Source organism: Cyprinus carpio, chromosome A7 (assembly GCF_018340385.1).
Source record: "Cyprinus carpio isolate SPL01 chromosome A7, ASM1834038v1, whole genome shotgun sequence".
In the NCBI taxonomy this organism is placed as follows: domain Eukaryota; kingdom Metazoa; phylum Chordata; class Actinopteri; order Cypriniformes; family Cyprinidae; genus Cyprinus; species Cyprinus carpio.
Genome location: NC_056578.1, coordinates 46386862 through 46440653, shown reverse-complemented (window position 1 = coordinate 46440653; position 53792 = coordinate 46386862). Strand labels below are relative to the sequence as shown.

General features: G+C 40.8%; 2 protein-coding genes and 4 pseudogenes across 2 annotated transcripts; 2 read left to right on the top strand and 4 right to left on the bottom strand.

The window, feature by feature from the left end:
- Positions 1-11435: 11435 nt before the first annotated feature.
- On the bottom strand, positions 11436-11832 carry LOC109092403 (histone H4). The gene has a single exon (XM_019103076.2). It carries the CDS (start codon positions 11786-11788, stop codon positions 11477-11479), a length of 312 nt encoding a protein of 103 aa, XP_018958621.1. The 5' UTR covers positions 11789-11832; the 3' UTR covers positions 11436-11476.
- A 467-nt stretch (positions 11833-12299) lies between these two features.
- On the bottom strand, positions 12300-13074 carry LOC122145750 (histone H3-like). Its single transcript, XM_042761304.1, has one exon. The coding sequence runs from the start codon at positions 13057-13059 to the stop codon at positions 12649-12651; it is 411 nt and encodes a 136-aa protein (XP_042617238.1). The 5' UTR covers positions 13060-13074; the 3' UTR covers positions 12300-12648.
- A 577-nt stretch (positions 13075-13651) lies between these two features.
- On the bottom strand, positions 13652-14028 carry LOC122145755 (annotated as a pseudogene).
- Positions 14029-15601: 1573 nt separating this feature from the next.
- Positions 15602-16782, bottom strand: LOC122145491 (annotated as a pseudogene).
- A 33766-nt stretch (positions 16783-50548) lies between these two features.
- Positions 50549-51068, top strand: LOC122145823 (annotated as a pseudogene).
- Positions 51069-51900: 832 nt separating this feature from the next.
- On the top strand, positions 51901-52291 carry LOC122145740 (annotated as a pseudogene).
- Positions 52292-53792: the final 1501 nt, after the last annotated feature.

Genomic DNA, 53792 nt, shown 5'->3' with positions numbered 1-53792 from the left:
CTATAGGTAGAGAATGAGTTGAATGTTCTCAGGGGATCTAGAAGTGCACGTCTGATTGGGGGGAACTGTAGTGACGGCTGCCATGGTTACAATTTATCTCTAATAGTATTGATTTTAGAAGTAAAGTAGTTCATAAAGTCATTACTGCCTATGCATGTTGGGAAATGTCAACACTTGTTGATGCTTTATTTTTTTTTGTTAATTTAGCCACTGTATTGAATAAATATCTGGGGTTATGTTTGTTTTCTTCTAAAATAGATGAAAAGTAATCCGATCTAGCGTTTGCTTTTCTGTAGGATAGGTTACTTTCCCTCCAAGCAATATGAAATACCTGTAGTTTTGTTTTTTCCTCCAGCTGTTTGCTCCATTTTCCAGGCTGCTCTCTTTAGGGTGCGAGTGTGCTCATTATACCACGGTGTCAGACTGTTGTCCTTCTTAACCTTCCTTAATTGTAAAGGAGCAACTGTATTTAAAATTATTATTTTACCTTCTTTTATGTAAAGCACTTTGAATTACCACTGTGTACGAAATGTGCTATATAAATAAACTTGCCTTGCCTTGCCTTAAAATGCTAGAAAAGAGAGAGTCCATAGTTTCTGTTACATCATCAAGTTATTCTGAGGTTTTGGATATGCTAAGGAATTGGGATACATCATGAAAGATGACTTACAAAGTGCAGTCTTTTGTGGTAGAAGTGATGGTTCTACCATACTTGTAACAAGAAGTATAATTTACAGTTTTAGCTATATGAAGTGTTGCACAAAACTAAATAATTATCTGAGATATCATCGCTTTTGGCTGCATAATTTCAACACACCATCAACATCAATTCCATGTGACAGTATTAAATCTAGAGTATGATTTCGACGATGAGTAGGTCCTGAGACGTGTTGTCTAACCCCAATAGAGTTCAGAATGTCTAGAAATGCTGATCCCAATGCATCTTTTTCATAATCAACATGGATATTAAAACACAACCACAATTAAAACTTTATCTGCAGCCAGCACTAAACTCGGATGCAAAATCAGCAAACTCTTTAATAAAGTCTGTATGGTGGTGCCCTGGTGGCCTGTATACAGTAGCCAGTACAAACATCACAGGGGATTTATCATTAACACGTCTGTTTCTCTGGATAATGTTATATAAGCACCCAATACTTCAAACGAGTTATACTTGAAGCCTTGCCCTCTGAGAAATCCTGAAAACATTGTTGATAAATTGAAGCAAACACCTCCCCCTTTACCTTTTGGACGTGGCTCATGTTTATAACAGTAATCTTGGGGTGTAGAATCAACAGGTTTTAGCCAGGTTTCTGTCAAACAAGAGTGCATCTAGATTATGATCAGTGATCATATTATTTACAAAAAAAGTGCTTTCCGTAGAAAAGGGACTGATATTCAATAAGCCAAGCTTTATCATTTGTTTTGTCCGTATTGCATCTGGGTTTTATTTGTTGAACCTCAATTAAATTGTTGCTCTTAAATTGGTTTGGATGTTTTTTGTATTTTCTAGCCCGGGGAACAGACACAGTCTAATATAGTGTGATATCTAGTTGAAAGAGTCTCGATGTGCTGAGAATTAACTGACTTCTGTGACTGGAGGCAGCTAGCAGACGGTCGGTTTAGCCAGTCTGTCTGCTTCCTGACCTGGGCCCCAGTTAGTCAAGTACAACTCTAAGTACTATGTGCCATATTTCTAGAGAGAAGAGCGGCACCACCCCAGGAGGGATGAAGACCATCTCATTTCAACAGGTCAGGTCTGCCCCAAAAGCTCGTCCAATTGTCTATGAAAACCTATGTTATTCTGCGGGCACCACTTAGACATCCAGCCATCGAGTGATTGACAATCTGCTATGTATCTCATCACCACGGTAAGCAGGGAGGGGACCAGAGCATATTACAGTGTCTGACATCGTGCTTGCAAGTTCACACACCTCTTTAATGTTATTTTTAGTGATTTCCGACTGACGAAGTCGAACATCATTAGCACCGGCACCTGTGAATAACAATCTTGCTGTATTTACGTTTAGCATTAGCCAGCACTTTTAAATTTGCTAAGATGTCAGGCGTTCCATACAATAGAATCACCAATAACTAGAGCACTTTCATCAGGTTTCTCAGTGGGTGCATCACTGAGTGGGGAGAACCTGTTTAATATTTTGATCGGAACAGAAGAGTGGTGTTTAGACCCACGACTATGCTGCCTCACAGTCACCCAGTTGCCCTGCTGCAAAGGCCCTGTTACCGGAACCGAACAATGTACAGGACTCCCTGAGCTAGACGCATCCAAAGCCCATATCTAGAGCCCTCACATTCTTACTGTCCTCAATTAAAGTTTGGATGAGTGTCTCTAATTCGGAAATCTTCTCTGTCAGCCTAACTATTTCCCTGCATTTATTACATGATCTCCCTCATCACGACAGAGAGAGATAAAAACTATACATGTGGCAAGCGGTGCAAATAACATAGCAGGGAGAAGCCATTACTCACCGTGCTTGATGAAAGATTCTTACCACAGTTGTTTTAAAAACCGGAGAGAGAGAGTAGCGAGAGAGAGGAGAGGAGGAGAAAAGAAAACCAGTGATAGTCAGGAATGGAAACGCTAATGACAAGCTAATGAGTGCTAACTGGGGACATGTAATTTGATTGTACATTAAATGAAAAATTAAGTTGTTTTATTTGCTTTCTCTGTGTTCAACCCCAACATTTTAGCTTTTCTTGTGCTTCAGGTCAGAACACAGCTCATTCCCTTTGAAATACTGGAAAAAAAAATATCGAAATTATTACATCTTTAAACACTAATAATTTACCATCATTGAGAAAATTGAATATAACCAGTGGATACAAATCAAAAAACACAGTGACACACTGGTAGTCTGCTTTTTATTTTGAAAGCGCTCTACACAGAAACTCCACAACAAACAATAACAAATGCAACTTATGCCTTTATGGATCCAGTAAAACTTAGTTACAGTGGTAAAATATTATTCACTGATACAGCGCACAGTAAAAATATAGTAAAAGTGATATGTAATATAAACAAATATATGATGTACAACTCGTAGTAAAGTGAATAATATAAAAGTGAGTACAATAACATAAGTGATTAAACAGATTTATAATAGCACAAAGTACATTTATGTATAATACCATAATAAATAAATGAATAACAATAGATGAATAATAGCAAGAAGAATATGTAATATCAAGGGTGGAATAATAGATCATAATGAAGAATGAATTAAAAGTAAATTACAAAGTAAAATAATCGTGAAATGTAGTTTTATAAATAGTATATGTTTTAATTATTAAACAAAAATTAAGACACAACTAATGACACAACACAAAAAATTGTGGACGTGAATTCCAAATTGTGTTTAATTAATGAGGGGATATGCCGGTATCAAATTCCTGTTGTGATTAATTGATAATGCTTTTATCACAGTATGCGTTTCAAAAAAAATTAATTGATAATGCTTTTATCACAGTATGCGTTTCAAAAAAAGTGGTATTAAAATTTAGTTTAAATAAAAAAGTGGTCATAATACAGTATAAACAAGTTAAAATAAGTTTTTTCTTATAACAAAAATAACTGAACATTTAAATACAATGAAGCAATACAGAAAAAATATATAAAATTCAAAAAGTTTTAACACATTAAAATGCAAAAGAAACCTATAAAAGACCAATAGGTATCACTTTAAGTCAAGTCAAGTCAAGTCTGCTTTATTGTCAATTCTTCTACATGTACAGTACATACAGAGAATCGAAATTGCATTACTCTCAGACCCCCGGTACATACAGATAACACTAACAGTAGAGCCTAAAAATCTAGATCAGATATAAAATAAAACTATACAATAAGGGAATGTAAAAAAGACGTAATAGAAAAAAAATAAAATAAAATAAAAATAAGGTTAAATAAAAGCAGCGCAAGGCACATGGCAGATAGAGTGCAAACCAGTGAACAAACATTGCAGATAAAAATATTTTTAGTGCATAAAAAATAGCTTATTCAGGCTGATTAAATTGACAAAGGGCTCAAGAGCAGTTATTTTATTTAAACTGACTGATGAGAGGTGGTAGAATGACGTCAGTTCCATGGTGAATGAGGTAGTGAGCAGACCAATGCTGCACAAAGTGACTGGTGCATGTCATCGTAGTTTGGAGGGAGGGGGGGGTGGAAGGACCTGGAGATGTGGGATCTGGGGGGTGGTTTATAGTTCAGTGGTGCATGGGGCAGAAGAGAGACGGGGGGGCAAGTTCGGGAGCGAGTTCAGCTTCCTGGCAGCCTGATGGATGAAGCTGTCCTTCAGTCTGCTGGTCCTGGCCTGGAGACTCCGCAGTCTCCTCCCTGATGGGAGCAGACTGAAGAAGCTGTGTGACGGGTGAGTGGGATCACCTGGCAATGCAGAGGGCTTTGCGAGTGAGACGGGGTTCCATAAATGTCCTGGAGGGAGGGGAGGGAGACAGCAATGATCTTCTCAGCTGCTCTCACTATGCGTTGCAGAGTCTTCCGACAGGACGCGTTGCAGGTGCCATACCACACAGTGATGCAGCTGGTCAGAATGCTCTCGATGGTCAGAGGAACATGCTGAGTGTGCGCTCTCCTGAAGGCCACAACAATCTCCTCTCGTCTTCTCCACGTTCAGAGAGAGATTGTTGTCACTGCACCACCCGGTCCGGCCAGGCGGCTCACCCCGCTCCTGTAGTTTGTCTCATCTCGCTCCTGTAGTTTGTGCTGCCGACACATACTGCCTGAGGTCTTCCAGTCAGAAAGTCCAAACAGCCAGTTGCACAGCGAAGTGTTGAGCCCCAGCTCGACCAGTTTGTGAATGAGCTGTTGAGGGATGATTGTGATGAATGCTGAACTGAAGTCTATGAACAGCATTCTGACGTATGAGTCTTTTTTCTCTAGATGTGTGAGTGCTGAGTGGAGGGTAGTTGAGATGGCATCATCGGTCGACCAGTTGGACTGATATGCAAACTGGAATGGGTCCCAGGGAGGGGGGGAGGGAGCAGACTTGATGTGGTGCATGACTAGCCGTTTCGAAGCACTTCATGAGGATGGGAGTAAGTGCAACAGGACTGTAGTCATTGAAGCCAGGATGAGATGGCTTCTTCGGGACTGGAATGATGGTGGTAGCTTTGAAGCATGTGGAAACAACAGCCTGACTAAGTGAGATGTTGAAAATGTCTGTGAAGACATCAGTGAGTTCTGCTGCAGCAGTCTCTCAGTACGTGGTGTAAACAAAGTCTAAAATGTTATTACCTCTTGTTGGAAAGTTAATCTTTGTAAGCTCCTCTCTGTGTGGTGTAAACAAAGTCTAAAATGTTATTACCTCTTGTTGGAAAGTTAATGTGTTGGTGTATTTTTGGAAACACACTCTTTAAGTCAGCATGGTTGAAATCCCCAGCTATGATGAGAAAAGCATCGGGGTGTGCTGTTTGCTGCTCACTGATGTGCTGGTACAGTTCATTTAGTGCATCGTTCCTGTTGCTGTTGTTCGGGGGAATGTAAACCTAAACGAGCAGTATGGCAGTATATTCCCTCAGCAGATAGAACCGCCGGCACTTAATAATCATAAACTCCACCAGGGGTGAGCGGTGTTTGCAGACCACAACAGTATCGCGGCACCACGCGTCATTGATGTAAACACAAAGCCCGTCGCCGCGGGTTTTTCCTCCCGCGACGAGAGCTCTGTCTGCTTGATAGCACGTCAGCTGGTCGAGCTGAATGGCGCAGTCCGGAACGCTGTCGCTGAGCCATGTTTCCGTGAATACAAAAACACAACAGTCTCTTACAGTCCTTTGAGTTGAACGTAGTAATCGGATGAAGTCCAGTTTATTGTCCAAAGAGCGTACGTTAGCCAGTACGATGGTGGGGATAGATGGCTTGTGTGGGTTAGCCGTTAGCCTAGCCCGGATACCTCCGCACTTACCCCTCTTCTGCTTCCTCTCACGCCGCTTGTGGCGCCTCCGCTGTGGGCGAGATGCAGTAGTGGGGGTCGGTGATGATGTAGGCCTCCGGAGCAGTCCAAGATCTCGCAGCTGTTCTGCGTGCGCTGAGTTTAACTCTAAAAATGCGGCTTTGCCGACATCCAGCAGAAACTCACGACTGTATGCGCGCTTAAAGACAGATAGACGCGATGACGACGCACAAAAACACTGTGACTTACAAGACAAAAAACACGAAAACACCGTTCTGTCGGGACAGAGAGAAGCCGCTATATCACATTTTGTACACAATGGTAATTCAAAGTGCTTTACACAAAAGAAATTAAAAAAAAAAATCATGAAGAAAAATAACCACAAAAATAAAACAAGTGATTTAATAACTTTGAAAATGATTTTAAAATTTACTTAAAAATAATTTAAGACAGTTTAAAAATAGAAAATGATTTTACATAAAATACAGTGCAATACATAAAAAATAGTGTAATCAGGTTGGACATCGCATAGTGCTCATTCAATAAATGCACAGCTAAACAATGACTAATAGCTACATTTGCTATAGAAGTTATTAATCTTTGTTAAAAAATACAAGTCTTAGTTCATGTTAGCTCATTAAATAACAGTTGCAACTTTCAATTTTAACAATGTATGATTCAATATTGGATACCTAAGATTAATGAATGTTCAGAAGAATTTTTCATTGGCAGTTTGTTAACTAAAGAGGCCCTAATGTAACGTGTGAATGAACAATAAAGAATCAAAACATTTTCAAACAATATCTAGGGCATGTTGTAGTCCAGATTAAAAAAAAAAAAAGTTTGAAAATAAATAGCCTATTAAGGCTAAATATTTAAGTATTTGGCTCTGTGATGAACACCATAGCAAATCCACGAATCTGAATGCCTATTTAAAATTATTTAAATATAGTTTAGAATGTAGCAGCTGCTTTATTTATGGGGTTTACAGGGTAAGGGCTGCATTTTTAGCGCCATCTGCTGTCAGAGAGTGACTGTGCTTTCATTCAGCGTCTCTCACGTGTTCCTCCATGTGCTTCTCATGCGTGCTTGTTTACATCAGAGCACACAAGCTCATTCAAGCAGCATACAGCGGTGTTGTGCATTTTGATCAGTTGATGGGAAAAGTATTCTTAAAATGCATTCCAAATTCTGAATAATTTGTAATATATAATTATTCACGGTATTTAGAAGTACCCACGATAACACGATAACATTTATTACCGTGATATATCTCATTACCGAATACCAGCACAAGTCTATATATATACAAAATCCTCTGAATCAATCTCAGCTCAAGATACACACTTTTTTTTTGTTTTTGTTTTTTCTGTTTTCAGTTCTATCTTTCCCCTGGGAATAGAGTGGTTTAGTTGTGATGACAAAACCTGACCAATAAAGACTAATTCTACACCGCTTCCCTCAAGATTGTCCTATATTTTATTCAGTTAGTGAGAAAAATAATGTAAACAACTTCACATTGCTTGATATTTTGTTCTACAATGCAAATTACACACACTCATGCAGAAAACACAAATTTTGTTGTTTATTTTTCCATATATGTTATAGGAATGTTTGGGGTGTGAGTGTGAGCAGTTTACGCTGTACAACAAAATGCCAAAGTATAGTTATGTTTAAACACAGACCAGAATATGAGATGCTCCCCCTCAAAAAAACTTTCTATTAATCAAAATTAATAATCATTATTACAACATCAAGGGCAATAATAAACAATGATTTTGTCATGATATTGCAGCTTGACTCACTAATGAGTTCCCTTGTTTTTCATTTCTAGGCTATTTACATTATGTAGTTTTTGTGTTAATACACATACAGTACATTATCAGCATTAAACAGCCTGTGTAAATAATTTTAAATGCAGTCTGTAGTATTGTGATTGACTGAAGAAACTAGTTATATTTATATAATAATAATTAATAATTCCTTACATTTAACAGCGCTTTTCTGGGCACTCAAAGCGCTTTACATAGAAGCGGGAATCTCCTCGTCCTCTACCAGTGTGCAGCATCCACCTCTAAATATTTGACAAAAACGACAAGAACATTTAATAAGGTAATTATATCAATTATATTAAATTATATAGTTATAAAAAAAATTTTTATGATATGAACTACAATATAAGTTCAACTTTAACTATCGCTGGCTATTAATAGTCTGACACTGATGGCTAATTAAGGTGTCAACATAAAGCTAAAAAAGACCAAAAAACATGTAGAAACAAATGTTGAGTCTTACCTGTGAAAGATAATACCCTGAGAACGCTTTTATTAATGTGCGAGGGTTTGTAGATGCCCAAGCTGCCGACGAATAAGGTATGTTTTCCTCTGTCCTGATATGAGAGTTATGGAGAGTTGCCCGCTCCAATATGGCGGCGACGCTGACGTGCGGTCGAGCGGCCAATGAGGCGTCTAGGTATTTATATGTCTATGGTTCGAACGACATCAGCCCACGTGACTGTTTCCTTTGTTTCAATTCCCGCTCTTTTTGATGGTTATATTCTATAGAAACAAACGCGTCTTAAATATCAACACAAGATCAATATCATACAGTGTAATTTATAAAACCTCTCATAAACCCATTGAGAGAATGTAGAGAAAGAGAAACATTAACGATTAGACACTTTTTATTCTTCTCTGTTGTTCTGCTAATTTCACTTCGTCTCAAACTTAAGTATCATTGCCATGTTGTTTTCTCTTTATTTTATAAATCGCTTTAATTCAAATGGAAATGTCGTGTTCAAATAGAAATGCAATGTAAGAAGAAAATTATATATACATATATATATATATATATATATATACACACACTCACCTAAAGGATTATTAGGAACACCTGTTCAATTTCTCATTAATGCAATTATCTAATCAACCAAATCACATGGCAGTTGCTTCAATGCATTTAGGGTGTGTTCTTAGTCAAGACAATCTCCTGAACTCCAAACTGAATGTCAGAATGGAAAAGAAAGGTGATTTAAGCAATTTTGAGCGTGGCATGGTTGTTGGTGCCAGACGGGCCGGTCTGAGTATTTCACAATCTGCTCAGTTACTGGGATTTTCACACACGACCATTTCTAGGGTTTACAAAGAATGGTGTGAAAAGGGAAAAACATCCAGGTATGCGGCAGTCCTGTGAGCGAAAATGCCTTGTTGATGCTAGAGGTCAGAGGAGAATGGGCCGACTGATTCAAGCTGATAGAAGAGCAACTTTGACTGAAATAACCACTCGTTACCACCGAGGTATGTGCACGAGCTCACCAAAATTGGATAGCTGAAGACTGGAAAAATGTTGCCTGGTCTGATATAGATATATATATAGCCCTATATATATATATATATATATATAATATATATATATATAGCCCAGTATGATTATAGAAATCTGTTTTGGTGACAGAAAACTCTCCACAACACAAAAGGAACGACAGAGATTGCACAGGCGATAAAAATAGAATAACTTCATAACAGTTTGACATGAAATATAGTTACATTCTCAGTGAAGTACACAGGCCAGCATTAAACTTTACTTTTTAAAACCGGTTTATTCAAAACATTTTATCATTTATTCCACTTAAAGCATTTACGGATACTCTACCCCAAAATGAAAAATTGTCATTAATCACTTTCCCCCATGTCGTTCGAAACCCGTAAAGGCTTCGTTCGTCTTTGTGACAATTTAATATATTTTGGATGAAAACCTGGAAGCCTGTGACTGTCCCATAGACTGCCAAATAAATAACTGTGCCAAGGTCCATAAAAGCAGAGCCGGGCCAAGCCACTAAGCGACCTTTGCAATTGCAAAGGGCCCCGTGGCCAGCAGAGGGCCCCCTAGAGTCACTGCTAGCTAGTGGATGAAAAAAATCATACATCAAAAGTAACATAAAATAAAAAAAATAATAAGAAAATGGGCCTACAGCGCTCTTTATCAGGAATCATGATAAGCACAGCTGTTATTTATTTAGTTCTTTATTATGGCGAGTTCCCCACGAATCTTGACCCTGACTGACCCCTGTGATGTCACTCGTCACCTGGTCAGTGTCTGTCAGTCAGTTACTCCGACGTCGGCGATGTCTGACAAGAAACGAAAATATCTTTCTGGCCATGAAAAACAACAAAAGAAGAGGCTGGAAGAAAAGAAGAAGCAAGAAGATAATGGTACGTAAACCTGTAGGCTTAATTTTCCGATACCTGTATGGAGAATCTGCAGTCTAAAAGTCTTATATTGGGATGCAACACTTACAGGGGGAGGGTGTTGTGAGGTTTGCGCGCTTGTGTTCTCCGACTTCGCGTGCAGCCGTGCACGAGCGCAAGACCTCACAACACCCTCCCCTGTCAGTGATTGGTCGGAACACTATTTGTTTTGGTTTTGAGTGGTTGGTGAAACCAATTGTTTTTGTGTGCAGATCTCAGAGCCTAGACGCAGACGCATTTTTTGACGGCCTGCTTATGGGGCAGGCAGCTAGCGGATCGTTAGGAAAGATTAGATGAATGTGATCATTTATGGTTGGGCCTTTTTTGGGCATGAAATCGCTGATACAACATTTAATTCAATTTTTTGTTTTTTAGCAAATTACTTTTTTCCAAGGAGACCATGTATGCATGTGCGCACACAAATACACAAGTTTGGATTTTAATAGTTCTATTGAAATGTTACCTAATTCTTATTATTGTTACTAGTAATCTTGTTTGGGGTGTTTTAGATGTTATTGTTAATTTTATTTGAAAAATTCAAACATTTAAATATTCTATTTATTATTTATTTTATATAATATTTTATTTAAATGTTATTCTATTTGCTCTATTTCATTTAAATTATATATAGGCTGTTGTTTGTGTCTCTTAAAACTCTGGTGTCAATTAAAAATGTTTCTTTGATGGTCAGTGAAAATCACTTTATCAGTCTTTTCATTCAGCAATTTCATCAGTGTGTGTTCGTTGCACTGCACTGCCATTCAGCTCAGTGGTGTCATAATTTTCCTGTTAGACATCAAACATGGAACTCAACTCAAGAACTCAAGGTCTTTTATTGTCATTCTGTACATTGCCACATAAGAACGAAATACTTACTTAGGACCAGCAGTGTAAAAAGATAATTAACATACATCATACATAGAATAATTAAAACATAATTTAATAGACTAAACATTTTTAAAAATAAAGCAGATATAATATGTACAATAGTTATAAGGTAAACATTGCTTTTCTTTAGGCCTTACTTAAAAACGGTCAAAGGGGCCTCCAACCAAAATTTGCTTAGGGCCCCCAAAGGTCTAGGGCCAGCTCTGCATAAAAAGTATGAAAGTTGTCATTAGAATACTCCATCTGCCATCAGGCAGGCAATCTGGGTTATTTAACGCAGCAGGAACACTTTTTGTAAGCGAAGAAAACAAAAATAAGAAAACCAACAATCAACGATACTTCAACATTAACTCTTTATGTGAGAGTGTGGGTGGCTCTTAAAAGAGCCGTTGTGTTTGTTGTTTACGGTGTTTAACCTCCGAAACCGTACAGAGTGCGTCCCTGTCGTTTGAGCGCGTACACAACGTCCATGGCGGTGACGGTCTTTCTCTTGGCGTGCTCGGTGTAGGTGACGGCGTCGCGGATCACGTTCTCCAGGAACACCTTCAGCACCCCGCGGGTCTCCTCGTAGATCAGACCGGAGATGCGCTTGACTCCGCCGCGGCGAGCGAGACGACGAATGGCGGGTTTGGTGATTCCCTGGATGTTATCACGCAGAACTTTACGATGACGCTTAGCGCCTCCTTTCCCGAGTCCTTTACCGCCTTTGCCTCTTCCAGACATGATGAAGTGACTCCTAGTTTCAGTCGAGCGAAGAAAATGAATAAGAGAGAAGTGCTGCAGGGAGGCCTTTTACATTTGCTTACAGGACCTGACTGAAACCAGCGCGCGTCACATGGCGCACGCCTCTTCGCTCGTTAGAGCAGGAAACAATGAGGTTTAATCCAAACCCTGATCTAACGATGTCTGTCCTGTTTCATATTAAAATCCGTGTTTTAAAAGAATCCTTTGACAAAGATTTATAAGATCATATCGGCATAATATTTACAGACACGATAATTGGCAGAAGCTTTTAACCAAACTGACATACATATCATCATCATCAACATCAAAGAGCCAATAGTATCCATATATCTCCATAAAGCTGCAGGAACGCACACCAAATAAACAGAACTAACAGATGTCCTATCAAACATTAAATCAGTGGCTCTCAATTTATTTTTAATAAACACCTATTATAACGAAATTACTTGTATTTTCACATTAATCATTGCAACAGACATTTATGACACACTTTCAACTTGACAATTTATAATACTTTAATATCAACATCATAATTCCACTTGGCTGTATTATATACACATATATTAGATGTATGGTATTTTTAGTTTAAGTATTTACCTACAGCAGTGTGTCACTGCACATGCAGCTTATATGTTATATTTTTACATGTGTGTATTATTACTTGCAGCACTTTCAATTTGGGATTCATAATAACGCAAATAGAAAAGTTCAACTGATTAAACATTTGAGTGCAGTGTTACATTGACTAATACACCTACAGTGGAAACGGTCTCATTCAGTGTGGTGTAGTGGCTCTTAAAAGAGCCTTTGGGGTTTAATGCGCTGATGCAGCGGCGGGATTAAGCGCGCTCTCCGCGGATGCGGCGCGCCAGCTGGATGTCTTTGGGCATGATGGTGACTCTCTTGGCGTGGATGGCGCACAGGTTGGTGTCCTCGAACAGACCGACCAGATAAGCCTCGCTGGACTCCTGCAGGGCCATGACGGCGGAGCTCTGGAAGCGCAGGTCCGTCTTGAAATCCTGAGCGATCTCTCGCACCAGACGCTGGAAAGGCAGTTTGCGGATCAGCAGCTCGGTGGACTTCTGATAGCGGCGGATCTCTCGGAGAGCCACGGTCCCGGGCCTGTAACGAGGGGGCTTCTTGACGCCGCCAGTGGCTGGGGCGCTCTTTCGGGCGGCTTTAGTAGCGAGCTGCTTCCTTGGGGCTTTACCGCCGGTGGATTTACGAGCCGTCTGCTTGGTTCTTGCCATTGCTGAAATGCGTTCCTGTCTCTGTTCGAGTAGAAAATATTGCTCTGTGTTACGCGCCTGCTTTTAAAGACTCATACAGCCACAGCTTCTGGCGTCATAAAGGTGCAGAGGCCTGTGATTGGCTGATGTGTGACGTCTGCGCATGACTGCTAACAAATGACTGCATACCTCCTATTTTCAAACGGGGAAATGTTTTTTTCCCGCTCAAAATGCTTTGTTGTGTTTATTAGTCTATGAATCAAGCAAACACTCTACACTAATACACACTTTACAAGTTTCCTACTAACATTAAACAATGTAATCCTTATGAAATATTAACTTATTAATTGGTTTAAATGGTCACATATGGTAAAATAATCTACAGTTGTTGATTGTATTTGCAATTATTTACATTCGAGTTGTACAGTATACTTATTTCGATAAAAAAAAAATCTTTATTATATAAGGTGCATATCTTTGTTATATATACACACACACACACATATACACACTTAATCTATATAACAGTCTAAAAGAAAATCGCTCTGTAAGAGATAAAAATGGGTGGCTCTTAAAAGAGCCTTTGGGTTTCAGAAAACACGCTTGAGGTGATTTACTTGGCTTTGGCGGGTTTCTCGGTCTTCTTGGGCAGCAGCACGGCCTGGATGTTGGGCAGCACGCCGCCCTGAGCGATGGTCACTCGGCCCAGGAGTTTGTTGAGCTCCTCGTCGTTGCGCACCGCCAGCTGCAGGTGACGGGGAATGATGCGGGTCTTCTTGTTGTCTCTTGCGGCGTTTCCGGCCAACTCCAGGATCTCAGCGGTCAGATACTCGAGCACAGCCGCCAGATAGACGGGAGCTCCGGCACCGACGCGCTCTGCGTAGTTCCCTTTGCGGAGAAGTCTGTGAACACGACCGACGGGGAGGAGCGAGTCTTGGCCTTCGCTCTCGCTTTGCCACCGGTTTTGCCTCTTCCACTCATTGTTGATATAAAAACTTCTACGCTTGTAATGTAGCGTAGAATATGTGAGCCCCAATAATGAATACGTGGGGCCCCGCTCTACTGTATTTAAAAGAGCGTGCGAGTCGCCCATTGGTTTAGAGTCTGTAATATTTCAAACCAATCACTGAACTTCCCTCCAACACCGACCGCCGAAGCCACGCCTCCACAGCTGGCGCGCGATTCTGCAGCTTTAGAAACAACACGACAGAAAACATTCAAGAACTTGTGAAGGAGGTTAGCTTTGTGGTTTTCTAAATACAGTTAACATGTAAAACATTGAGTCGAGGTGAACTCAGATACACTCTTCTAATTTATCTTTTTGTCACTTTTTTTAATTTTCACTGTAGACTTCTTCTGATTGTAAGCATACTCAGTAATCTTGCTATCTACAAAAGTTTTCTGATGATACTGAACTTGTGGATCTAATCAAACTAAATAATGGTTTGGACAATAGAAGAGAGGTTCAGCTTTTTGTTACACGGTGTAATTTATTTAAATTTTATTTTTTTTTAATGAGAAGAAAGGAGTTGATCGCTGATTTATGAAGACACAAAGAAGCAGTAATACTGGTGACAATCCATGGTCAGAAGATAGAAATAGTTCAGTCTTATAAATTTATTGGCGTCCATTTGGACAGTAAATTAAACTGGAGAAAATACAGTGAGGTTGTCTTTAAGAAACCACAGTCAGGATTATTATTTTTGAGGAAGATCAGTTCCTGTGGCATTAAAGCTTCTTCTGTTCTGTGCAGTGCTCTGCTGGGGAGCTGATATCACAGTGGATGATAAAAACAGGATTAATAACATGATCAGAAAGGATGGTTATATTATTGGTTTGGCTCCAGATTCTCTTGAGGTTTTTGTGGGGAAAGAGAACAAGGTCAAAATTAAACATGATTTTGTATGAAGAACATCCACTAGATGGTATTTTTAGTTCTTCAGTGTTAATTAGTTGGAGATTAGTAAATAATGACTGTGTTTACAGAACGATTTAGAAGCTCTTTTATCCCTGCTGCTGTGTGATAAAATATATTAATATAAAAATTATAAAATAATAAAAACACATGTCTTCCATCTTTAGTTGACCCTCTAACTCTAGCACTCTTTCTTTTCATTTTGTATTCAATGTTTTTTTTTTTTTTTTCATTTATAATACATTTGACAAAAGCAAAAAGACCTCTAACACTATCTTGCTCCATTCTTTTTCTATTCTGTTTTCTTTTTATTATATTATTTAAAAAATAAAAAATCTTGCTACATGTACTGCTTTAAGCTAACGGTGTCTTGTTATAGCACTTGTATATCATTGCTCTTTTCTTGATTTTGATTGCTTCCATTGTCCTCATCTGTAAGTCGCTTTGGATAAAAGCTTCTGCTAAATAACTTAATGTAATGTGTATATGAAATAATTGTTCATTGCTGTTTATTGTTGCCTGCAGTTCACAACGGTGCTGAATGAGTTGTTGATGAATTGTGATGTTATCTGTTGTTTTATTTGTAAAGTACAATGGTGGCACAAATTAGTTTACGTTTCTTAACCGAACCTTACTTAAACAAATTGCTCTCTTTAGAGTTTGTGGGTGGCTCTGAAAAGAGCCGTTGGGGAATAAAACAGAAGGTTTTTACTTCTTCTTGGGAGCTGCCTTTTTAGGCTTGGCAGCTTTAGGCTTTGCTGTCTTGGGTTTGGCAGTCTTGGCCTTTTTGGGGCTCTTGGCTGCTTTAGGCGCTGCGGGCTTCTTTGCCTTCTTGGGGCTCTTCGTGGTCTTCTTAGCGGCTGCAGCGGCGGGTTTCTTGGCCTTCTTGGGCGATTTCTTAGCGGCTGCGGGCTTCTTCGCCGTGGCGCTCTTGGGCTTCTTGGCGGCGGCGGGTTTCTTGGCCGCGGGCTTCTTCGCTTTAGGACCTGCTTTCTTCGCCGGCTTCTTCTTGGTCTCGGTTTGCTGCTTGTTGATCTTGAAGGAGCCGGAGGCACCGGTTTTCCTTTGACCTGCAGAAGGGCTCCTTTAGTCACCAGGCTCTTGAGGGCGAGATTGATGCGGGAGTTCTTCTTCTCCACGTCGTAGCCGCCGGCAGCGAGAGCTTTCTTCAGGGCGGCGAGAGACACACCGCTCCTCTCCTTCGATGCGGACACGGCTTTTAACGATCAGATCACCGACAGCTGGACCTGCTTTCTTGGCTTTAGCAGCGGACTTCTTCTTGGGCGCTTTGGCCGGCGGGGCGGCTGCGGCTGGGGCGGTTTCTGCCATCTCTCTGTGTAGAGTATTCAGTAAAATCAGCAAATCAAACGCTCTCTATGTTAAGCAATGAGCTGCACTCGAACCGCGCTGCGCTCTTATTTAACACATGAGAACCTTATAGACTCAACCCGCCCGCTCTGTGTCTGCGCGCCTCCGCGAGCCGCTCGCGCTTGTGTTTTTCTTCTTCTACATTTAAGAGCAAAACTCGCGTGCTAAAATAGTTTGGCGCAGTAGAAACAAAGTGGACACCAAGCAGAGGTTCATGGCTTTCTTTGGAGACTAAAATACGCGGCGAGGAAATTTTTGTTTTGCTCCGCGCAGATCAAACTCGAGGAGAGCATCAGCCACGGAACAAAGCCGCGTGCGCATTTAATGCCTCGTTTTAGTGGAAAAGTTAATAAAAGATTAAACTCGTCCTCTGAGTGTTTCAGAAACAGTTTGGAAGTGAATTTAATGAAATGATCATCAGTGAAGCGCGTGTGCAGTGTTTGATACAGCTGTTGTTTTGGGCAGCTTGAAGCACACACATCCGGAGGCTTGGAGTCTGAGACTCCTGTATTCTCTTTCTTTCTTTCTTTCTTTCTTTCTTTCTTTCTTTCTTTCTTTCTTTCATATATTATTCATTCATTATTTTATAATATAATTTAGAATTAACAATTTATATACTCATTTTATTGTTAAATTAATTGATTAGCCATTTATATTACTCTCTCTCTCGGTGCATGCTGGGAAGTGGGGAGTTAGTGCAAGGGAGTCAGGTGGTGGTGAGAATTAAAAAAAAAAAAAGTGTTCTTTTCTTTATATCTTTGTTTCAGTTTTCTTTAAATTGCACTTAAAAGAGAATTTGTAATTAGTTTGAATCTAACTCTCAGCTCGTTGTAATTTTGGTACCTGGCCTCGTGTTTGGGCGGGATGGCGTCTCACCTGAGAGTAGAGGCGTCATCCACTCGGGGCTTAGACACGGGGTTAGATGTGTTACTAACGCGGGAGTTGCGGTTGAGGATGTACTAGTGGATGTAGGAGAACGAGTGGGACATGGAAATATTGTATCGGCTTCTCGGATGAATAAGGCCATTGTGGTTTTCCTGAAGGACGAACTACTCGTTAATCGTTTGGTTGAAAGTGGAATTTCGGTAAGTGGGAATTTTATTCCAGTACAACCTTTGGTTTCTCCAACAACAAGGGTAACGATTTCTAATGTTCCGCGCGTTCATTCCCGATGCGGATATAGAAAGGGAACTTTCACGTTTTGGGAAGTTCGCAAGTGGAATTAAAATGGTCCCGCTTGGATGCAAGAATGCGGCTTTGAAACATGTGTTTGTCGTTTAGACGACACGTGTATATGTTTCTGAATTCACCGAATTTAAATGTTTCGTTTAGGTGCGTTTTTGATGGTAAGTCGTATATGGTGTATGCTAGCGCTGGGGAAATGAGATGCTATGAGTGCAACTCAGTTGGACATGTGAAATTGTCGTGCCCTTTCAGAAAAGAGGTAGACAGTGAGGCTGGCCCGAGTGGTGCTTCGTGTGAGAGAACAAATAATCCAGTGTTGGAAGGAAATAATAGTGGGGAAGCTAAGTCGCTAAATATTGAGAAAGGAGATGAGATTGGAGGAAGTTCCCAACAAGAAGGACAGTTTTCTGATGATAAATTGTCCAGTAGTGGAAATCAGAATGGAAATAGTTCTGGCAATGTTCAATTTCAGGAAAATGTTGAGATTGTAAATGGAAAGTCTGTTGTAACTGATGGAGGAGTTCTACAGCAAACTGAAGCAGTGGATGAGATAACAGTAGGTCAGATGGAAATTGAAAGTGAAAGTGGAGTAGAATCGAAGACTTTAAGTGGTGGTGATTTTCCTTTACCAAAGATAGTGTTGGGATCTGATAAGGAAGTGGGTAATGAGGATGGTGACGATGATGAAAGTGTGCAGTCTGATTGTTCAGATGTATCTAATTTCTCACAAATCACAAGTGAACAAGTATATTTCGTTGGAAGAGTTAAATGATTTTATGGATGAGACGTTTGGAAAAACAGTTGATGTAAGGAATTTTTTTCCTGATGTGAAAAAGGTTTGAAACTTCAGTTCTTTTTTTGGCAGAAGAGGGTTGGAGAAGAAGGTCTGAGTAAGAGGAAAAGATTTCGGTTAAAAAAAGATACTTTCAAAGATAAGAAGAGGGGAAAAAAGTCATGCAATACGTAAATTTAATATTTGGGCCAAATGAGTTGCACTTCACATAAGATGACTTTAACACTCTTCCTTTTCTGTCTGTCTGTCTCTTCTTTCTTTCTTTCTTTCTTAGTCCTCTTATGGAGATTATAAGAGTGGGCTCCTTAAATATTAATGGAGGAAGAGACAGAAGCAAGAGAGCAATGGTTGCTGAAATAATTAAGTTAAAAAATATAAACATTACTTATTTACAAGAAACACATACAGATTGTGATAATGAGGTGGAATGGCGTAGATGGTGGGATGGGAAGTGTTTCATTAGTCATGGATCAAATATAAGTGCGGGTGTGGCTATTCTTTTTTCAAAAAATATGGATTTAAATATTTTGTCTACTATAGAATTAGAAAAGGGTAGAGTTTTAATAGTTAAAGCAGAAATTAAGGGGATTGTATGTTTATTCGTTAATGTTTATGCTCCTAATAAAGGACCAGATCGTGTAGAGCTTTTTAAAAAGTTGCAAGACACATTAAGACAACAAAATGATGATATCTGTGTGATAATGGGTGGAGATTGGAATTGTACTACTAATTTCTTATGAGACAGAAATGGAGAAGAAACTCACCCACAGTCATGTACTTCTCAGTTTAACTAAAGAGTTTGAGTTAATGGATGTCTGGAGGGATAGGAATCAGATGGTTAAACAGTATACATGGATCAAGATGTTAGGTTCCTCTGTTACTGGTGCAAGACTAGACAGATTATATGTTAGTAAAAAAGAAAACAACAGAATCATGAATGCAAATATTTTTCCTAATGGTTTTTCTGATCATCATATTGTTACCATTGATTTTAATATTAATATAGTACAGCGTCCAAAGTATTATTGGCATTTTAATGTTAAATTATTGCAGGATAATTCCTTCTGTGAGAAGTTCAGGTTCTTTTGGGAAAATGTGGAAATTGAATAAGAATGGCTTTGAAAATTTGACTCAATGGTGGGAGGTTGGGAGAGCACAGATCAGGGTGTTTTTTGTCAGCAGTATTCTTATAATTCAACGGTACATATAAAAAGGAAAATAAAGCAATTAGAAAAAGATCTTTTATGATATGGAACATTTGATTGATGTTAATAATGAAGGACTAATTAAGGAATTAAAGAATAAGAAAATGGATTTGAAGGTTTTTTTGGAGGAAAGAGTAAAGGGTGCTTTGATTAGAGCAAGGATAATGTCTATTAAAGAAACTGATGCTCCTACTTCTTATTTTTTTAATTTAGAAAGAAAAGTTGCACAAGAGAAAGTTTTGCATTGTTTGCATTGTGAGAATGGGACATTGACTTCAAATCCATTGGAAATTAGAAAAATGGCTATGGATTTTTACACTGATTTATTTGGACCTACTGACTGTGTTTCTGGAAGTATGGATCACTGTTGCAAGGGTTACCTAAGCTGAATGATATGGACAAAGAAGAGCTTGAACAGATGATTTCGTTTAATGAACTCTCTGAAGCAGTTCAACAACTCTCTACAAGTCGAGCACCAGGAATTGATGGCCTACCAGCAGAATTTCACAAGAACTTTTGGAGCGTTTTAGGCAGAGACTTTCATGAAGTAGTTTGTGAATGTTTTGTGAGAGGAATACTTCCAAGTAGCTGTAAAAGGGCGGTGTTATCTCTAATTCCAAAAAAAGGAGATCTGGGTTTGTTAAAAAATTGGAGACCAGTTTCTTTAATGTGTTTAGATTATAAAATAATATCTAAATGTTTAGCTAATAGGCTAAAGAAATATTTACATAGTGTGGTGAAGGAACAAACATATTGTATTCCAGGTCGTACAATTTATGGATAATTTGTTTTTAATGAGAGATGTTATAGATTTTTTTCGATGAATAATAATTGTGATGTCGGGTTTTTTATCTATTGATCAGGAAAAAGCCTTTGATTGTGTGGGACATACATATCTCTTTTTGAGGTTTTAGAAGCTTTTGGGTTTGGGAATAATATTGTTGCTTGGATAAAGTTGTTTGTATAATAATGCATCTGTTTTAATCAAGACAGGAGGAGGGGGATTGAGTAGCCCAGTAGCTGTTAAAAGAGGCATTAGACAGGGGTGTCCTCTTTCACGGCAGTTATATAGCTTAGTAATTGAACCTCTGTTATGTCATTTAAGAAGTAATTTGAAAGGTTTTTATGTTGCAGAAAATGTGAAATGTTCTGTGTCCGCATATGCAGCGATGATATAACTGTGTTTGTAACTGCTCAAGAAGATATTCAAGAAATTTGTAAGAGTCTAACTCTATTTGAAAAGGCTTCTTCTGCAAAAGTAAACTGGGGAAAAAGTGAGGGGTTTTATTATGGGTGAATGGAGGAATGGTGGGATACCTCACATTCCAGGAGGATTGAAGTGGGGAACAGAAGGTATTGAAGTCTTATGAGTCTTCTTGGGTTCAGAAAATTATAGGAAAAAGAACTGGGAAGGGATGCTGGATAAGGTGTTAGCTAAGTTGTCTAAATTGAATTGGCTATTACCTGAACTATCCTACAGGGGTAGAGTCCTGGTCATAAACAATTTGGCTGCATCCATGCTGTGGCACAAGCTGAATGTGCTAGAGCCACCTGATAAACTGATCAAGGATATACAGAGAAAGTTGTTGGATTTCTTTTGGTCAGACCAGCACTAGATTCCTGGGCCTGCTCTGTATTTGTCAACCCAAGAAGGAGGACAAGGCCTTGTGGACATCAGAAGTCGGATCAATACTTTTCGTTTACAAGTTTTACAGAGACTGTTGTATGTAGAAGACATCGAGTGGAGTAAAGTGTAGCTTGTGTTTTGCTGAGGAGTACATCATGTCTTGGATACGATAAACAGTTGTTTTTAATTCGAACTAATGAACTGGATTTGAGCAATCTGACTTCTTTCTATCGCTCCATGCTACAAGCGTGGAAAATGACTTTTTTCTGTAAGCAGAGGGAGTTGAACATTTACAAAGAATGGATTCTGGAGGAACCGTTGCTTCATAATCAGTTTATTCAGGCAAAATGTTTGTCTTCAGAAAGTTTGAGGAACTGTCTGATTAGAGCTGGATGTACTAAAGTTAAGAATCTTAGAGACGCAAACGGATGGAAAACTGAGGAAACATTGCAGAAGAACACTGGAATACAGTCGTGGCAAAAAGTTTTGAGAATTACATAAATATTAGTTTTCAAAAAGTTTGCTGCTAAACTGCTTTTAGATCTTTGTTTCAGTTGTTTCTGTGATGTACTGAAATATAATTACAAGCACTTCATACGTTTAAAGGCTTTTATCGACAATTACATGACATTTATGCAAAGAGTCAGTATTTGCAGTGTTGGCCCTTCTTTTCAGGACCTCTGCAATTCGACTGGTCATACTCTCAATCAACTTCTGGGCCAAATCCTGACTGATAGCAACCCATTCTTTCATAATAACTTCTGGAGTTTGTCAGAATTAGTGGGTTTTTGTTTGTCCACCCGCCTCTTGAGGATTGACCACAAGTTCTCAATGGGATTAAGATCTGGGGAGTTTCCAGGCCATGGACCCAAAAATTTCAACATTCTGGTCCCCGAGGCACTTAGTTATCACTTTTTGCCTTATGGCACGGTGCTCCATCGTGCTGGAAAATGCATTGTTCTTCACCAAACTGCTGTTGGGTTGTTGGAAGAAGTTGCTGTTGGAGGGTGTTTTGGTACCATTCTTTATTCATGGCTGTGTTTTTGGGCAGAATTGCGAGTGAGCCCACTCCCTTGGATGAGAAGCAACCCCACACATGAATGGTGTCAGGATGCTTTACTGTTGGCATGACACAGGACTGATGGTAGCGCTCACCTTTTCTTCTCTGGACAAGCCCTTAGATGCCCCAAACAATCGGAAAGGGGCTTCATCAGAGAATATGACTTTGCCCCAGTCCTCAGCAGTCCATTCACTATACTTTCTGCAGAAGATCAATCTGTCCCTGATGTTTTTTGTGGAGAGAAGTGGCTTCTTTGCTGCCCTTCTTGACACCAGGCCATCTTCCAAAAGTCTCTGGCCTCACTGTGCGTGCAGATGCGCTCGCACCTGCCTGCTGCCATTCCTGAGCAAGCTCTGCACTGGTGGCACTCCGATCCCGCAGCTGAATCCTCTTTAGGAGACGATCCTGGTGCTTGCTGGACTTTCTTGGAAGCCCTGAAGCCCTTCTTTACAAGAATTGAACCTCTTTCCTTGAAGTTCTTGATGAACCTATAAATTGTTGATTTAGGTGCAATCTTAGTAGCCACAATATCCTTGCCTGTGAAGCCATTTTTATTCAACGCAATGATGGCTGCACGCGTTTCTTTGCAGGTCACCATGGTTAACAAATGGAAGAAAGGACAATGATTTCAAGCATCACCCTCCTTTTAACATGTCAAGTCTGCCATTCTAACCCAATCAGCCTGACATAATGATCTCCCGAGCCTTGTGCTCGTCAACATTCTCACTGAGTTAACAAGATGATTACTGAAATGATCTCAGCAGGTCCTTTAGTAATGAAAATGCAGTGGAAAGGTTTTTTTTGGGATTAAGTTAATTTTCATGGCAAAGAAGGACTATGCAATTCATCTGATCACTCTTCATAACATTCTGGAGTATATGCAAATTGCTATTATAAAAGACTTAAGCAGCAACTTTTCCAATTTCCAATATTTATGTAATTCTCAAAACTTTTGGCCACGACTGTGTACATTCTAGGCGCGTCGTGTCTCAGGTGCTGAAGGAAGTGAATGCAGCTTTACCAGGAGTCTGCAGAGAAGCGTTAGGACTTCAACAAGTGCAAGAGGAGGAGAAAAACTGTGCGTTTCCATTGGTTTCTGTGTCTGCAGCGGCATTGGAGGAGTTTAAGGAAGATAGCGGCATGATTTTGTCTTTTAAAACACCAGAATTGGGGGCCTTTCAGGACATTAGCAAAAAAGCACTTTATTCTGTGTGTGTCAAAATGTATCACTGGCGTGTTCTGGAAAAAGTCAAGACTTGGAGGTGGTCAGAATTGTTTGGGCCAGACTTTGGTGGCTGCTGGAGATCTCTGTACAAATCTCCTATAGAGAAACGTACAGCAGATTTACAGTGGCGGCTAATTCATGGTATTATAGCTATGAACAGACATGTGGCACACCTGAATTCAGAAGTTTGGGAAAAAATGTCCTTTCTGTGGAATAGAAAAAACTGTGGATCATTTTATTTATTCAATGTAAGAGGTTAGGAGGTATTTTTCGTATTTTAAAAAAGTTGGTTTTGAAGGCTTTGGTGTAGAATTTTCTTATAAAATTTTTATTAGCAGTTTGAAATTTAATTATCAAGAACGAAGAACATTGTGTTTATTAAATTATTTATTGGGATCAGCAAAGTTAGCAATATGGAAAACAAGGAAGAACAAATTATTAGGTACTGGTTCAGTCGATGCAGAGTGTGTTCTGAAAGGGTTGGTTGCCGCTCGAATTAAAGTTGAGTTTTTCATATTTTAAAATGGTAAATAATGTGTTAGAATTTTCAACTGTTTGGACTGTGGGAAAAGTTTTGTGTGAAATTGTAGATGAAGTGCTGATTTCATATTTTTAATGTAGAGAAAGTTTATAATTTCATTATTTCAGTATAATATTTTTATGGAGATGGAATAATTGTGATAAAAAAAGGTTTGTTAAGCCTGCCTCTCTCTCTCTCTCGCTCTCTCTCTCTCTCTCTCTCTCTCTATATATATATATAATATATATATATATATAGCTATAGTTTTAATTATTTATTTTTTTTCAGATGTAAAAAAAAAAAAAAAAATGATAACATCTTAGTTGATAATTCATATTTAATTTGATTTTTGGATTAAAAGTTGATATTCATATTTTTGACCAAACATCCCATGTTCCGGTAGTGACTGCACATTTTCGTTAGTGACAGTATGTTTTTGGGTAGCGACCACATCATATTACAGAATTTTAACCATTGCAGACTAATCACGATAAAACGTACTAAGATACAAAAAATGTTATAACTGTACTAAAATTTTGTTTATTTCCCCCAAACATGAGGATTATGTGTTCCCTTTTTGTCACTACCGAAACAACGATGACATGTTTCGGTCATGATAATTTATCTATATATATATCCCCCAAAAACACAACAACAAAAAAAAAAAAACAAAGATGTCACTACCAAAACTCCACCAATGTTTCGGTAGTGACCAATTTAGATACTTTTTAACCTATATCAAATATGGTAATCAGCACATGGTTAGCTAGCACAGTTCTGAACAGCTGAACACACATAAAAAATAATTATATGGAATAACTCCTAGAAAATTGTGCTTAATTACCGAAAAAAATGTGTTCAGAAGTGACGTTCCTTAGAGTTACACACATATTTTCAGACTTTTGAACACAGTTTATCTCAAAACTGATGATGCTTATTGACTCACCCTTTAGCTACACTCTAAAAAAAATGCTGGGTTGAGACTGCAAGGACGCTGGGTTGAGAAAGCAAGGACGATGGATGAGACCGCAAAGACGCTAGGTTTGAGACTTGCAAGGATGCTGGGTTTGAGAAAGCAAGGATGCTGGTTAGAGACCGTAAGGACGATAGGTTGAGACCCGCAAGGACGCTGGGTTTGAGACCGCAGGGTCGATGGGTTGAGACCGCAAGGACACTGGGTTGAGACCGCAAGGATGATGGGTTGAGACCGCAAGGCACGCTGGTTAGAGACCGCAAGGACGATGGGTGAGAGACCGCAGGACGCTGGGTTGAGACCGCAGGGTCGATGGGTTTTGAGACCCGCAAGGACACTGGGTTGAGACCGCAAGGACGATGGGTTGAGACCGCAAGGACACTGGGTTGAGAACGTAAGGATGATGGGGTGAGACCGCAAGGAAGACACTGGGTTGAGACCGTAAGGATGATTGTGGGTAGAGACCGTAAGGACGCTGGTTTAGAGACCGCAAAGGACGATGGGTTGAGACCGCAAGAACGCTGGGTTGAGACCGCAGGGTCGATGGGTTGAGACCTGCAAGGACACTGGGTTGAGACCCGTAAGGATGATGGGTTGAGACCGCAAGGACGCTGGTTAGAGACCGCAAGGTCAATGCGTTGAGACCGCAAAAGAGACTCTGGGTAGAGACCGCAGGTCAATGGGTTGAAGACCGCAAGGATGCTGGGTAGAGACCGCAAGGTCGCTGGGTTGAGACCGTAAGGACGATGGTTTGAGACCGCAAAGGACGCTGGTAGAGACCGCAAGGACGCTGGGTAGAGACCCGCAAGGACGATGGGTAGAGAACGCCAGGACGCTGGGTTAGAGACAGCAAGGTCGCTGGGTTCAGACCGCAAGGTCGATGGGTTTGAGACCATAAGGACGATGGGTAGAGACCGCAAGGACGATGGGTTGAGACCGCAAGGATGCTGGGTAGAGACCGTAAAGTGAAAGTGAAAGTCGTGACATTTGTCAGGTATGGTAACCCATACTCGAAATTGGTGCTCTGCTTTTAACCCATCCAAGTGCACACACACAGCAGTGAGAAGTGAACACACCGTGAACACACACCCGGGAGCAGTGGACAGCTATATATCCAGCGCCCGGGGGAGCAACTGGGGTTCAGTGCCTTGCTCAAGGGCACTTCCAGCCATGGGTATTGAGGGTGGAAGAGAGCACTGTTTCACCATTCACTCCCTCCCACCTACAACTCCTGCCAGCACCGAGACTCGAACCTGCGACCTTCTGGTTACAAGTCCAAATCTCTAACCATTAGGCCACAGCTGCCCAGACTCTGGGTTGAGACCGTAAGGATGCTGGGTTGCTTTAACCTGCTTGAGAATTTCTGTCCAATGAATGGATGATCTTGCACCCGTGTGGTTTTGTCTACAATTTTCTGGTTCACTTGCAAAAAAAAAAAGGCAGCGTGAAAGCGAACCGCACCAAAAAAATAAAAAAAATAATAATAATAAAAAAAAATCACTATTGTACAGTATTTGGTCCGGATAAAAGCAAGTGAACTAGTCGACTTTCCTAATACAAACAAAACCCAAAATGTTTCCATTGTCACCTGCCTGTTTACTTTACATTTTGATGCAACAACAGTATGATTATGTGTTCATATTTTATTTAAACCATTGATGTCCGTGTTTTTCATTGCAGAACTCAAACCAACTTTGGAGTTGTCTGATTTGGAGAGTCATCATTCTTGGACTTTCTTAAAGGAATTGTTCACACAAAAAATAATTTGCCCTCATGTCATTCAAAACCGATAAGACTTTGCTATCTTTAGAACACAAATGAAGATGTTTTCCTATCTGAAAATGGATAGATTTTAATTAAACGTGTTCTTTTTTTAAAAATGTTTTTCTCTTTTTAGGACACTGATGAAGAACAGGCGGTGATCAGGATGAATGCTGGTCAAAGAGGAGAATGTCATTTCCTCTAAATTGGTGCAACCGTGGTTTTAAAGGAGGAAACTGCCCTGGATGATGTTAAAGATGTCACATGGCTTTTCTGTGCTGATGGGGCTTTTTCACGACTACTTCAGTTATCCTAAAGAGATCATGAAAATTGGCAGAGATGCCTGATCTGTATTCATGGACTATGAATCAAACTGTAAGGGTGTATTTACACCAGGAAAGTCCGCTAGTTCACTTGCGTTGGTCCGGACCAAATACATTGTTGGATTTTTTTTGTTTGTTTGTGCGGTTTCGCTTTCACACTGCCCTTTTTGCAAGTGAACCAAAAATTGTAAACAAAACCACACGTGTGCTAAGGTCATCCAGTTCATTGGACAGAAATTCCCAAGCAGGGGAAAATCAGGAAGTTCGAAAACAGGGTTATTCATGGAGATTTTTTTTGTAGTGCAATTGTTATTATTTTTACTGATTTTTCTGTTATTAGCTACAAACGCAATATGAAGACACTCATGAACATCAGATGAGCCCACAATGTCATCTATACGATGTTGTAACAAGGATTTTGTGAAGACGAAGAAGTGCTGAAAGATGGTTCCGGAGGAGAGAGCATGCTCTTATGTGCGCCTACCATGGTATACTGACCATGGCACTGCGCAGAAGATGGATTAGTTATATAAAAAATATGCTTGAAAGCGATGGCAGGCTTTGACAAGTGGGGACATTCTAAAACGCTTAACGTACCTAAACACCGACCAGTGAAAACCAAATTTCTGTCAAACCTACTCGCAATAAACACCAACTACTGTCAAAAGAACGATCCCTTATTCCACAGATTAAGTGAATAATATCACATTAAGCGTTTTCTCTCCCATAGAAGTCCATTATAAGGAAACATAGCCTACCTTAACAACGACCGTGGAAAACCAAACAGCTATCAAATTTTACTTATAATAATCATACTGTCAAAAGAACGAGCTCTTATTCAGCGTATGAAGTGAATAATATCTCGTTAAGTTAAAATTAAGTTAATATAACTTTCTCCCCCACAGGTGTCCATTATATGGAAAACAGGCTTAACGTGATGACAAAATGGTGTTTGTTATTATAAGTAAAATCTGACAGAAATTTGGTTTTCCCCGGTCATTGTTAAGGTACGTTAAACCACGTTGTTTCCTTATAATGAACTTCTATGGGGAAGAAACTGCTCAACCTGATTTGTGGAAGACATCTCAAATCCCCTCTCCTTCATCCTTTCGCTGAACTTGCTAAACACATCCGCTTTTTTTATGTGTCTTCTCCAGACTGTTAACTCAAAAGGCGCAGTGCTTTCTGCAGTTGGGTCGGAACGAGGTCGGATCATATTCACAACTTAAAAGAACCGTACCAGAGTTCGTTTGGAACCGAACCGAGACCACCTCTTCAGCTGGGTCTCGGTTCGGCTGTTTGGTGCGCACCAGAGTGTGATTGCTGTATTCAAAAGGGGGAAACGAACCAGAGTTCGTTTCAATCGAACCAAACAAGACAGGTGTGAATACACCCTAAGTGTATAATGTGTAAAAACAAAATGTTAAATGCTTGTTCTGTCTTGTTTAGTAGAAATGGAGTTTATACTGTCATTCATACACATGCTCACATTCTTTAACACATTTCTGATAAATGTTACGATATCAGTGTTAATGTTGTGGTTTATTTACTGTCATGCCAGAATAGTTTGTAAAGAACTTAACTATTAACTCATTGTACAATAATTGTATAATAGTGGTTTTTGTATAACTTTTTTATACGATATATAAAATTTGCCAAAAAAGTCAAATTTACCTAAAAGTTATGTTAACAAATGTTTACTTTTTTCATATATAAACTCTGTAGCTATTACCTTGCCATTCTTTTCTGCATTTGTTCTTGTATGCAAGTTACATTTGACTGTTTTCTCTTCTTGTTTTTAATAAATGTTTACCTTTTGATAGTCATTCTATGTGTGCAAAATTGATTTTAAAATGAACAAGATTTGTAGGTTTAATGTCTAGCTCGATTTGAGTTCATTTTAGCCTCGCAATGTAGTAAACCATAAAAAAGCAACCCAGCATGCTGGTCAAAACAACCCAGCGCTGGGTTCATCCCTTTTTGTCCCAGCAGTTTTTAGAGTGTATGAGAAAGAGAAACATATATATTTCCTGATCATAAATCTAGGGCTGTTGTTAATTTCAGTCTCAGCACTGTTTCGGTAGTGACATGGAAATGTGGGAAACAGTGCTGAGACTGAAATTAACAACAGCCCTAGATTTATAATCAGGAAATATTTATGGTTGAATTTCACACACAATCACATTACTGTGAGAGAATGTATATAATATATATCATTCTATGTGTGCAAAATATATATACAAATATATATACATTCTCTCAAAGTAATGTGATTGTGTGTGAATTCAACCATTATATTTCCTGATCATAAATCTAGGGCTGTTGTTAATTTCAGTCTCAGCACACACATTCCCACATTTCCATGTATACAGTAATATACATTCTCTCAACCAGCTGTGGATGAGAAGGTGGAAACTTTGTTTTAGATAAGTTAGTTGTATGGACATTTTCTCTGCTGCATTTACCTTTTTTCGGCTCTTTTTCTCTTTTCCTCGAGAGACTGTTTGTGATCAGCGAAAAATTGTTGTTTGTTTAAACGACGGGACACATTTCTCTTCATTAATTAAAGGGGTCATAGGATGCTGCTAAAAAGAACATTATTTTGTGTATTTGGTGTAATAAAATGTGTTTATGCGGTTTAAGGTTAAAAAAACACATTATTTTCCACATACCGTACATTAAAACATAAAACCCATTATATACGTGATATAAACATATTTATAGTTGTGTTTCTTTTGGAAGGCAAAATCAAAGTCAGTTTCGCTTCCTCAACTAAACAATGTCACACACTGCGGCCTTGAGTGAGCAGAGCCGCGGTCTAAGAGTGAGACGCGGCCCTAGAGCAAGGCGAGTCTAGAACGAGACATGGTCTTGAGTGAGCCGAGGTCTAGAGCGAGCCGAGGTCTAGAGCGAGCCAAGGTCTAGAGCGAGACACGGTCTTGAGTGAGCTAAGGTCTAGAGCGAGCTGAGGTCTAGAGCGACAACACGGTCTAGAGTGAGACACGGTCTAGAGCGAGACACAGTCTTGAGTGAGCTGAGGTCAAAGCTAGACGAGCCGAGGTCTAGAGCGAGACACGGTCCTAGAGTGAGACACGGTCTAGAGTGAGACATGGTCTAGAGCGAGCACGGTTCTTGAGTGTAGCTGAGGTCTAGAACGAGCCGAGGTCTAGAGCGAGACACGGTCTAGAGCGAGACATGGTCTTGAGTGAGCTAAGGTCTAGAGCGAGCTGAGGTCTAGAGCGAGACACGGGCCTAGAGTGAGACATGGTCTTGAGTGAGCCAAGGTCTAGAGCGAGCCGAGGTCTAGAGCGAGACACGGTCTAGAGTGAGACACGGTCTAGAGTGAGACATGGTCTAGAGCGAGACACGGTCTTGAGTGAGCTGAGGTCTAGAGCGAGCCGAGGTCTAGAGCGAGACACGGTCTAGAGTGAGACACGGTCTAGAGTGAGCCGAGGTCTAGAGTGAGACACGGTCTAGAGTGAGCTGAGGTCCTAGAGCGAGCTGAGGTCTAGAGCGAGACACGGTCTAGAGCGAGACACGGTCTTGAGTGAGCTGAGGTCTAGACGAGCCGAGGTCTAGAGCGAGACCACGGTCTAGAGCGAGACACGGTCTAGAGTGAGACAGGGTCTAGAGCGAGACACGGTCTTGAGTGAGAGCCGAGGTCTAGAGCGAGCCGAGGTCTAGAGCGCGACATGGTCTAGAGTGAGACACGGTTCTAGAGTGAGACAACGGTCTAGAGCGAGACAATGGTCTTGAGTGAGGCTGAGGTCTAGAGCGAGACACGGTCCTAGAGTGAGACACAGTCTAGAGTGAGACACGGTCTAGAGTGAGACATGGTCTACAGTGAAACACTGTCTAGAATGAGACATGTTCTTCTAGAGTGAGACACATTCTAAGAGTGAGCCGAGGTCTAGAGTGAGACACGGTCTAGAGTGAGACACGGTCTAGAGTGAGACATGGTCTAGAGTGAGACACGGTCTAGAGTGAGACATGGTCTACAGTGAAACACGGTCTAGAGTGAGACATGGTCTAGAGTGAAACACTGTCTAGAATGAGACACGGTCTAGAGTGAGCCAAGGTCTAGAGCGAGACACGGTCTAGAATGAGCCGCGGTCTAGAGTGAGACACGGTCTAGAGTGAGCCGAGGTCTAGAGTGAGACATGGTCTAGAGTGAGACACGGTCTAGAGTGAGCCGCAGCCTAGAGTGAGACACACGGTCTAGAGTGAGCCACGGTCTAGAGTGAGACACAGTCTAGGGTGAGCCGAGGTCTAGGGTGAGACGTGGTCTAGAGTGAGACACGGTCTAGAGTGAGACATGGTCTAGAGTGAGACGAGGTCGGTCTAGAGTGAGACACGGCCTAGAGTGAGACACGGTCTAGGGTGAGCCGGGGGCTAGAGTGAGACGCGGGTTTAGAGTGAGATACGGCCTAGAGTGAGCCGAGGTCTAGAGTGAGACGCGGATCTAGGGTGAGCCGAGGTCTAGAGCGAGACACGGTCTAGAGTGTGAGCCGAGTCTCTAGAGTGAGACGCGGTCTCGAGTGAGCCACTAGGTCTAGAGTGAGACGAGGTGCTAGAGTGAGACACGGTCTAGGGAGCCCGAGGTCTAGAGCGAGACACGGTCTAGGGTGAGCCGAGGTCTAGAGCGAGACACGGTCTAAGAGTGAGCCGAGGTCTAGAGTGAGCCGGAGGTCTAGAGTGAGACATGGTCTAGAGTGAGACACGGTCTAGAGTGAGCCGCAGCCTAGAGTGAGACACGGTCTAGAGTGAGCCACGGTCTAGAGTGAGACACGGTCTAGGGTTGAGCCGAGGTCTAGGGTGAGACGTGGTCTAGAGTGAGACACGGTCTAGAGTGAGACATGGTCTAGAGTGAGACGAGGTCTAGAGTGAGACACGGCCTAGAGTGAGACACAGTCTAGGGTGAGACACCGGTCTAGGGCTGAGCCGAGGTCTAGAGTGAGACGCGGTTTAGAGTGAGACACGCCTAGAGTGAGCCGAGGTCTAGAGTGAGACGCGGTCTAGGGCGAGCCGAGGTCTAGAGCGAGACAACGGTCTAGAGTGAGCCGAGGTCTAGATGTGAGACGCGGTCTAGAGTGAGCCTAGGTCCTAGAGTGAGACGAGGTCTAGAGTTGAGACACGGTCTAGGGTTGAGCCGAGGTCTAGAGCGAGACACGGTCTAGGGTGAGCCGAGGTCTAGAGTGAGACACGGTCTAGAGTGAGCCGAGGTCTAGAGTGAGACGCGGTCTAGAGTGAGCCTAGTTCTAGAGTGAGACACGTCTAGGATGAGCCGAGGTCTAGAGTGAGACACGGTCTATGGTGAGCCGAGGTCTAGAGCGAGACACGGTCTAGGTGAGCCGAGGTCTAGAGTGAGACACGTCTAGAGCGAGACATGGTCTTGAGTGAGCGACAGTCGGCATGATTGAGCAGAGACCGGAGGTCAGGAGTGAGCCGCGGTCTAGCCGGCTGAGGTTCACTTTAGACCATGTCCGCGGGGTGTGTGACGCTGTTTCGTTTGAGAAAGCAAAACTACGTTGTGTTTGCCTTCCAAAAGAAGACACTACTAGAAATCATGTTTATATCACATTTACTGATACTGCGCCCCCATCTGGTGGATGACCTCCCGATCTCAATTCGAACAGCTGAGTCTTTACTCATTTTCAAAAAACATCTAAAGACTCACCTTTTTACCTGCACTTAACCAACTAATGCTAGTACTTACCTTTTCTTTTTCTTGTCTATCATATTCAAAAAAAAAAAAAAAAAAAAAAAAACCCGGCTACGTGGTTCTGTATTAGACTAACTGAGACTTGTCATAGCACTTGTATACCGTTGTTGTTCTCCTCGTTGATCTGATTGTGTTTTCTACTGTTCTCATTTGTAAATCGCTTTTGGATAAAAGCGTCTGCTAAACTGATTAAATGTAAATGTAAATGTTTATAATGGTTTTAATATTTATGTCTCATTGCTCCGGCTGAACCAGGCATCACAGTAAGTTTAAGAGGCGTAACATTTCCGTCTCACGCTTGAGGCATTAGGCCAATCACAACAACGCTTTGATAGCTGGCCAATCACAGCACACACTTCGGTTTCAGAGCGATGCGGCCTTGGAAAAATCACATGCGTTTCAGAAGTCGGGGCATAGAGGAGAACAATAATGTACAGTATGTGGAAAATAATGTGTTTTATTAACCTGGAAACTACATGAACACATTTCTTTACACCAAATACTAAAAATTATAGCAGGCATCAGTATGACCCCTTTAAAATAGTTCAGTGCCATTGTTGTGTCTCAAGATTCAAACCAGTAATAGTTCTTAAGGAGGCATTTTTTTAAGAAGTTATTTAAATATCCTGATAAAAAGAGGCCTAGTCCTGGCCTTAAGCTAAGCCCTGTCTGTGAAGACCCTGTCTCCTATGTACAAAACATGGAAGTTATACAAGAATGAAACAACATCGTTGTTCACATGAAGGCATGTACACACCATTTTAAAATTCCTTTATGCACAAATTTTACACTTATGGCCCCCTCACAGCAAAACTGCAGATCAGCTGTCTGTCATGTGGGTAAACTGAGACCCTGTTCTGAGGAGTGATCACTTTATTGAACAGGTACACTGCACAATTTAAAGGTAAAACCCTTAAGTCAGAGGCCCTTAGAAAGACCTGTAACCTTTCTGTTTGCTCTTCACAGAAAAGTTGTCAACAACAACCTGACAATCACCACATCACCACCCATTTTTTACAGCGTAAACCAGGTATGTCTAAGTGCATCATCCATTTTGTATGTTGCCATAGATCCAACTTGGAAAATAGATTCATTGTCCGTTACGAACTCATAATTACGTCTGTAATCTGGGATTTTTCTGATCGATTTTCTCGTATCAGTGACTGTACCAGACTGCTGCAGATTACAGTTTTTTACAGATGCTATAGGACACATTTCTCAGTACTTAGTTCACTTTTGCAAAACTCTTCACACAGTTCTCTTAACCAACTTTCAGCTTGGCAAAGGCATTTCATTTCAATTCAAAATGCATTACAAAATACCAAAACAACTTTATTCAGTTCTTAAATCAACTCATTCTTCCAAAAACACTATGCAAGGTTGACAGCTGACCAAACCCACTTTGTCACCCACCAAACAATGACCTAAAAAACAACCAACAACAGTAGCATTATGACCAGTGTTTTTCTTGTGTAAAACAAGACACACCTCCTGTTATTAAATCACTGTCAATATATGTTACTGGAATGAAATCAGACATGATGCAGAATACGTCAATATTTTATGTCATTTATTATTATTATATATTCTTTTTTTTTTTTTTTTCAAATACAAGAATTTGTATACACACCATCCACTGATAACAGATACATAGTAAAATGCGAAATCTTACTCGGTCTTCTCCATTTGAGCCACAGGTTATCATCAATCCCACATCAATATAGTATCATCAGCAATCACCTAGGAGAGAATCTTCTGGCATGGCCTGATCCATCCCGGGCGATCTTGCTTGATATGTGGGTACCAGGCATTCCAGGCATTCATTGTGTCCAGGAGGGACATTTGATCATGTGGAGTGGTCATATTTATAATGTTTTTAATAAGCATTTAATTTTAAGATTTAAATAAATTTCATTAAAATATTACTGTAGAAAAAGTAGAAAATTTCTGTCTTATTCATTTTGTATTATGTTATTATGTTTTGAACATCAGTTTAACCTTTTGAAAAAAGTATGTAAGCATGTGCAAATTGGCCGTACATACAAAGAGAGATTTTGGCATTGTTGTGTCCTGAGTGAGAAAAGAATCATGAAGTTTGAGAGTATGTAGTCATTGAATGCATTTTATAATGCCAAAGCACATGATAATTGATCCGCAGTTTTAGGCCCCCGTAGACTTCTGTTGTGCTTCACTGTGTGAAGAGTTGAGCACCAGGTACCTAAGTATTGAGAACTGTGTCCTAGCGTCTGCAAACAACTGTAATTTAGGGCATCGATAAGTGTTGCCATAGAAACGCACAGTTGGGGTCCAAGACCTGAACAGCTCTAAGGTAGAACCTGGTGTGAACGCAGCAAATTGATCTTGAGCATTTGACAAACAGGCATTATTTAACTGACTTTTATAATGTCTTTATGGATCTGTTCTTACTCTGTTAGGACGCAGCTGACAGGATAGGACTCAACAACAAATCCTGACATCGTCACAGAAAAGTTTGTGGGAACAACCGACCGATCGCTGACATTCTATGCCACATTTTTCAGACCATTATGCCCTGGCTCTGGACAAGGTTGAAAAGCACTGTATGTTTATTCAGCAAGTAGCTGCTCAAGTCGGAAAAGGTGAGTTGTACAGCGCGGTATAGCTGTACCATAACTCATTGCAAAAGTCTTTTGGAATAAACCAATCTAGTTTTGATGAGTTTTGTTGTAACTCTGAGATTAACTGTCCTATGTAATCTGGTTTTTTTTTAAACTAGTTTTTTTTTTTTTTTTCTGAGCGAAATTCTACTTATCACGTGACTGTAACAAGACTGCTGGCGCCTTACATTTTTTGTTAACAGATCTATCGACCCATTCTCAGTACTTAGTTCACTTGGCCTAATGGTTAGAGAGTTGACTTCCTGAAGTTCCACAGTTCGTCGTCTGGTGCTTGGGCAGACGTGTAGCTGGTAGGCAGTGATGAGCAGTACATCTATGTCCACCTCAATACCCACTGGACTGAAGTCGCCCATGAGCAAGGCACTGAACCCCCAGTTGCTCCGACTACGACTTTCAGTTTTCACTTTATCCACTTGTTTTTTCTTTTTTTCCCTTAATTTTCTATTCTTTCCAAAACACTAGCAAAGGTTGAACAGCTGACAACACACTTTGTCCACCCACAAAACAATGACCTAAAAAACACCAACAACATGTGCATTATACAGTGTTTTCTTGTGTAACAAGGACACATCGCTGTTTATAATTCACTGCAATATATGTTACTGGAGGGAATCAACATGATTCGAATACGTCAATATTTTATGGTCATTTATTATTATATGATTCTTTTTTTTTTTTTTTTTCAAAATACAGAATTTGTATACACCAATCCCACTTATACGAGAATACAATAGCAATGCTACTCTACTCGTCTTCTCCATTTGGCCACAGGTTCTCATCCCATCACTATTATGTCCATCTGACAATACACCTAGGAGATAATCTATCTGGCAATTGCCTGATCCTTCCCGTCGATCTTCTGCTGATTGCCGGCATCCAGCATTCATTGTGTCCAGGAGGGACATTTGATCATGTGGTGGGGTCATATTTATAATTGTTTTTTATAAGCCTTTATTTGAAGATTTAAAATATATTTCATTAAAATATTACTGTAGAAATTTTAGAAACATTGCTGTCTATTCAGTTTTGTATCTGTTTATGGTTTTGAAACACATTTAACAGTTTTTGAAAAAAGTAAGTGAGGCAGGTGCAAATTGGCCTGTCGCATTACAAGAGTTTGCAGTTGTTGTGTCTGATGAGAAAAGAATTCTGAATTTTGAGAGATGTAGTCATTGAATGCATTTTATGCCAAAGCAATGATAATTGATCCTCAGTTTAGCCCACTTAGACTTCTGTTTTGTGCTCACTGTGTGAATAAGTTTTAGCACAATTTGACCTAAGGTATTGAGAAATGTGTCCTAGCGTCTGCAAAAAACTGTAATTTAGGCATCGATAGTGTTGCCATAGAAACGCACAGAAGTTGTGGTCCGAAGGACATGAACAGCTCTAAGGAGAACAGGGTGGTGAACGCGAGCAACTGATCTTGGACAGCATTTGAAAACAACAGCATTATTTAACTGACTTTTCTAAATTTCGTTATGGATCTCTGTTTCTTCCTCTGTTAGGACGCAGCTGACAGGATAGACTCCATTAAGAATCCTCAGCGTTTGTCAAGCAAGTCCCACAGTCTAACCCATACTCGAGTGGGAATCATCTTGGCAATAAAACATTTGTGGAAGGAACCGACCGATCTCCATGCCTTGTCTATGTCCCATTTTTTCAGACCGATTTTATTCACCTGCATCTGTGACTAAGTGTTTTTGAAATCACTTGATATTTTATCTCAGCCGGTAGTGCTTCAAAACCTCGAAAAGGTGAGTTAGCACCTAACATTCATTACTGCAAATATTTTTGGAATAAAACCAGCTATATGTGATGGCTTTGGTGTAATTCTGAGATAAACTGTTTTTTGTTAGTTGGTTAAAACTAGTTTTTTTTTTTTTTTGTTTCATGTTTTATATGTGAAATGCTTTCATGTGTTTGTTGCGTTTTTATTTAAATTAAATTTGGAATTGAATTAAAATAAAACACAAAATGTGCCATGAATGTTTATTTGTTTTGCTTTTTAGTTTTTTATTTAATTGTTTATTTTTTTATTAAGGGGCAGTCTGTGCCCTAATGGTTAAGGGATTGGACTTCCTTAAGGTCGCAGGTTTGAGTCTCGGTGCTGCGGGCAGGAGTTTGTAGGTGTGAGGGAGGTGGAATGAAGAGGCGGTCTCTGTCCTCCCTCAATACCCAGACTGAAGTGCCCTCGAGCAAGGCACTGAACACCCAGTTGCTCCTGAAAAACCTACGACCTTCAGTTCACTTTCACTTTTTTTTCCTTAATTTTTCTAGTGTTTAAACAATTGGAAAAATAAAACAACTGGTATAGATTTAACTTATAAATTACACTGAAGAAATGTTTCAATTCATCCAATTAAAAAAAAAAATAATAATAAAATAATAATAATTAATAATATATAAATATATATATAAAATTTCTTAAAAGATAATTTTGTGTATTTAAATAAAACTATAAGTATATATATATATATTATATAGTATAGCATATTTTTTTTTTTTTTTTTTTTTTTTTTTTTTTTTGGATCAAAAATAGAATTTAAAACGAGAACGACATAGCAACAGATTGTTTAGGGCAAAGTTAATTTATTTTTCATGGAGCTCAAGTTATAAAAATATAGATCTGAAATCATTACCCTAGTTTTTTTTTTAATTTTTTATTGGATGAATGAACTTTTTTTTTTTTTTTTTTTTTTTCAGTGAGTATAAAAGTATCTCTATTCTCTGGACCAGAGAGGAATTGTAGCAGTTTGCCGCAATTGATATCAAGCAAGACGGTCGATTCACTTCCATTTACAGAGAACTGTATAGAAGTATCTGAGATTCGTCTTGCTAGACTTACAGATTTCTACAAATTTAAGAATAATCAACAAACAGTAAAAGTAAAAAAAAAAAAAAACAGAACAAAAAAAGAAACACACGAGACATCCACTCATCTGTAGCACAAAAGGTAAAGCGAAAAGATATACGATTAATTAATCAAACTTTAACACTCTATGGGTAACCATCAAATAAGTTTTTGATTACATGAAATAGCTTCAATCATACAAATCAAATGAGAATATATATAAAAAACTTATGTAATTCAAGTTAAAACTTAATTCAAATTAGATAGTCAATTTTCCATCCAGATTTAATCACATAAATCCAGCCACAAAAATTAAACATTTATTTAAGCTTCCACCCTTTCATGTTCAGTTACTGTGAATGAAGGTAAATACATTTTATGAACAAACCGATGAACTGTGATTTAAGCTTTGTACAATACACAAATTTTACTCATTACAATAACTTGTTGTTATTTGCTTTATATAATAACCTTACATTTTCTTAATTCTATTAAATAAACATGGACAAACATGTTACATTTTCAAACCTTTATTGTTGTAATTAGCTCCATGAGCAACGAAATGTAACAGCCAATCTGACCAAACTAAATAAATAACATAATAAAGCTAAGCATGAAAGCAAGACATACTGTAATGCAGTCACTTAAAATAAAAGGCAATTGTGTTCTTCTGCACGTTTGCTGAATCCTTCTTAAAACATGTTTGACTTTTTAGTTTTGTATGCCCACAACAATACTTTTAAACATCCAAACATTAATTTCACATTTTCATTCTTCACGGTACATTGTCAAATATCTATGCCATAGTACTGTATTTTTTATTGCATGTGCTTTCTCCTGATCTATAACACAAAACACAAATGTAAATGGTCCCTTCTCTTCTAAATATTTGTGTTAAAACACATTAAAACAACCAGTGCCCTTTTAAGTGCTTTGAACACCTTTGTGGAATATATACTCCTTAAATATATACGTATATATTATCTATATACTATAAATACTCTTCATGTGTGTTGTAGCAGCTTTTTGCCAAGCCCTCCTAGTCACAAACTCCAAACATCACCCCGACTCAATCCTCAGCAGCCAGGCACCGCTTCTTTGGCGAATCACAAAAAGCCCCCAGAGTGGTCTCAGAAATTCCTTTTTTACTGCTTCTTCGGGTCGCAGCCCTGAAGGCCAAAATAAGTAAGGTAAATATTAAATAATTTTATAATAAATAAAATTTTTTGTTAAATAAATAAACACATTTTTCAGTTTCACTGAAATTTTGGCACACATAACGACGGCTGGACCCTAAACCCTAACCCTATCCCTAACCCTAACCCTAACCCTAATGTTGTTAGAGTCCTTAAAAAACGGGACATATGTTACAACCTGGAATTCTTTGATGATTGTTGTCATGTCCTCATTGAGGTACACACACAGACCGTCTGTATGACACATTCGTGTAATCTATCTATATATAAAACAAAAAACAACACTTACTGTAATTGAAGTGATGGCCCCAAGCTGAAGACAGGTGGAATGAGTCACAGTGATGATGTTCTCTGAAATAGTAAAGATGACATATAACTTGAGTTTTGTAATGACAACTCTGCATTAAAAGAAAAGTGCATGATCAACTTAAATGTACAAAATTAGTTTTTAAATGGAAATCCTATAAACTTTTACATGTACCTTTCATACTACTCACATAATGTATGTAATGTCAAATCAAAAAGAGAGAACGCAAAATCTATCTCCTGAAATTAAAAATGAGTAACAGTGAGGGGGGGAGTTAAGGTTACTATATATACCCATAAGTAATGAGCGATTTGAGTTTAATCAGATTCAATGTGGATGATGTGTCACACCGAGAGTCCTCTGGATATTAAAAACGAGAGATATGATTTGATATTTGGAATGAAAGTACAACTCAGAAAAGATATGGTTCCACTTCATGGACACGATTTGTTTTAACAGGGACATCCTACAAAATTTTCCATTCAACTTTCCTATAATGTCGAGCATGTTGGAACAACGCTTTAGCATAGTTGCAAAGTATATTATAGAAAAGCAAAAGGCAAAGTTACATCGAGATGGCTATCTATTATTTAAAAAAAAAAAAGTCATAGACGCCCGTAATCTGCCTAAAAAAGTATGCACATAGTCGACAACATATATTTATAAAATGATCACAAGTTGCATTATTTGATAACAGGGGTGATAACGCACGGTTTTTACGCGAGATCCTAACGTTTAACTCGTTAAGAGTTAACATGTTCGGACATATTTGCAAAGTGAATGTACGACGAAAGATGACATTGTTAAAAAAAAAGAAGAAAAAAAAATCACACATAATCTTCTTAAATGCAAAAAAAAAAAAAAATACATGTAACATACTGCAACCGATAGCACATTGTAAAATGATCAAGATAATGTTAGCAGGGAGGCCGGAAATATGTAACGTAGTTCATTCCCCAAAAAAGTGCAGTTATGGCAGCTACGGTAAAAATCACGATCGATCAAAATAATAAAAAAAATAGTTTGTTTAAGTTTACATCAATTATACATGAAGAGAATATCCTTTCCTTGTATAATCTCCTCATCTGTTTCTTCATTAATCTTCCTTGCTACCGTTCAGTCAACCGTCGTCGTGTCCTAGTCGACTTGCTCATCCTCAATCTCATCTCATGGAAGAGCGTTCAGTAACCCTGCTCTTCTCTTCCTGTTGGCCTTTCCCTAAAGTACCGCTGTATTGTCATTTTCTGAAAAGAATAAATAATTTTTGTTGCCTACAGAAATAAAGGACAGAGTCTTGTGTAATCAGGCAGGGAACACACTGAACAAAGAGATTAGAGTGGCTAAAAGGACCTACTCTAAAAAGTTTGGAAGATCAGTTTCACTTCCAGTGCCTCAGCTTCAGTTGTGAAAGGGTCTGATCTGGGGTGACCTTGCTAGGATTTCTATTATCATTCCTAAAATATCACAGGTTTTGTATGTTCGCACTGTGCAGATCGATCATTGTATGACATTCATAAGAGCTATAGAGAGCAGAGATAGACGCCCCCTTATGCATTCGAATCACTCTCTTGGTACTTTGGTGTCATACAATGATCGGTGCGCAGCGACGCTTCAAGTTGAACGAACAAACAAACACACCTAAGATGTACGTGTATTTGCATTGCTTTGATCGTTCTCTGTAGATCTCACCTTCTCGCACGCCACGATTGGTCGATTATGTACAACACCTGCATGTTATTGGTCAGACTCCTTTGGATGTTTTTAGGCAATACAGAAATCCTCTCAAGCACACAACCATTTTGTTTTAGTGACAATGACAGAAACAGAAACAGAAAGAGCTTTATTGCCAAGTATGCTTACGCATACAATGATTTTGTTTTAGTGACATAAGCTTCCAGTACACAGAGACAACAACAAAAACAAAAAAAACAAAAAGCAAATTGCAAATAAATAAATTGTATGACAGTTGTGCTATAGATGATAATGGAATAGAATAGAGTAGATGCAGAAATGTACTTGGATGGAGGGGTAACGAATAAATTATAGAAATATTGCACATTTTTGCATAAGTGGGGAACAATTTAACTGTTCATGAGGTAGATTGCCTGGGGGAAGAAACTGTTGTTCTTGTGCCTGACTGTCCTGGTAGTGCGGCTCTGAAGTGCCGGCCAGATGGCAAAAGTTCAAAAAGGGGGTAACTTGGATGAGAGGGATCCAGAGCAATTTTCTGAGCCCTTTTCCTCACTCTGGATGTATACAGTTCCTAAAGGTGGGCAGGGGAGCACCAAATAATTCTTTCAGCAGTCCGAACCGTTCTCTGTAGTCTTCTGATGTCTGATTTTGTAGTTGAACCAAATCAGACAGTTATTGAAGTGCACAGGACAGACTCAATGACGGCTGAGTAGAACTGTTTCAGCAGCTCCTGTGGCAGGTTAAACTTCCTCAGCTGGTGAAGGAAGTACAACCTTTATTGGGCCTTTTTAACAATGGAGTCAATGTGATTGTCCCACTTCAAGTCCTGAGAGATGGTGTGTTCCCAGGAATCTGAATGACTCCACTGCAACCCACAGTGCTGTCTATGATGGTGAGTGGGGGGAGTGCAGGGGGTTTTCCTGAAGTCCACGATCATCTCCACTGTTTTGAGAGTGTTCAGCTCCAGTTGTTAAGACTGCACCAGACAGCCAGCTGGGGGCTCAACCTCTTGTCTGTAAGCAGACTCGTCACCGTCCTGAATGAGGCTGATGACTGTAGTGTCATCTGCAAACTTCAGGAGCTTGACAGAGGGGTTCTTTGGAGGTGCAGGTCGTGGTGGTGTATAGCGAGAAGAGCAGTGGGGGAGAGAACACATCCCTGAGGGGCACACAGTGTTTGGTGGAGCAGCGGGTTTGACATGAATTTTCCCCAGACTCACTAGCTGTTGCCTATCTGTCAGAAAGCTGGTGATCCACTGACAGATAGAGCTACGGAACAGAGAGCTGGGTCAGTTTGGTCTGGAGGACTGTGGGGCTGGGATGATGGTGTTGAAAGCCGAACTAAAGTCCACAAACAGGATCCTCACATAAGTCCCTGTTTTGTCCAGATGTTGCAGGATGAAGGTGCAATCCCATGTTGATTGCATCATCCACAGACCTGTTTGAATCGGTAAGCAAACTGCAGGGGTCCAGTAAGGGTCCAGTGATGTCCTTCAGATAACCCAGAACCAGTTTTTTCAAATGACTTCATGACGACACGACATTAGAACGCCACAGGTCTGTAATCGTTAAGTCCTGTTATCTTGGGTTTCTTTGGAACGGGGATGGGGTGGAGCGTTTGAAGCATGACGGCACTTCACACAACTCCAGAGATCTGTTGAAAGATCTGTGAAAAGATGGGGGCCATTGGTCAGCACAGGTTCTCAGATAGGCTGGTGTAACACCATCTGGGCCTGGTGCTTTTCTTCTTTTGTTCCTCCTGAAGACCTGACGCACATCGTTTTCACTGATTTGAAGAGCAGGAGGGGGGAAGAGGGGTATTGATGGAGGTGTTAACGGTTGTGTAGAGGAGAGATGATCAGGAATGGATTTAAGGTGTTTCAAATCTACAATAAAACTCATTCAGGTCGTTAGCAAGTCGTTGATTAGCCTAAGTGCAGGGGGGTGGTGTCCTTGTAGTTGGTAATGGCTCTCAGTCCTTTCGCATACTGAAGTTGAGGTCGTTGGAAGTAAACTGGTCTTCCAACTTTTTAGAGTAGGTCCTTTTAGCCGCAGCTAATCTCTTTGTTTCAGTGTGGTTTCTGGCCTGATTATACAAGACTTTGTCCCCATTTCTGTAGGCATCCTCTTTGGCCTGACGAAGATGTCTGAGTTTTTGTTGTAACCATGGCTTATCGTTGTTGAATGTTAAATAAGTCCTGTGTAGGAATACATATATCCTCACAAAACACTAATATGGATGTTGACGGTCTCTCTGGTGAGTTCGTCCAGAGTCGGTGGTAGCAACATAGCTTCAAAAAACACTCCAATCAGTGAGGTCAAAACAAGCCTGTAAATCCTGCTCTGTTTCGTTGGTCCATCTCTTTACAGTCTTTACTACAGGGTTTAGCAGATTTAAGTTTCTGCCTGTAGGTTGGTATAAGATGGAACCAGACAGTGATCAGACAGTCCCAAAGCTGCTCGTGGAACTGAACAGAGTGACATGCATCCTTGTTGTGGTGTAACAGTGTATCCAAGATAATTACTGACTCTTGTGGGACATGTAACATGCTGTCTGTATTTTGCAGTTCACGGGAGAGATTTGCTTTATTAAAGTCCCCAAGAATGTATTAAAACAGAGTCTGGGTGTTGTTGTTCTGTCTCTGTGATCTGGTCAGTGAGTTTCTGTAAAGCCAGGCTTACGTGCCGCTTGCGGAGGGATGTAAACACTCACCAGAATGAACGAGTGAAAAACTCCCGCGGGCGAATAGAATGGCTTGCAGTTGACAAAAAGCACTTCTAGATGCTGAAACAGCATATCTCCTTTAACACAGTTACATCTGTGCACCACCGTTCATTGATATAAAAACATGTCCCCCCGCCGCGCGATTTCCCATTGATTCTGCATCGCGGTCCGCTCTGAACAGCTGAAAACCTGGCAGATGGAGCGCGCTATCCGGTATGGCGTCATTGAGCCAGGTTCCATTGAAACAAGAGCAGCAGAGTGTGATAACTCCTTATTTGTCCGGGAAAGAAGAAGGATTTCGTCCCGTTTTGTTGGGTAGAGAGCGGAGATTTGCCAGATGGATGCTATGGCAATGGCATTCGAAATCCGCGCTGTCCCTGATTCTAACGATCGCAACCCAGCTCGCTTTCCCGCCCGGTTGTGTGCTTTTTGAAGCGTTTGATCAGCGCCGCATGCCTCCACCGACAACAACGTTCAGTAAAACGTCTGGAATAATTTAAATCCGGTAAAAGATTTTCTGGTGTGTTGTTCTGCTGAGAATGTTTCAGGCAGTTCATCCCTGGTGAAACTGACCGTGTTTGAGAAACAAAAAACAGGAAAACAACAAAAACCGTACAAACACTGGAGAGCCAAGCACTTAAGCAAGCCGTCTGCGGCGCCATTGAGGTACTAAATACAATATATTTTTTCACCCTAGGCTGAGAGCCATCACAAACTACAAGACACCACCCCCCTGCAATGAGGCTGCAATGAGGCTAATCCACCACTTGCTGAAGACCTGAATGAGTTTTATTGTAGATTCGAAACCCCCCACACCCCTTCTGACCATCTCCAACACACACACACACACACAAAAAAAAGTGACATCCGCCAAGTATGGTGACCCGATACTCCAGAACTGGTCTCTGCATTTAACCCATCCAAAAGTGCACACACACAGCAGTGAACACACACACACACACACACACCACACACACACCCGGAGCAGTGGGTATCCCGTTTATGCTGCAGAGCCCGTGGAGCAGTTTGGGGGTTGGGTGGCCTTGCTCAAGGACACCTCAGTAGTGATATTGCCGACCTGACACTCGAACCCACAACCTTAGGTTTAGGAGTCAAACTCTCTAACCACTAGGCCACAACTTCCCCAACCCGTTAACACAACCATTAACACCTGGGATTGCACTTCATCCTGCAACATCTGGACAAAACAGGGACTTATGTGGTGGATCCTGTTTGTGGATTTTTAGTTCGGCTTTCTAAAACCATCATCCCAACAGCCCTCCAGACCAAACTGACCCAGCTCTCTGGTCCTAGCTCTATCTGTCAGTGGATCACCACTTTCTGACAGAGAGGCAACAGTTAGTGAGTCTGGGGAAATTCCATGTCAAACAGCCGCCCCACCAACACTGTGTGCCCCTCAGGGATGTGTTCTCTCCCCATGGGGAATGCGCTTCTCCCTCTACCACCAACGACTGCACCTCTAAAGACCCCTCTGTCAAGCTCCTGAAGTTTGCAGACGACACTACAGTCATCGGCCTCATTCAGGACAGTGACGAGTCTGCTTACAGACAAGAGGTTGAGCAGCTGGCTATCTGGTGCAGTCTTAACAACCTGGAGCTTAACACACTCAAAACAGTGGAGATGATCGTGGACTTCAGGAGGAAACCCCCCACTTCACTCCCCCCACTCACCATCATGAACAGCACTGTGACTGCAGTGGAGTCATTCAGATTCCTGGGAACCACCATCCCTCAGGACCTGAAGTGGGACATTCACATTGACTTCCATTGTTAAAAAAGGCCCAACAAAGTTGTACTTTTTCCTTCGCCAGCTGAGGAAGTTTAACCTGCCACAGAGCTGCTGAAACAGTTCTACTCAGCCCTCATTGAGTCTTTCCTGTGGGCACTTCAATAACTGGTCTGGTTTGGTTCAGCTACAAAATCAGACATCAGAAGACTATAGAGAACGGTTCGGAGCTGAAAGAATTATTGGTGCTCCCTTGTGCACTCTTCAAGAACTGTATACAGATCCAGAGTGAGGAAAAGGGCTCAGAAATCACTCTGGATCCCTCTCATCCAAGTTACCCCATCTTTTTAACTTCATCTGGTCTTCGTCTCTCGCAGGGGGAGTCTCATATACTCATATAACGCAGTCAGGCACAGGACAGAGTCAGGGCACAAGAAGTCAGTTTCTTCCCCCAGACAATCTACCTCATGAACATGTTAAATGTTCCCCACTTTGGCAATAAAAATATATGCAAGATGCGTAAGGGTTTTAGTTTGTTAACCCCTCCCTCATAGTAGCAGTCCCTGCATCTCACTCTTACCATCTTTGTCCATTATCAGGGTGCTATACATCAAAAATTTAGTATTTTTTTTTTAAATTAAAGGTAGCAATATGTTATCGTGTTTGGTCGGTCTGTTGGTTTGGCTGTCTGTGTGTTGTTGTGTGTTGGCTCTGTGTGTACTGGATTGTTATGTCACTATAACAATTCCATTGTATGTAAGCAGTACTTGGGGCAATAAAGCTCTTGTCTGATATCGGAAAAAAAAAAAAAAAAAAATTATGCTATTTACAGAGTCACTCTCGTGGCATGCAATCTTGGCCAAAGAAAGTAAGTAGAGTGTTTGGAGGGGCAGGTCCATTAAATAATATACATGGGTCAGGTGTAAGAGGAGAACCAGTAGCACCTCCAGCACTTATCTCAAGTAGAACCGCCCCGCGGCCATGAAAAAACTACGGAAAGCCGATAGCGGAGCAGCTGAATCAAGCACACGCGAACTGGAGGGCTGAGGTGTAGGGAACGATGGTGACCGGGTGGGGGGTGTCTCAGTAAGCGTATGTCGAAAACCAAATCGCCAGATGGGGCGGGGAAGAATTGACTGCGTTCACACTGGGTGTGACCGCATTGCTCTATGAAACACTGGAGTTTCCTCGGATTACAGTAAAAAGGGTTGTAGACAAAGAGTAAAGTTTGAGCAATAAAAATTATAAACTACTGTAAAGAGCTGCAAAAAAAAAAAAAAAAATGAAAAAGGCTGAATAACTAAGAATAAGAATATAATCAATAAATAGAAACTAACTAAAAAATCCCCCTTGGAAAGAGAAATGCACGTTAATAGAGCAACTTCCCCCCCCCTGGTGTTTTTCCCTTCTGTGAGGGTGACAGTAGGAAAAAAAAAGATTTGGACAGGAATTAAAATGTACATGTGATTTAAACACAGCACATTATTGTGCTACCTTAAGGCCCGCCCTGTTACTTCCGTTAGTGGCAATATAGCTCTCTGTTGAACGGCCGAGTACGCTTTCCAGGTATGGAGGGCGATGGTTGTGAGGCTCCATACTCAGAACGTAGGATGATTTCTTGGGTGGGGTGTGTCCAGCGAATAACGTTAAAAACAGTTTCACAGTGAATTGCTCCTTTCCTCGCTGATAACCTGTACATAGGTGTCCCCATGTGGTGTGAAACTAAACACCTGATAATGTTCAGGTCTGTCCCCCAGATGGGAGCCGGTACGGACCCCCCCGATCGCTTGTGACCTACTAATCAGCCAGAGATATGATTAACCAATGTCCTGTCTTGGAGATCTCGAAGTTTTCTGTTCCAGACAACCCGAATCCTTCCTCCTGCAGTGCCTTGATGTTTAGTGTCCTCTGTTTAGAGTCTAACTCTTGGTGTCTGGAGCCTGAACGCAGAGTAAAGAAACTCCTCTGACTCTGCTGACTCTCTGAATTTTTTTTTTTTTTGTAGCTAATTACGTAATGTCTATGAATTCATAAACTTATTAATGAATTTCCAAACTGAGTTATTGTTATTATTATTATTATTATTATTATTATAGTATTATGACAGATCATCTGCTGACTCACTCAGAAGCCTCCGGATGTTTGTGCTTCAAGCTGCCCAAAACAACAGCTTTATCAAACACTGCACACGCGCTTCACTGATGATCATTTCATTAAATTCACTTCCAAACTGTTTCTGAAACACTCAGAGGAAGAGTTTAATCTTTTATTAACTTTTCCACTAAAACGAGGCATTAAATGCGCACGCGGCTTTGTTCCGTGGCTGATGCTCGCCTCGAGTTTGATCTGACCGGAGCAAAAGACACATTTCCTCGCCGCGTATTTTAGTCTCCAAAGAAAGCAAAGAACCTCTGCTTGGTGTTCACTTTGTTTCTACTGCGCCAAACTAGTTTAGCAGTCTAGTTTTGCTCTTAAATATAGAAGAAGAAAACACAAGCGCGAGCGGCTCGCGGAGGCGCGCAGACACAGAGCGGGTGGGTTGAGTCTATAAGGCTCTCATGTGTTAAATAAGAGCGCAGCGCGGTTCGAGTGCAGCTCATTGCTTAACATATAGACGTTTGATTTGCTGATTTTTACTGATCTCTACAACGAGAGATGGCAGAAACCGCCCCAGCAGCAGCCGCCCCGCCCGGCCAAAGCGCCCAAGAAGAGTCCGCCGCTAAGAGCCAAGACAGCAGGGCCCTGTCGGTGATCTGATCGGTAAGCCGTTGTCCGCATCGAAGGATAGAGCGTGTGTCTCTCCGCCGCCCTGAAGAAAGCTCTCGCTGCCTCGGCTACGACTGGAGAGACGATCTCCGCATCAAGCTCGCCATCAAGAGCCTGTTGACTAAAAGGAGCCTGGTGCAGGTGAAAGAACCGGTGCCTCCGGCTCCTTCAAGATTCATCAAGCAGCAACCGAGACCAAAAGAAGCGCGTCGAAGAAAGCAGCTCCCTAAAGCGAAGAAGCCGCGGCAAGAAACCGCTGCTGCAAGCAGCTCAAGAGCGCACGGCAAAGTAACCCGCCGCTAGAAATCCCCCAAGAAGGAAGAAACCCGCCGCTGCAGCCGCTAAGAGGCACGAAGAGCCCAAGAAGGCAAAGAAGCCCGCAGCGCCTAAGAAACAGCCAAGAGCCCCAAAAGAGGCCAGACCGCCAAACCCAAGACAGCAAAGCCTAAAAAGCCTGCCAAGCTAAAAAGGCAGCTCCCAAGAAGAGTAAAAACAACTGTTTATCTTCCCCCAACGGCTCTTTTCCGAGCCACCCACAAACTAAAGAAGAATTTAGTTATTGGAAGTAAGTTAGTAATAATGGTTAACAATTTGTGCACAGTGTACGTTCAAAACAACTCAGCAAATAAAACTGCAGACACAACATGACAATAATCTCATCAACTCATTCACTCTGGTCGTAAACTTCAGGCACGCGATAATAACACAATGGCACACAACAAAATGTTTCTTTCATATACACATTGCACACAGCAGCAGGGATAAAAGAGCTTCTAAATCGTTAATAACAAACCCCAGATTTACTCCTCCACTAATAGTAGGGCGGGATTGCAACTAAAACGCATCTGATGTGTCTTCATACAGATCATGTTATTTTGCCCTTGTTCTCGGGTTCCACAAAACCTCAAGAGAATGCGGAGACCAAACCATAATATAACCAGCCTTTCTGAATCAGGTTATTCATCCTGTTTTTAGCATCCACATTGATATCAGCTCCCCAGCAGAGCACTGCACAGAACAGAAGAAGCTTTAATGCCACAGGAATTGATCTTCCTCAAAAATAATCAGAATCAGAATGAGCTTTATCTCCAGGAATGTTTACACCTACAAGAAATTTGTTTTAGTGACAGAAGCTCCACAGTGGACCAGTGACAAGAACAGGATTACCATGACCATTAAAAAATAATAATATACAGAATATTCAATGTACAAAAAGCAAAAACACAACATATATTAATATATGAGTAATCCTGACTGGGGTTTCTTAAAGACAACCTCACTGTACTTTTCTCCCAGTTTTAAGTTCTACCGGGTCCAAATGGATACCAATAAATTTAGAAGACTGAACATTTCTATCTTCTGACCATGGATTGTCACCAGTATTACTGCTACTGGCTGTCTCATAAATCTATAAAATAGAACATAAATTACAATCTAAGCAAAATTAAAAGTTGAACCTCTCTTCTCTTCTGATTGTCCAAATCATTATTTAGTTGATTAGATCCACAAAGTTCAGTGTCATCAGAAATCTTTTTGTAGACAGCAAGATGACTGGGTAGGTGCTTACAGTCAAGACGAATGCAGTGCAAATTAAAAAACAGTGACAAAAAGATAAATTAGAAAGGAGTTTATCTGAGTTCACCTCGAACTCAATGTGTTACAGGTTAAACTGTATTTAGAAAAGCCACAAATGGCTTCTTCTGCGTCTTCACGCGGTTCGTGAATGGTTTGGTCGTGTTTGTTTCTAAGCCTGCAGAATCCGCTCGCCATCTGTGGAGGCGATGGCTTCGGCTGTCGGTTTGGAGGAAGTTCCGCGAGTGGGTTTGAAATCTTTACAGACTGCCGAGAGCGAAGGCCAATTCGTGACTCTTTTAAATACAGTAGAGCGGGACTCACGTATTCATTATTTCTGCCTTACAAGCGAAGAAGTTCTTACAATCAACAATGAGTGGAAGAGGCAAAACCGGCGGTAAAGCGAGAGCGAAGGCCAAGACTCGCTCCTCCAGAGCAGGGCTGCAGTTCCCCGTCGGTCGTGTTCACAGACTTCTCCGCAAAGGGAACTACGCAGAGCGCGTCGGTGTGCCGGAGCTTCCCGTCCTATCTGGTCGGCTTGTGCTCGAGTATCTGCAGCTGAGTATCCTGATTTGGCTGGAAACGCCGCAGAGACACAAGAGACCCATCATTCCCCGTCACCTCACTGGCGGTGCGCGAACGATGAGGTAGATCAACAAACTCCTGGGCCTAGTGACCATCGCTCAGGGCGGCTGCTGCCCAACATCCAGGACGTGCTGCTGCCCAAGAATACGAGACCCGCCAAGCCAAGTAAACAGCTCCAAGCGTGTTTTCTGGAAACTCCCCCCAAGGCTCTTTTCAAGCCACCCATTTTATCTCTTACAGAGCACTGTTTCTTTTAGTTCGTTTGTTAAGGGAGAGTGCACGAGTTTTTTCAGCCTGTTCTCTTAGAGAATCTGGAGATTTGGTCATATACTCACACGACACATGTGGTACCCATCAAATATATCCTAAAAAATAAATTATAATATGATACTTTGCACGTTTTTTTTTTTTTTTTTTTCTCAGACTTAAATCAGCAAGCTTTTAATTTTGGCGGATGCTGCAAGTAAGTCTACGCGGTTCTGGGTTAGCGCTGTGTGTAAAGCAGTGAATAAAAGGCACAGTTTTTTGCATTGAGTTTGAAAACATTAGCGTGTACACTAGATTTATACTTTCAAGTTTGAATAGAAATCTTATACATATTTCAGACAGTGGGGCCACGGATCACCTATGTGCTATATATATATATATATATATATATATACACACGTTCAGATTTAAGAAAAATAATACATTATATATACAAATGTTTAGTGTGGGTAATTGTAAATGCAATCAAAAGCTGGAGATAGGTTTAAACCACCATTTTAACCCACAATTGTAAAAAGGATTATACAAACACTGTCATAGGAAACTTGAACGCGTGTTAGTAGACTGTCTGAATTGGCACAAGTTATAAACACAAAGCATTTTGAGCGGGAGACACAAACAGCTCCGTCTGAAAATAGGAGGTGTGCAGTCATTGGTTATAACATTCATGATGTCACACATCAGCCAATCATCAGGCCTCTGCACCCTTTATGACGCCAGAAGCTGTGGCTGGTATGAGCTCTAAAAAGCAGGCGCGCGTAACACACAGAGCAGTATTTTCTACTCTCGAACACAGCAGAGACAGGAACGCATTTCTCAGCAATGGCAAGAACCGCTGGCAGACGTCTCGTTAAATCCACCGGTGGGTAAGCGCCCCGTAGTAAGCAGCTCTCTACTAAAGCCGCCTCGTAAGAGCGCGCCCCAGCCACCGTCGGCGTCAAGAAGCCCCATCGTTACAGGCCTGGGACCGTGGGGGTTTCCGAGAGACCTGCCAGCTATCAGCAGTCCACCGATCTGCTGATCCGCAAACTGGGCCTTCCAGCGTCTGGTGCGAGGAGATCGTGTCTCAGTATTTCAAGACGGACCTGCTCTTCCAGAGTTCCGCCGTCATGGCTCCCTGCAGGAGTCCATCGAGGCTTATCTGGTCGGGTCTGTTTTCGAGGACACCAACCTGTTCTCCATCCACAGCCAAGAGAGTCACCATCATGCCTAAAGAGATCCAGCTGCGCGCGCCGCATCCGCGGAGAGCGCGCTTAAAACCCGCCGCTGCATCAGCGCATTAAAACCCCAAAGGCTCTTTTAAAGAGCCACTACATCACACTGAATGAGACCGTTTCCACTCGAACACTCGATATTAAACATATAACACTGCCTTCACATTTGGAAAATAGTTCTGTCTGGGTTTACGTTTTATGCGTTTGAACAGTTTTAGTTTTCCATTACTACACAGAACACTCACACAGGCAAAACGTGACAGATGTGTTAACCCCGGTGTGTAATGGAGTAACCTTAGGATCTGTAAAACGAATAATAGATAAACAACATACCATACTTATATTCCTTAATGTATAAGTAGAGATAGTTTGTGTATAATCGGGTTTGCCACAGGTCCAAATCTTTCCATGCCATGACAAGAATCCCAAAACCCGCCCAAATGGAATGAAAACTACCCAAGTGTTTCAGTGGCCAATCGATTAGGGACAACGCTGGATTCCCACAAAGGGCCTTAACTAAATTTATATAAGTTTATGTTTAAAGTATTCGCCTTTTGTCGTTAACCCAATTCTTAGATCACACACTGTGTTTTGTTTAATAACACAATCTCATACGAGAAAAGGTCAAAATACGAACATATCCTCCTCTGATATTTTCTGTACCTAGTCAGAAGTACAACTTGACTACTTTTTCTCTTCTCAGCACTTGCGCTTGATGCGTTTTCCTCCATATCTCCAGCTTTCTGTTTACACACAAAGCATCACATATTAAAATTAACACGACGGTTAAACTAAATTAACATACACTGGGCTTTTATCACTATTATTACAAATTGCTTACTGGTTGAACTTGAACACTTTCCCTTTGTTTTTGTTGTTGTGTGGCTCCCGGTCTTTTTTCAGGAACATTCACAACTTTTCGTCTTCGATGGTCAGACTGCGCAGGCCTCAGTTTGATTACGATTTGAACAGAACTAGGATACAATCTCAGGAGCTTGTTTTATTTTGGAACATTTGTGCTTCTCAGGTGGTGCTGAATAGATTCAAGCGATTAAGAGAGGAGAAAGCATCCGTAGTTGATTGTTTAAATTCAGATGGGCAGCATGATGTGTTCTGTGGCTTCTTTGCATGTAGAGCCTGCGAATCCATGGGGAGTAGTATTTAGCAAAGTGATTGTGGGTCTGCTCGTAGCCCCTGTTTAAGTAGCTTGTCGTTTAATCAGTGACATTTGGGAAAAATGAATGCTCACTACTGCTGCATTACTGGAATGGTAGAGCAAGAAGACTCAATGCAAAATTCCCCAAGATCTTCAAGCTTCTATCACTTGCGAGTATCTGTGTATGCAGAAACTTCTACACGGAAGTCCTCTGTTTTGCCATCTTCTGAATTGTTCCATTCCAGAGTGTGAATTACTCTCCACTGTTGCTCTGCTTTTCCTACACTGTAAATGATTTCTGTTGTTTTCACAGTATTATACTGTTAATCTCAACAGTTTCTTGC

Bases quoted from the DNA above. Each gene is read 5' to 3' on its own strand.
- LOC109092403 (XM_019103076.2), bottom strand. From the start codon at position 11,788: ATGTCTGGAAGAGGCAAAGGCGGTAAAGGACTCGGGAAAGGAGGCGCT.
- LOC122145750 (XM_042761304.1), bottom strand. From the start codon at position 13,059: ATGGCAAGAACCAAGCAGACGGCTCGTAAATCCACCGGCGGTAAAGCC.